Raw genomic sequence first — 72089 nt, forward strand, 5'->3', positions numbered from 1 at the left:
TTCAAAAGCAATTGTCTCTACTTTGGGAAAGCTTCCATTGGCTCTTGAGATTACAGGTTCATCCCTTAGTGGTAAATCCGAAAAAATATGGGTAGACACATTGAAGAAGCTAGAAGAAGCTCCTCCCATGGGAGTCCAAAAAAAATTGATGGTATCTTATGAAAGGTTAGATCATGCACAAAAGCAAGTATTTCTGGATATAGCTTGTTTTTTTGTTGGTCGGGACAAAACATACCCACTGTACATGTGGGATGAATGTGGATATCACCCACACGATTCCCTTGAAGTCCTCTCTCTCATGTCCTTGATAAAAATCAAAGACAACAATACTTTCTGGATGCATGATCAAGTGCGGGACCTCGGAAGGGAGATTGTCCGTCAAGAGAATTTCAACAATCCCCGCAAGCGTAGCAGAGTGTGGAATCATGAGGAAGCCTTGAGCATTCTGCAGCTGAAAGAGGTACAATAAGGGAATAGCAATTTATTTTCCTATGAATTGTTGCATACTATTCTCGCAAAAGGAAAAATTAATCGCTATTAGCGCTTAAAGTTGTTTGCTTTTGACCTTCACATGTGGACTTCTTGGTGTTTCTATTGTCAGGGAAGTCGGAAAATAGAAGCACTGTCTATAGGATATCATGGAAATGAAGACGTTATTCTAAAGCATGATGAATTTGCTAATCTACGGAACCTGAGGTTCTTTCAGGGGGATAGGGTGTTATTTGTTGGAGACTTCAATAATCTTCTCTTCAATTTAAGATGGATTTCTTGGCAAAGTTGCCCTCCCAAGTTTGGGGCAACAAACTTTCATCCGGCTAATTTAGTCGTTCTTGACCTTTCATGGAGCCATATTTCAGAGGAATGGATTGGCTGGGACCAAATCAAAGTACGATATGAGTCCCGCTCCTTGCATAAGCATATCGTTTCTTTTGTCTAATTTTTTTCCCACAGGTTGTTTCTCAATATATATTGATCAAATTGTTTTGCAGGAGGCCAGAAAACTAAAAGTATTAAAACTCAGCTATTGCAACTCCTTACAGAGAACACCTGATTTATCTACGTGGGTATCTTTGGAGACATTAGTTCTTGAAGGCTGTTCCAACTTAATTGAAATTAACCCATCCATTGGTAAGTTAAAGATCCTAACTTCTTTGAACTTGGGGAGATGTGAGTCTCTTCGAGAGTTGCCTAAAGAAATAGGATGTCTACAAGCTTTGACAGAGATTGTCATGCCTCATGGGCTACGTGAACTTCCGGAGACGTTTGGTAATTTGCAGTCACTGTTGACCCTCGATGTATCAAATAGGCTGATCAACAAATTGCCATACTCGATTGGAGGGTTGGTGAAACTTACGCGGTTGGATTTATCTAGGTGTACATACATAGAAGAACTTCCAAATTCGGTTGGGAAATTACAATCATTAGTCGAGTTGGATTTGTCATCGACAAGTATTGGTCTCCTACCCGATTCAATCGGCAATCTAAAGCAACTGAAGGTACTAAGGATGAGAAGCATAAAAGAGATAACAAAATTGCCAAGTACGATTGGGCTGGTGGAGAAGCTCGAAGAGTTGGATGCTCACGGATGTCGCAACTTGACCGGCGAAATCCCTGAAGAAATTGGGAGACTGTCCCGTTTGAGGATCCTAGACTTGTTGGACACACGTATATCCGGATTACCCGCCACGGTGAGTCACCTCTCTAATCTCCAAATACTTAAGCTAGAAAAATGTCCCGAGCTGAAACAATTGCCGGAGCTTCCCCCAAGTTTGACTCGGCTGATATGGAGCCCTTTTTATTTCTGGTACCCTAGAATTGGTGCCCTATCTCAACAAGGAACACTTGTCACCGCTCTTCCCACTAGCATCGGTACCCTATCTCAGCTTAAATCACTATCATTGTCCTGCAAATACGTGCAATTCCTCCCCCGGCTCCCGTCTAGTTTAAGAGAGTTACAACTTCGAGATCTGGCGACCACACGATCACCGGATTTTTCCAATTTGCAAAACTTATCAATCTTGAAATTCTATCAATGTTCGCTAGAATTCTCGAGTATATTTGATGTGGAGTCGGAGGAACTCCGTGTGGAGCTCTGTAAGCTTAGAAAACTGGACTCACCGTCGCAGCCGGAAATGAAAAGATTGAGATTATTAAAGATGGTTGGTTGTGAGTTCCTTCCAGAAGTACTTGATCTGTCGCGCATGAAGAATCTATGCGAGGTAAGTCTGACATATTGCCTTTCATTAGTCGAGATTCGTGGCCTTGAAGAATTGGGATCCCTTGGCTCCCTATCAGTCGAATATTGCCCTTCCATGGAGAGGATGTCAGGCCTATCGAAATTGAAAGAGCTACGGAAGCTCGAGGTAATAAATTGTCGTAATCTAAAAAGAGTGCAAGGTCTAAATCACTTGGGGCCTTTAAAGACGCGGAGAATCTCTGGTAATGGAGAGTTTCGGGGGTGATACCTCAAACGCTGCCGCTGCGTCCGCCGTCATACAAAGAATTCCCATTGGCAGCTCCGATTCCTAGATCCGCTGCATTCTTCGACGGGTCGCCGCGGCCTCCACCCCTGCTTCCGCCTCCGCCATCATCGCCTCTAGGAGCACCTTGGCGGCTGCTGGTTGGAATATGGCAGCATCAAATTTCGCACCAGAACTTGCAACTGGTAATTCTAAAATTGCACACCAAATGCTTGCGCAATTGCCTCTTTCCCTGTTCGAATCTGGATATGAAGTTTTGTTACGGTGGTTTGATGGGTGAAGTTTCTGGTGTTGAGCTAAATGGGAAAACTGTGCGAATGGACATCTTAGTTTTGATTTGATTTGATTTGGTGTGCAGAGGGTGGTAAAAACCCGACGTTTCAAGAGAAGTTTGTGTTCACGCTCGTTGAAGGGCATAGGGAGTTGGATCTTGCGGTGTGGAACAGCAATATCCTCACTTTGGGCATGTACAGTCCGTTGAATCGATTCCTCTTTTCTTATGCATGTAGAATTATGTAAAAGGTTCAAAAGCAAAATACAAAAAAACAAAATGTCAGAAGATAGAGTACATAAGATGACCTTTGTGTAAGAACAGTGGTGTGGTTTCTCTAATTCACTCATTTGCAATAATAATGCTAGGTTCTATCTTTGCTTTCAAAATTACATGCTGACCGCCAAATTATTGTTGTTGTCTCGTCATCATCATCATTAGTAGGTTTGATTGCTTGACCAATTTGCTGGAAACTTGGGTGCTTCACGGGAGTGGCTGCATTTTCCATATCCATTTTAGTTAGTCATTTGTGTGTTAGGGCTTGGCATGTCATCTGCCAACTTTTATTGTTTTATTGTCTATGGATATACTATATTTTGTTTTCAGGTGAAATATGTGCTATTTGAGAATATTGGGAGTATTTATTCCTTTCAGAAGTAAAATTCTTGCACAATTTAGTTGTCCCAGTAGTGACCATTGCTGGTAAATACACTAGTTCTTCTAGCTAGATTCTAATATGGTCAATTTTGCATTGGACCAAGTAGCATACTTGTCTTGGTGTGAGAACAAGCCCTTGGTTTTTTGCTTTCTATTTTCAAGAATATAGTTAGGCACTTACTAATATTTGATCCGACAACTTTGAGATTAAAACATATTGATATGTCCAACCAATTCTGTAAGAATGACATGGACTATTTCCTGCAGTTGAAGTAATGGAGTCTTTACATATTCCCAAGGGTGTGAGACGGGTGTTGTTCAGAACCCTACATACTGCCAGGTAAACTTCTGTTCCTAAGCATCCTTTTGTGGGTCATGGTCAGCTGAACTAATGTGGGATTTCCAAATTGTTGGAAATCATGTTGCCCATGCATGTGCTATTGGAGCACTCATCTGAGTATTTCACTAAACTGTGGTATTAGTGAGTGTTATGATCAGAAGGACAAATTTGATTTGTGCTCTGTTTCATTCTCAGACGGCTTATGTACGAAAAAGAGTTCGACACGAGCCGTGTGGGATTCAGCAGAGATGGAGCAAAATGGTTGGTAGAGAACACAGAAATTAAACTTGGTAGGATTCGTCCCTCTATACTATTCTGATGCAATCTTACTGAGAAAGCTCTTTTTTTGTTCTTTTTTACTTTTTTGTTTGTGTGTGTTTGGTGGTTTGCTTCATTGTCATCTTATCTTCACCTTTTACCAAGACTCACTGATTTATAGTGTACTTCATGATGTTTCCTTCTCGTTACCCAGAAACCATGTTAGGATATATTTCTCTGTTAGGTAGCTACCTTTTCTATGACCACCAATTTTTGCTTGCAGCTTCACTTCAAGCAAATGTTATTTTTTCTTAGGCATGGCAACAAATGCATACTTTCATCTTATTTGATTTTCTCCTTGACGACACATGAGTCGCAGTATGGTGCTGTAATAACTGTCAACATGAACACATGATATTCGGTTGATCTCTAAAGACATGGTTGTGTAAGAAAACGTTCAAGCATATGTTGTTATCAGGCTTTTTGAGCACTATGCAGGTTCAATTTTCACTAAACCTACCTCTTGAGAAATAGTGCAACTTGATCATCTATTTTCTTTCTTCTTCTGCAACTTGTGGATTATTACATGTCTGAGATTGAGATGCAATCTTGCATGACACAGTCTGTGCTATTCAATGCATGAATTGATTACCTGTCTGTTACCTCATATGATTATTTGATTCCATCCCATCTTATCTTCCTCGAAAACTGGGTAAGAAATTGATTTGACGTATGACAAACTTGCCCATCAAGGTTAAGAATGACAATGTTTCATTGATGAATTGCCATCTTAGACCTAAACTAGTGTTGGTGATTTTGCCCGGATTTCACATCGTTGCATTCTCATATGAAGTCTAGGCTCAAGAAATTGACACTACGGTAAAGCGGCAAGAAATTATTCTTGTTGAGGGCTTGAAACTCGAAGATGTACCCATAGGAGTGTATACAGTCCATGTCTGCCTTTGAGATTGCTTGGTGCAAAAGGATCACGTATAAGATGCATCCTTATCAAATAACTTCTCCGAGTTCTGTTCTTTTTGAGGGAAATTAATTAGACAACTGTTTTATCTACGATCATCATTATCGTTGTCACATGAGATCAACTTATCCCTGATTGGTTACCATAGAGGTGCAATTGAAGATTCTTTTGTTGTTTTCGTGACTTTGCATGTGGTAATGCAAGGTGCTAACAATATTTCTTTTTTTGTTCCAGGGGAGTAGGAGTTATCAAAAGTGCCAAGTGAGAAAGGCATTGCACGCACGTTCTCCTCAGAATTCAAATTTACTTTGACGGGACACGTTTTGCAGAGAATGTGGAACTTTAGCGATCATTTGAATATGTAATATTACTATAGGCAAAGCAGAGGCTATGGCTATGTTTACATAGATAATGTTATGCTTTCAAAAGAAGACTTGTCTGGATTGTTTCTCATGTTTCTTCTTTTCTGTTAATAAAGAGCTACTGGGGATTGACTTCATTTGAGCACATACTTGACGAGTCCCACCGAAATTGGTTATAGTGACACATGAACAGAAGCCTTTGAGAATCTGTTTGGCTATTCGAGAGTAGTTCTCTCCGGTAGAATTGTACGTGACAAGGGCAAAAGAAAAATCGTTTTTTCAAGTCTTTCCTATATTTATTTGCAAATATTTTTGTACATGACATGCGTTTCTGGCGTGGTTTTAGATTGATTTGGCATTAGGATACGCTATTCTCTAGTGTTCTATTGGTTGAGGCCTCATGGGGGTTGAAGTTTGCTTATATCACTGCAGTTTGATTTTTTTTTTCCTTCTTTTATGGTCTGGTATCTTCTGCGTTCTTGTGGACTATTTGATTGAGCTAATAGGGGTCTACTCTGACTATGTCCAGGTTTGGCTTGGTCTTACTAGTCATTTCCTGATTCACATTACCCTTTTACTATAACGATACCCGAGGATAGTGTTGCTCAAAGTCTTATACTGGCTAACTTTTTCTGCACCATCAACAGGTAGCTTCTTTACATGTCCACTGTTGAAATAGTGCGCCAACCTAATTTTCTCTCTTCTTTAATACTTCACTAACCTCATCTTCTTGTTTTGTTCGGAAACCTTCGTACAATCACAGGAGCACTTGGCACCCGCTGGTTACGTGAAGATACAACCGTCAGTATGTTTCCGTGTCAAGAGAGAAAATATTTAGATAGGATGACTTTTTGTTTATATCTTCTTGATGGTCCAAATTTTGTGCTTCTTACTCTGTTATCCAGTCAAAATTTTTTATAACCATTCAAAAATTGGCATGGCCGACAATACTCTTTGTATAACATAGGAGCAATGCATATTTTCATTGATTCCCTGTTTTTAGTTTCATATGTTTGATGTTATTTCTCAATGCAAAATCTCATTTCACTCGCTATTGTGTCACAAAGTAAATGTTCTTTCAATTAAGCAATGTGTGAATTGCCTTTTGTTTCTGCAGGACCTTGCTAACTGTCTAAAAGGCTGCAAGTTTCTCCCAAAAGTAAACAATGATCTTGCGGATGACAGAAACTCAACCTACAAGGAAAGATTTGCTAGCTTGCAGAACCTAGTCCTTATTATGGTTAGTTTTGTATATGTTGTTGATTTTGGATCCTTGTCTTTCGCAGCTTCGTGATGCTAACTCTTTTTATTTCCCTCTAGTTTGAGCAAGACACTGTGTTGATACCAAAGGAAACATCCTAGTTCGTATACTATCTAGATGGAACTTTTGATACTGTTTTGCCTACCCAGGAGGTAATTGCTGCATTACCTTGAAATGCAGTTATCGGTGTCTTTATCAGTGCCATTGAATCATGGTAATTTTTGGGTGATACTGATGGTCGTTGAAAAGCAGTGGTAAAGTATTTATGGTGGATGAGGGTGGAATCTCCTTGTGGTTCAAAAAGCATGCATTTTGAAAGGTTCCATTCTTTTGAGATTATTTCCTGTCCTCAAACCGATTCCATAATTAAGAATTTGCTGGAGGACTTGCACGCACATAAATATGTGAAAAATCAAGGGTGTAGAATATATAAAATCTCTGGTAACATTGATATTGACTTGGAATCAACTTGTTTTATTGCACTTTGTGCAGTCAACCAAGAAATGTAACAAAGAACAAGCTGAAACATTTTCTAAGCCCTAGATATGAATGATTAACCATGTTGAAAGTAATACTGAGGATTGTGAAAGCATTATCTTTACCGAGCTCTTACTCTACAATCTTAGGGTGTAGGAGGTGTATATTCATGACATGGTCTGGAATTACTTTTGGTAGTGATTTATGATTTTCATTTCATCATTGAGCATTAACTATTGACAAGTCGATAATCGAAGGAAAATTGCATTTACATGAGAAAAATGGACAAAAGAGAATGGGCGAACGAACATATTGTGATATTGTGTTGTCGCTATGGTGTAAGCTCGTCATAACATGCTTTTACCCTTACTCTGCTACAATTTGCATCCTTTTACCATTAGGACTAGATTGGATTGAAAAAAAAAATAGAAATGTATGCATTTCCTGCAGATCGAGCTTTACACCAAGGATTGGATTGGATTGAAGACCTTGGATGAAGCTGGGAAAGTCAAATTTATCAATGTCTCTAGGAACCATCTCCGGATCTCTCTCGCTGACGTGCAAAAATATATAGTACCTTACTTGGTGGATGATGCAGCTTTAGCAAAGAAAATGGCAACAAGAATGGCTTCTAGTAGTTGGATCCCATGGATTCAGGGTTTGTATCGAAGAATGTTGAGGCGAAGATTGGTTAGGCTGTTTGAGGATCGGCCACTACTCCTCTTGGCAATTACGCTTCTGCTTAAAAATGTAAGATTATGACATACAATGTGATTTGAGAGATCAATTCAGGCAGAAACTGAGACGGTCAATGTAAATGAACTCCATATAGATTTTGATTTACATGTGACCTAAAGATAAAGCAGTTAGGACTTGATCATTTGCAAAATATGCACAATGTAACTGGGCTCTTACACCTACCGTGTGAGTTAACCATTTTCACTGTGGCATATACTCTATCAACAAATATAGGTGGACCAAATCAATGATTGAATTTTCATTTACCTTAATGTACTATACACATAGGTAAATGACCCAACAGATGATAGGATTTATACTACACAAATAAATAAAATATATGATCTGATTAAAGATCATATTACAATTTACTTATATACATTATAAGCTATAGTATACTATATGTCCATTTAAATTTTGCATGCATTAGCTAATTCCAGTTTGTTGGTAACTCCTCTGCTTCTCCATGCAAATTTATTTTATGATTGCTGGCTCTTTCTAGCATCCAATTTTCAGTTCCTAACATGATAATGTTCTTATGGTGTTTCGAAATAATCCTCCTAAATTATGTTATGTAATTTGTTAATTTGGATATGACTCAATGTAAGAGACAATAAACAAGTTAAATTTGTAATTGGAGTTTTGATATGATTTGTTAGTAACATAAGTGGCAACAAATCGAAGTCATCTACTAACTATTCGATATCAAGCTGGTGTAGTTTCGTATCTCCATCTTCCGAGTTATCAGTCAACCCATCAAATGTATGCGCACTGAGAAACTTACAGATGAAACACACGATAGTAGTCCAACAAGATAAACAAGTAGTCATGAATGAAAGTTAAATCAGCATTCAGCACCCATAAACCTTCCATGATATGATGGTATCCAGCAAAGACTGCATGAGACTACAAACTGACATCAAGTTTCCACTCGTAATTTGCATGCAAACCTCCTGGATAAGGCAAGAAACATAACGACGCATATATCACAATTCCAAGCGGGGAGATTTAAGAGAGAAATCGAAATGAAGAATTGTGAAGAATCGCCATTGGGAAACTCATAAGTACTTGACATAGATGTCGATGGTTTTGCTGTTCCATGATCTGTTATGTGCCAACTAAACTATTTCTTACCACCACCAGCCTGGAACTCTTGTTAGTTGCCGCTTTGGCAATATATTCAGGGGTTTCCTGTTGCATGGATGACAATAATATACACATTGTATAAGTGACATATACGTATTGTAAAATGAACACTAAAATGCAATTTGCCCGGCAAGAAGTACCAATCTCATTCTAACATAGAGAGAAAACTTCATCCATCTAATAAAAATTTATACAAATCTCTTCCAAAATTGCAGTACCATAAGACATGACCCGTTTTTTAGGAAAGGAAAGCATCAACTTGCTTCCAACAATGGGCAAAAACAGCATCTACAAGTCAGGACTTGCTCAATAAATAGGGTTCTTACATCCACCATCATTTAGCTCCATGTCGGGAGGCAGACAACTCTCAACGGCTATTTGAAGTTCCTCAAACCCAGGACCATGGTTGGCATTTTAAAGTTGCCAAGGAACCTGTGCTGGAGATTTACAGAGACTTGTGTAGAGCATGTCTTAGGCTTGAACGCCAGATTGGGGGAGGATTGAAGTGTGCATTTGCTTTCCTGTCATCCATTGCAATTATGGTTGTTAATCAGGCCGAAATTCTTAACAGATCCGCATAAGCACGCTGGTGCTTTTGTTTATCTAATTGATTTCATGAATAGGATGATGCAACACCATTAGCACATCTGTAAAGTTATATGAGACTAATCGGGCATAAGCAGCAGGGGCATGGCAACACACTACCGTTGATTTACAACACTACCACCAACAGCTTAAAAATGATCACAAAGATCTAAAAATTTGTGCATCGCTAGGGCAATCAATGGCTTATGAAGTGAGTTAAAGGGAGTACTATTCATCCATCAAAAGTTGCATCTGAAGACATCTCTTTGCTAGAGCAATGTGTGACATTACACCTTCACATACATTAAAAGAAGGTAAATTCTAGGTGCTCAGTACTCAAATATATCAAGATGACATACCTTCCTCTTAGCAGGTATAGATAGATTCTTAGCTGGCTTAAAGAAGGATTCTAATCTGTAGAAAATAAATGAGAAATCATCGGATGAAAGAAAGTGCATTTTGGAAGTCACTTTCATTTATTCACGCTTTAGTTACCGGCCTTGTGATGACTTATCCTTAGCTGCCTTAATCTTCTCTATCGTCTGCTACACATGGTAAAACAACATTGAAAACATGTATGCTCTCTCCTCCAGAGGAAAAGAAGCAACTTCCTCAAGTAGGCAACTGACCAACACATTACTGGAGATAGAAGCCATACCTTTGTCACTTTGTCAATGTTGAACCCATTCTCATTCACTAGAAAAGGACATTAAATCCTTGAAAGGGAAAGAACAATCAATTAGGAAATGAGTCAAGAATTCAAAAGTGAAATGTTGCAAGTAAATCCCAACATGAAAATGGCCCACTTCGTCATTTGGAGCAGTCCATTTTATCTCAGGTTGTTCTTCCGTAGAAACTATTGGTTCCTTAAAAAGCACTCAAGCTTCGCCATAGGGCCAACTATCGGGTATCTGATACCTATTCAAAAAACAAGCAAACATTTCCTTAAGAAGGATAACTGAACTGAATAAAGACTTCCAAGCAATGCAAAGAACCTCCGGGTCTTACGGATAGAGAAATGAATTTTGTTCAAGTGAGAGTGAAAGAATAGACAAAGCAGACATCATAATAGATAAAAGTATTATAGTAAATCAACACATGAAGTAGCATGGTTGATGCACTGATTGCCAGCCCAAATCTATTGGTGGCAAATGATCTTTCAGTTTCAAATTGTTGATCAAATATTTCCGCTCCAGCTGAGTTCGAGAGATATTTCTTTTAAGTCAAGGATTCAGCAGCCAAGATTATTACAGTGAGAAACTTTGCTGCCTTACTTTGCTTACAAGTCTAGGGACAAGATAAGAGAATAAGAAGCACCTTTGCTTGTTTATGTTCTCTAGTATGTTTTCTATGGAACCATGTTGACTGATGAGCTTAAGAGCAGTCAGCCCTCTAATACCTGATAAATTCATTCCAAAGTAAAGCCACTGAAATCATCAATCTAAAACATATGAGAGGGCAGAATGATATACGATAGCATAAAACAGTTAACAGAGCACTGCAATAATATCACGTCTACCTCGAATGCTTTCACAATAGTCACATCCAGAGAGAATGCAAAGGTCAATGAATTGATCCATATCCAGATTCATCTCCTCCAAGATCTAAAGGTCATGAAAGTGAGAAAAAAAAAATTTAAGCAATCGCAATGAATAAACTTTTCTAAGTACCCTGGAATTTCAAATTCCATGACTGGAACTTTTCTTGAGCTGGGATCCATAAAATGGCGAAGAAATCTAGGAGCTCCAAAAGTAAGGGAATCCATATCTTCAGAAGCAACTGCATAAACCTGAAAAACAAAAATTACAGCTAAAGCACCATTCATGATAGATGAATTCTGGTTACCGCACAACAATTAAGCAATGATAAGAATTCGAAGTCAGCAAAAATTCCTTGGACAAAGATGATTTAGTAAAGAGCGTACCAAATGTAAATGACTACGCAGAAGAAGACATTAGACGAGTGAACAAGCATAAGTTCAGTGGATCCCATAAAAACTTCTTTCGAGGAAACAAGTGACTACGCAGAAGAAGACATCAGACAAGTGAACAAGCATAAGTTCAGTGAACAAGGAAATTAAATCATTGATGTATGATGGTAATTTACATAGAGTTAAACGATTGGTTATCATGGGAAAACAATGAACTATATCCTAAATCAGAAGACGATCAAACAGGAAGATATTTGCCTTTCCAGCTTTGCAAAGTGCAGCACATTGTGCCTCTGCTTCTGAAGGAGCCTAACATACAAAATCTGAATTTGATATCTAAACTTTTTGTTAGAAATAAAAAAAAAGAACAAACTTTTCAGACAGAATAGTAACCTCAACTAGTGGGACACCCATAAGTCTTAGTAGTCTTTTGCAATCTTCATTGTGCTGTTGTGTCACCTGCAAGGGTATCAAAGCCATGTACCACAAGTCCACACACACCCAGTTAGCTACGTACATAGGTTTTTCTGGAAAACAAAGACAAAATCAAACTTCACATCGAACGGGACAAAAAGATCGCACTGTAAGGAAGTGATCCAAACAAAGACAAACCTTCACAGTTCTTTTACTGAATTTCTCTATGTCTTGCTTGTTCTGAGACTGCAGGCAATAAATACAGAGTTCACTAAGCCTTTTTGTACTCTGTGCGTGAGAGAGAGAGAGAGAGAGAGAGAGATGCACGTACCGCAATGGCTAATGCCAACTCCTCAGAGGCATCTGCCCTCTTCAAAAAACTGCTCAGAGACTCAATTAAGGTAACTAAACGTATTCATAGATACTTTAAAAAAACGAGAAAAGAGAAGGCTACATAATAATAAAGTACTGTTTTGCAAGCTCTTGCTTCTTCAAATCAGGAGGTTGACCATCAAATACGTAGCTGTCGTAACAAACAGTAAAGCATAATTCAGAGAAAGATGAGCTTCGCTCTTCTTAGCATTCTATCCCAATGAAAACAGAGGAGGTAAAGCCGAGTATTTTACACTGGCTGTATCCCCGCTTCCAACAGCCTAATCGTCCGGTAAAGCATGCCTTGCAGATGACTACATGGGAAGACAAATCAAAAAGCAGCTCCAAGTCAACACTTTCCAAGCACAAAGATCACATACATAAAACCGAGTCCAAGTGATAACATCTGAAGCATCAAAACAGAAACTTGAGCAAAATGGATTTTCATTTCCACGAAGAATTACCATGCCAGTAGTAGTACCTGGTGACTTGACCGGCCTCATTGGTGAGCATGTGACTCCCCTTCCTCCCAACCACAACCTGATCCACCAATCAAAGACCGAAAAAACCACCAACACTCAAAATCCAAATCCCAACTGACACCGAAACGCGCAATCAATCACAGACATCGATCCATAAAAAGAAAAGCACTTAACGAGGAACTGATAGATGCTCATGGTAGCATCGACGGCGATCCTCCGGCCGGAGTAGCTCTCCAGCTTTTGCTCCCTCATCGCCTTCGGGGCATTGTCCGCCAGTAGCTTCGTCAGCCCCTATCGAAATCAACGGACGATTCGATTAACAATCATATGGAAATGATCGGATTGAAGAAGACGGAGGGGGAACTACCTTGATGCCCATTTTCGGAGAGAGATGAAATTGCAGTTGAAATTGAGGATGAAATAGAATTCTAGGGTTCGAGCTCTTCCGTCTTGCTGCCTAATTTGGAGACCGGCGCGTGTGGGTGGAGAGCGTGGGAGTCGCGAGTGGGGAACGCTGTTAATGTCCGAATTTTCACGATAAATAATAATTTAAGAGGGAGATTTGGGATCGATTCTCTTTATAGGTGCTCTTGGCCTATTTGGATTAGCAACCGTTGTGACACGTCATGAAAGCACACCGTGATATGTACATATTAAACAATGGGTCGTAATCCTAGGAATTTCCAACGTCCCATTCATTTAATGAATTGAGCGAATTTCATACCGAGTCCCACTGTTAAACACAAGTTTTAGCATAATTGTGATTGATTTTATCTAGTCGCGTCACTTATAATAAGTCTATACGACATTTTCACGGTAAATAAGGGTCCATCATCCTGCAATGCTAGATTGAGGAAGACTTCGAACTTCGCCAGTCTTTTCTTTTGTCCCTCTTCTTTTGAGTAGGTTTTCGTCGCGGGCTTTTCTCCCTTATCAATGAATTGGAAGCTCTTGATGTTTCAAGCAATAAAGCTCTCGGGAAGGATCCCTCCGGAAGAACAAACCCAACTCACTTCCCTAAGCTTTCTTCAATGTGTCAAGACAACCATCTCTCGAGAGTTACTATTAGCATTTTACGTGATTTTCAATCACCTTCGAAACAACAATAATAAACGTGAAAAATCTTATTATTGCGTAAACATCTCTAATACATCATATTAGTGATTGTTACTATGAATTCACATGAATTAACTATTCCGAAAAATGTGGGAGAAAAAACCTCGAAAAGGAATTGGTCTTGCATATCTTCGTCGAGTCGACGTCATTAGCAATACTTGAGAAATCAATGAATAAATTTTAAGACGTGTGCATGCACTAACTGTGAACGCTACAAATCAGGAAATGGTTGTGTGGTATTATCAGTGAGACAAATGTTAGAACTCAACCAAAATGAACATTTCATCAATTGCCGTAGTATAATAATAATAATATTTAAAAGAATTTGGTCTTGCATATCAAATTATAGTCCCTTTTTAAATAAATGAATTATGGTGGTGAGAATTGACTTTTTCACAATAAACTTTCAAGGTTAAATATTTAGATTTGCTTTCGAAATTCACAAACGAAGAAATGAGTCAAAAGTTGCCTTTTTAATATTGAATAACTATAGAAAATTGATACAAAAAATGAATTTTTACTACCTAACAATGCTGACTAACTTAATCGAACTAAATTCCCAATCATGCCACATCATCATTTCACTATTCACCATCCAATCATTTTAGTACATATAGATTCAACGAGTACAATGAAATTTACTCTCCACATTTTATATGAAAACAAGTAAAGTTGGTCTCGAGATTTATCTTTTAATGAAACCTCTGATCCTTGAGCTTTTGTATAAATGCATCGTCCATGTCATATCTAATTGAACAATTGATTCAATTAAATCCCTAAATTTGTCTAATGTACGCCGTGATTCCTTATCTTTTAATTGATTACGTTCCTAAACTATTTTAAAATGTTCAATATCATCTTCATTTTAGTTATTGCAAGGATGGAATCTGTGTAATGTCACTTTCTCGTCTTTCGCTTGTTAAGAACAATTGGTTGTTCTTTACTTTTCTCCAAGCTTTAGCTACTAATTTTGAGCTGAATCTTGACATCTAATTTTTCATGCAAAGACTTCCAGTTCATTAAGGAGAAAACTAGGATCGAATTTGATAGAGTTTGATCCTAAACAAAAATATCAATCTTGCATAGTCTTGCATTTGCAATTGTTACTCTATTTCTTTGCATTTAGATGTTAGGGACATTTAAATTTTGCACACAAAGCATTCGCCTCGGACAAAGCATGGATCCGGCTACGGGTTTCTTTGGGATTGACCCAATAGATGGCTTACCAGGTGAAATGAGTCCTGAACTCACTTGAGGTTCCAAAACTGAGCCCGCGCGAGCCCGGCCCTAAGCTAATCAAACTCGGCCTAATGAAGGGAAAGGAATGAGGGAAATTCCAATTAGCCAACACCCATTTTCCAAGCCAATCCCAATCTGGACACATAAGATGGAAGGAAGCTCTTGTTCAGCTGCACTTGGAAGAAAAGGCAAAGGAGAATCAAAGAGGGAAAGGAACGTGCAGTTTCCATCTTGACAAAGGGAGCAATCTCGGCATTCAGGGACCGGAATTCACGGCCAATAGAAAACAAGAAAATCTGGGCATAGAAAAAGCAGAGGATTCTCAGCATATATTCATCGCCAAACAGAGCTCGAAAATGAAAAGGACGGAGCTTTTCTCCACGGCCAAGAAAGAGATATACAGAGAGAGGGTTATGGTCGGCAAAAGAGAGAAAACTTTAATAAAAAGAAGAGAAAAAAAGGGAAGTGCTCGGCAAAAAAAAAGGGAGAAAAAGAAGAACAGAGGAGGCAGATTGTCGAGGAGCATGTGAATAGAAAATAAGGAAAAGAGAGAGAGAGAGAGAGCTGTCGGGGCATGGGAGAGGAAGCTACAGAGACCAAAAGATGCAATTTCACCGTAAGTTTGTTTAATTTACTTTCATAGCATCTACATTCCCTCAAAGTTCACTTTTCCTGTGGACTTTAATTTCCAAGAATTTTACTCCTCACGGTTAAATTTGTCCATCATTTCATTTTATTTCAAAGCCCGGCGCACCTTGCACTTGGAAAAAGCCAAAAACGAAATCAAGTTCAGCAGTGTTTTGAAGTTGAACATTTGTTCAAGTTAAGAACCAAACTGTAAAAAAACCATTTTATCTTAAGGAAAATGGTTAATACCACGAAAAACCTCAAACTAATAGATCTGTAATAAATTTACCAAAAATTAATTTTTTGACTACAAAAAACCCCAAACTGATATACCTATGACAAATTTATCCAAAGCTAATTTTTTTATCACGAAAAATCCTAAATTGGTACATATGTGACAAATAAACACCTGTGACAAATTTGTTAGGATGAATGAAAAGGATATTCTGGATACAGCCCGCTGGGTCTAAAGGTCGGAGTGATATTGTTACAATTCGAAATCGTATCCGCGAAATGGAAAAACAAAAGAAGATGCAGCAGGAGAAGAAGCAAACTGCCCATCCGCCCATCCGGACTGGACCCGTAATATATATATATATACTTTTTAAGACAAATTTCAACTAAAAAAAAAAGAAAACATTTTTAGAAAATTGAAAACCATAAAATCCCTAATTTGAAGCTCGACTCTCAACTCCCATCAACTCGCGATCGCGCCTATAGCCGTTCATCGTCTTCCTCTTTCACTCTCGATCACCTCCATTTGCGTGAAACTTGATGGGACCAGTTTCGTGGACCCACCTAGGAACTAGATCGGACTGGCGGTCCGGTTCCCGAGTGGATCCATGGAACCAACGGGCAGTTCCCGATTCCAATTTCTCGGAATCGGTCCTTAGTGGGCGGTTCTTAGTTTCATGTTGGGAACTGCCTGCCCGGACCAAGCTCACCTCTATTGTACACGTATAAAGGAATAGCGGAGGAGAGGAGCATCACACCTCATATGGAAGAAAGAATGAGATGGAACAACCCCCCCCCCCCCCCTTTATGTTTATCTAGGAGAGGAAGTTATCAGATCAGCATTTTTTATTTACGTACTGAGTCATACCATACTGCACGCCCTCTACCTAAGTGGGAGGCTAAGTGATCGGTTGCCTATATCGTTCTATGAAACAAAATGTGTGAACGATACTACCAATATTGCAAGAACCTGAGTGAATTAGAGAAATCACGCCACTATTCTTACACAAAGCTCATCTTATCTACTCCATCTTTTGACATTTTTTTTTTATATTTTGCTTTTGAGCCTGATACACAATTCTACATGCATAAGAAAAGAGGAATGGATTCAATGGATCGTACCTGCTCGGTTTTTAGTTTGAAGAGGCCAGGGCGTATTATTGAAGCTTTGAGAAAGAACCTTATGGAGCCGAACCCTTGAGGCCATGAAAACACAACTAAGATAAGAACACTAACCACTCAAGGACCAAAATCCAAAACAACTTTTAATTTTGTTAGCAAAATGGATTCAGGTTGGAAGTAATTACTTTCCGCTGCCGATGAATTCGTCGAAAGTGAGGATATGGCTGTTCCACACCACAAGATTCAACTCCCTAAGCCCTTCAACAATGTGAACACAAACTTCACTTGAAATGGGGGGTTTTACCGCACACCAAATCAAATCAAATAAAAACTAAGATGCCCATCCACACAGTTTGCCCAATTAGCTCAACACCAGAAACTTCACCCATCAAACCCTTGTAAAAAAACTCCATATCCAAATCTGAACAGGGAAAGAGGTAATTGCGCAAACATTTGGCGTGCAATTTAGAATACCAGTGCAAGTTCTGGTGCGAAACTTGGTGCTGCCATTTTCCAGCCGCCAATGGGGCTCTAGGGGCAGAGGCAGCGTCGACGCGCAGCAGAATGTGGCGGATCGGGAGCAAATGCTAGAGAGAGAGAATTTTGAAAAGAAGAAGAGAGAGAGCGTCTTCCTCGTTCTTGACGATAGGGGACCCAACAATTTGAAATATCAGAGAGAATTTGCAGATCTGTCTCGATGGGACCCACTTGCTGATACAATTCAAAAAAAAAAAAAATAGAGTAGAAAGGGCAACTAGACGATCAGCCCAACTAATGTCGTCGCGAAATCCGATCGTTGTCTTGTGTTGAAATCCCGCGAAGGATTTCTTCAGAGACAACAATCAAAAAACTGCACAGCATCGTCCAAACAACTCAGCCGCACCAAAACCACCTCAGCGACATTCCAACGATTCAACCTTATACGCCAAGTCAACAACATCAAAGTAAGCAGCGTCGAATAGGGGCTGGTGTTTGAGGAGTTGAATTGTATTGCTACCTTTGTTGCGGTTTACTTTGATGTTGCTGAGTTGGTTTTTGAGGGGTTGAATTGTTTGAATGATGCTGAGGTGGTCTTGGCGCAGCCGAGTTGTTTGCATGATGATGTGCAGGTTGTTTGATTGTGGTCTGTGAAGAAACTTTCCACGGGATTACAACACAAGACAACATTTGGATTTCATGGTGACCTTAGAAGCTCTTCGCCGCAGCTTTCTCTTCGACCCAACTGATGCAGAGCTCATCGACTTCTATCTCAAGAGGAAAGTGATGGGAAGAGCACCCAAAGCCAAAGAAGGATGATTGTTTCTGTTGTTGTGATTGGGTGGATTATGATTGTTTCCACTTGCGTTTAATTGAAAGTTAAAATGAATGGGTCGACGACGCATCCTGGGACGTCGCAATTCCACGACCAATGAAGGATGTCCGCGCTCTCGAGGGTCCGGGGCGTGACAGTTTATATATATACCATAACTAGTAATGTATATAAGTAAAGTGTAATCCTATCATTGATTAGGTCATTTATTTTATTAGTATATGAAATGTATATAAGAAACTCAAATCATATCATTAATTTGTTATGTTATATTGTTTTTATATATAGTATATGTAAGTAAACTAAAATCCTATCATTTGTTAGGTAATTTATTTTATTCGTATTTATAGTATATATACAAATAAGTAAATTGGAATCGTATAATTAAGGGTCATTTGTGCTAAGACTAAATTGGCAAAACTGAAAAATTTAGGGCTGAATTTTCATTTGTACAATTGATTTAGGACTAATTGGATAATTTTCCCGAATTAATTGATGAAAGTATTCCGTAATGTGTACACATGTACCTTATAAACAAAAAATAAACGTACCAAATTGATGATTGAATTTTTATTTACCTTTAATGTACTATACACATAATTAATACAAATCACCCAACAATATAAGATTTCGACTTACTTATATACGTACCATACGTTCAAATGAAATAATACAAGTGATTAATGATAGGATTTGAGATTACTTATGTACATGACATGAAAAAATAAAACCAATGTTCTAATTAATGTTTGGATTGCACTTTACTTTTATACATTATAAGGTCTGGCATAACATATGTCCATTTACAATTCCCATGCATTAGCGAATTCCGGTTTCTTGATAACTTCTCTACCTCTCCATGCAAATTGATTTTGTGATTGCTTGCTCTTTCTAGCCTCAAATTTTCATTTCCTATCCATATGTTTCACCAGGAAAATTACCTAATCAGTCCTAAATCTAATGTACGTATGTCAATTCAATCTTAAGCTTTTCAATTTTGCCAATTTAATCCTAAATCATTATGCAAAAATCTAATGTAGTCGTTCCAATCAAATTCATAAGAAATCGCTAACGTGACAGTTCAAATATTACCGGCCATATCAGCGATTTTCGATGAAAATTGATCAAAAGGATTACAATGATATTTCGCAAAAAGGTTTAAGATTAAATTGCTAAAATTGAAAAGTTTAAAACTGTATTGACATTCATACAATAGGTTTAGGACTGATTTGACAATTTTCCCTATTTCAACATATTATTTGGAATTACAACCTCAAGAATTTCTTCGATTGATAAGCGTGTTAATCTTCTTTACCCAAGGCTTCTAGCCGAGACGATGTAATTCTAAACTTAGGAGTATGAACCTATGTGCATAGGGAAGGATTTAGTATTGAATAAAAATCAAATTTTTGCTCCAACCCAAACAAGAACATGAGATTGATACCCGATCTTCGTTGTCTCCATTCAGTATCATCATTGAATACCCCATGCATAGACTCGTGATCAGTAGAAATCCTCAATTCGAGAACCGGCATGAGAAGATTGCACCATTTCAAAGGCTCGGATGACGATTTTGTTACTTGATCTCAAGCACCGGATTACTAGGCATCGAATACTGATTTTCAGGTAGCGTAGATGCTGACATGGGCTTGTGGACTGAGGAACATCGGACGTCTTATAGATTTTGTTGACGTCGTCTTCTCATTTTTTTCGATACTACAGAACTCCACTATGCGTTTTGGGAACTAAGCCATCCTTTTGTTAGGCTATGCACCTATGAATGATTCAAGTGATCCATATACTTATTTCGTACTTGTTTGTAATAGCGTTCTTGACAAAAAACAATATTTTAGAATCGATTGAGGTGGGTGCAATTGAGTTTGTAGTATGTCATGATCCATATTCTTTATCATGATTGAAGTCTCTGGTTGCAACATCTTTTTATCGCTTTTGGAATCTCTGAATTGCCATTGGTTTGCGTATAATTAGGTATCCTCGTAACTGTTGCTTGGTCTTCAGGTTCTTCGCTCGTAATATCGAATTAATGCATCTGCTGGTTTTTATGCAATCAGCTAGATGAAGACGTAAATTATTACTTAATATTCGAACACTCCTCATGCGTAGTTTAGTCTAGTCAATTTGCCTAATAATAAGCGTGTACATAAATAATTAGAAAGGCAAATGGGAACTCAGGACCTCTAGGTCTGATACAATGTGAGATTTTGTGGGATCACCCCCAACTGTCCTAAATCTGTTCTAAAAGCTGTTAGTTGAATGTTTATTATTTAATATTCTAACACAGCATAACTGTTTCCTCCCAATTTCGGATTGTGTTTGTTGCTGTGTTAGCTCGGTCTCTGAGAAGGCAATTGCAAGGGCTGAAAAGTTTTAAGGCTTTGTTTTCCTCAATGATAATTTCGGCTCTACAAAACCCGTGGAAGAGAGCTTTAGTCATTTGAAGCAATAAGAGTGACTCTGAAGATTAAGAAGTTTCTTCGCTAGTACCCTTTTATTTGTGTTGCAAAGGGTAGCCGATGACAATAAACATGGTGTTTGTGTAACAGGATATCAATATAATCATGTCCCAAGCACTATAAAGATTATGTCTAGATTATTGTTGACAGACATGTTTCGAGAGATTGACAGGGATTAATTCACTTCCTTCATCATTAGGAGAAATATGTTATCGATAAAATTGTTGAAATAATGAAATCAACCTCTTGTTACTTCTCGTCATTTAGATAGGATCCGAGGTTTTCATTATCGATTACGAGTTTTTATAGTAGTCTTGTCTACTCTAGACACAGTGTACAGGCTTATCAAGTCACTCTCTTTTTGACTTGCTAATCTGAACAGGTAATTCTGGTGAATGTTCTTCTACTCAGCTAATTGATGGAGATGGCACATTTAATGTCGACGGACTTGAAAATTTCATCAAGGAGGTCAAATTGAGGGAATGTGGCCATTCATACGCCGCAGTCTCCACCATGGGTCCTCATATTAGTGGTGTGTATTTACTCCCAATAACTTAGCTTTGGATTTTACTTCTCTTGCTAGAAATGGATTAGATCAAAACTTTTTGTAAGGTTCTTGTAAGGGCTGTGAAATGATTTCAAGTTGCTCAAATTCAGTTTAATTCTTTTATTTTGTTTCGTGTTCATGAATCTTTTCTTTTGCCTTCATAAGAGATTTAAACTTATTCTATTGTTGTGTATAATATCAAACATGGAAGAGTACGCTGTTAAATCATCTATTTGGCACCAACTTTAGCGAGATGGATCATTTTAAAGGGAGGCATGTCTACAAACCAACTGTTTAGCTCACTCTTATGAAGTATTTGGATACGGAAAGTGCAAAACCAGTTTGGTATTTTTCCAGGTCCCAAACCACCAAAGGTATATGGATGGCAACAGCTGCCGGCATGGAACCGTGTACCCCGGTTATGGACTTGGAGGGAACTGGAGAAGGAGAGGTATATTTACTAGATGATTTTACATTGATATATAATAGCTTATTTTGTCTATGTTTAACTACTTATTTTTATCCATAAGTAATTGCAAATTCTATTTTTTGTACATGTTGAAAGATAATTTGGGCATCGGGTAGCTGCTGAATTATCTTTAACTTGCTTTTCCACTTATGTATGTCTTTGCTCATCTTACCAACCCAGAAGATTGATTTATTGTGTGGCTGATGCTCATTGAAACTCACCTGATTCACACTTGGTTTGAGTAAGCAGCAATTAGCATCCTCACAGCTTCTTAACCAGTGTCGTTTTTATTCAGGACAATACTGCTTTTGAAAAGCAGAGTGCTCTTTTCGCTTTGGCTGTCTCCGATATAGTGCTCATAAACATGTGAGGCTTTTGCTTTGCTCTAATGAGATACCGTTTCTGTTGCTGCAATTTTATCTACGAGGTTGTTGTTTTAGTATTTTCCTAGTGCCCTTTTTACTCATCTTTTTCATAGGTGGTGTCAAGATATTGGCCGTGAAAAAGCTGCCAGCAAGCCTCTTCTGAAATCTGTATTCCAGGTATTTCTTGTCCTCTTGCGTTAAGATAAGCTAAATGTTTAGTTCTAAGGGTTAATGATAAACTTGTGACTTTTCTTGAAGGTCATGATGCGATTGTTTAACTAAGAATTGCACTTAGTTAAAAAGAGGACATTTTATAATTTGATGTTGCATTATATAAATGCAAAAGAGAGGTTGGCCATTGTTCTGTAAATTTTTCAGACATCAGTTTATAGGGTTGTTAGACTCGCCATATTTTAGCTCCATGTGGGGAGGCAGACAACTCTCGACGGTTGTTTGAGATTCTTCAAACCCAGGACCATGGTTGGCACTTTAATGCTGCTAAGAAAATGGGGCTGGAAATTTACAGACTTGCAGAGAGACTGCCACAGGCTTGAACACCAGATTTGGGGATTGAAGCGTGCACTTGCTTCCCTGTCATCCAGTGCAATTATGGTAGCCAATCAGGCTGAAACTCTTGACAGATCTGTACAAACACACTGGTGCTTTTGTTTTGCCTAATTGAGTTCATGAATAGGGTGATGCAACACCATTAGCGCATCAGTAAAGTAATATGAGAATAATTGGGCATAAGCAGGTGGGGCAAGGCAAAATACTACCATAGACTCGCAAAACCATTACCAAAAGTTTAAAATGATCACAAAGATCTAAAAAATTGTCCATCGCTAGGGCGATCAATGGCTTACGAATTGAGTAAAAAGGAGTACTATTCATCCATAAAAAGTAGCATTTGAAGATATCTCTACGCTAGAGCAATGTGTGATGTTACTCCTTTGCACACATTTAAAAAAGAAAATATTCCAGATGCTCAGTTCTCAAAGATATCAAGGTGACATACCTTCCTCTTAGCAGGTACAGATAGATGCTTAGCTGGCTTAGGGAAGGAATCTAATCTGTAGAAAATAAATTAACGGAATTATAGGATGTCAAACATTGCATTTTTAAAGTCACTTTTAATTATTCAAGCTTTAGTTACCGGCTGACCATCGCCAGCTACATGCCGGTCTAGGCGAGGGCCACCGCGCCCTTGCCTAAACCAAGCAAGGGCATTACAGCCCTCGCCAGCTACGAGCAAGGGCTTCGCTGCCCTCGCCTGGATCTGGGTGAGGGTTCGATGCCCTTGTCTATGGCCAGCGAGGGTGCAGCGGCCCTTGCCCGTGGTCGACGAGGGCGCGGTGGCCTTCACCCAGACCAGCATGTGGCAGGGGTGGTCAGCCAGTGACCTTGCCAGCCAACCCAGTTATGGGAAAAGAAAAAAAAAGAGAAAAACATTGCAAAAATCTGAAAAAATTATAAAATTTGTCCACGTCAGCGCCGGCAGTGCTACGTAGGATTGCTGGTGTTCACGTCAGTGATTTCCGGCCTAAATTGGCCGGATGGACTGAATTGGTATCAATGTGAAAACGTTTAGGACTAAATTGGTTCAATTGAAAAGTTTATGACTAAATTGATACAAATGTAATATGTTTAGGACTTTTTTGGTACTTTTCCCCTCATTTTGGGTCATCCACTCTCATTTGAATTTTGTTTGGTCACTAACTCTCATTTGAATTTATTTCCAATATTTATATTACTTTTAACTTACCAACTTTTCTATTGAGGTGCCACTGTCATTTGTCTTACTTAACGACTTTTTTTGGAAATTACCAACCTCAATTAGAATGATTACCAACTTTTCTATAATTATGTTACAAACTCTTGTTTAGTTACCATTTTATATAAGAATTCTTTCTGAATTACGAACTTCTCTTATCTCTGACAAGTATTGTTTACACCTTTTATTTACCTAACTTACCAATGGCTTATGGTTTGTCAACTATTATATGAATATTAGAAAAATGTATCATTTACTAAGTCGTAAATCTAACAAATTCATGCCACAAATATTTTCTTATCTAACAAATTACTAAAATAATTTGCAAAAGATTTAGTGCAGTTTTAGTAGTTTCCTTTATTTTTTGAACAAATAACCGAAATTAATACTTTGTAGCTAGTGAAGTACTATAGTATAGACTCAAAAATAAAAATGATTTCCTAAAGTTTGGACTATACTTTTAGTTCAAGGGAAAAAGCCACAAAAAATCTCAAATTTTGCCCACTATGACACATTTACTCTAAATTTTTTCTGTGACACAAAAAACCTTAAACTTATGCATATGTGACATATTTACCCCAAACTTTTTTTTTGTGACACCAAAAATCCCAATTTGTTTTGGGACACCAAATTATTAGGGCAAATGTGTTTCATGGATACAAGTTTGGGGTTTTTTATGTCACAAGAAAAAAATTTGGGTAAATGTGTCACATTTTATAAGTTTGGGATAAATGTGTCATATAGGTACAAGTATGGGGTTTTTGGTATTACAAAAAAAATTGAGATAAATATATTACGGTGGGCATATTTTAGGGTTTTTTGTGGCTTTACCCTTAGTTGAACCTCCTAATTGGCCAGTTGCATGTATTAGAGCGCGCAGTTGTAGTACCGAAGTGTTGTGTCTGCTTGTGTCCGAATTGGGCCACCTTCCTTATGCATCAGGTATCAAATTGATCTCTCGAGATCATATTGGTCAAAATTGATTTTGTAGTTAGGCAATCACTCTCGGAGACTGGTATTTTTCCCTTGCACATAGTGGGAGAAATAATCTGACAAAGAAGCCTTAAAAGAAAACATGAAATGCCGTAAAATTTCAATTGGTTATCAAATGTAGCCATCCATATCCTCCTATATGCTCAGTACAGTGAGTTTTTCATCAAGTAAAAAAAAAAAAAGAACAAGGAAATTCTGAATCTGAAGAACATACCCTAAGCTAGACTAAGTATTTCCATTCCGGGTATAAGGGAAGAAGGACACTAGAAGTGCAAAAAATTGTGTACGGCGCTCACTTTAGTACCAAAAGTTTGTTTCGGATCACTTAAGTTTCACTTTAAAAAAAAACGTTCACTTAAGTGCCAAATCCAATATAGATTGCCGAAAATCTGACGTGGCAATATTTTATTAATTTCTTGGTCCTACATGGCTTGCCGACGTGCCCAGTTATCATATAACTCATAAACGACGTCGTCTAAAAGTTGTAAATAATAATCGTTTGAGTGTCAAATTTTGTTTAAAGTGATCATTTCAGTTCTAGTTATTGTTAAAAAATGATCACTTCAGTGCTAGTTGGATTATGCGACGTCGTTTTGGATATCCACGTGGACTAAATTTTTTTAAAAAATATGTCAAGTCATATTAAAAAAATTTAATTATAAATGACACGTAATCAATTTGGCTGGAATTGACACTTAAGTGATCGTTTTTTCTTCGATTTGGCACTTAAGTGATAATTTTTTCTCCGATTTGGCACTTAAGTGATTCAAAAAAAACTTTTGACACTAAAGTGTGCGCCGTACACAAGTTTTGGCACTTCTAGTGTTCTTCTCCCGGGTATAAGAGCAGGTAAGGCCCATGTGAAAAAGGAAGATCACCAATTCAAGGGTCAAATTCATCGACCTCGGGCGGCTCAGCTGCAATTACGACAAATAACATTTCAAGGGGGAAAAAAAGAGAAGGAGAACATGGGCAGCTCGTCGAATCAAGACAGGTCAAGAAAAGTCCAAGATCAGTAAGTGCACCAAGCTAAACTGATAGAGAGTGCAACTGGGAAGACAAGCAGTCTGAGCACACGAAGATTGTCAATTGTATTCCAAAATCGCATGTTCATGAGAGCTGATCCTTTGTTTAGAGCTTCAGCATCTCAAACAGAGCACAATCTCGAAAGCACATCACTAGACTCTAGCGACCTTGTTCTTCATCTTGAAATTTTGAGCAACCACCTCTCATGTTTTACAAGTCAGAAATTTTCTCAATAAGGTCGACAGAGTGCCCTCGATAGCTGATTCTTTTATGAATCCGTTATTGCTATCCAGACTTTATTTCGTGCTATTCTTTGAAACCGTCTTTTTTTGCTATGAAACAATACTTGACATACTAAACCTATGCAAAGTCAGTTTACAATTACAGAGTGATTTTGTAGATTTTTCATGGTTTTTGAATATAAGCATACTCATCTCGAATGCCCACTTACACATTACTATATCATTTAGGAAATCAATTCCACAAACCATTTGCTATCACTATCGCCACTCTTTGCCTATATAGACACATATCAATATTCAATTCTGACTCCAGATATGCTTTTGAGTTGCATCAAAATCATGTTTATTTCTTGTGTGCATCTCTAAATTTATTAATTATAGAAAAAACGCACATTTTAGTTTGGCATGTAGTGACCTAAAAAAAAGGCTTCTGCATATGGAACCTACTAGGGCATATGGCATATGCTTTGTAGCCGTTTGATGGAATACAGATCATTTGCACTTATAAAAAGGCGTTTGGTTACATTTACATAATCATTTTTCTGTTCTTAAAAGCCAAAAAAAAAAAAATTCACATGAAAATACAAGAAAAAATTTCAAAAATAAAAACCGACGTAATTTATTATCCCGAAAGCAAAATAATTTTATTTTATATAATCAGAAATTTGATTCAGTTATCTCTAATTTTAAATTAATAGAGGAAAACGAGTGCACATACATCTCTTCTATTTGAGAACTAATGTATCTTCTTCTTTGCCAGAAATCAATGAGAGCTTTTAGTGTGAGAGATGAGATTAGAAATTCAACAGAAACTGCATATCATATTACCATCGATAGCGACCCCTCTCATATAAGTTATAAGAGCTATTATCATCTTTTGAATTTTTATTCGTCTCTCAACAATTAAAACTTCTTACGTCTGAATTGCGAGGGTAGTTCTTTTAATGTTGTAAAGAAATAAATGTGCTAATTTGTAAATTCTAACTAATTGATATTTATTCTGACTATATAGTTTATCAATGAAAGATATCATGTTGTAAAATAAATAAAAAGCGTGATTGACATTTAGATATGACAAACATTGTTTAATGAAAATGATAACGAATAAACATTTATTATTTGGCCTAACCAAATATAATTTTCGATCAAGAAATGTTTAAATAAACTAACATTATTTAAAATGATTTTACTATTTGTAAATTAACGTAAATAAATGTGAAATTAATGGGTAATTACAGTACTCGGATTTTCAAGGCCTAACGACTCCATCTGTTTCTTAGAAAATTAATTATTTTAAAAAATATTTTCCTAAACATTTTTGTGGACGATAGAAAATATTTTTCATTCATTCATTTTTTAAAGCAATATAAGCGATCATTTTTAAGGAAGATATTTTTTAAATAATTTATTTTGTGCGAAACAAACACACCTTAAATTTGAAAAGATTCTTAGGACGTTAGAGTTTTTATAGTAAAAAAGATAATCATATATTATTTTCCTTTGGCATATCTATATGAACTAAAACATAACCCCAACAAATTAGGTTTATGTCAGGCCAATCATTATAGAATTCATCCATCTCCTCCACTTGCTCCTGGCATGCTGGTCGTCGTTGACTTTCGATCATTCTTATCCGATCGATTATTTTCTACTCCTTTTTTCGGTGTTTAGCAACGATGCAAGTGATCAAAGTCGGAATGGAACCTCCCCATGGCACTATAAAATGTTACAAGGCTACCCAACACACAAACTTTAGCCTCTCTTTGTTTAAATTGGATTGCGAATTGAATTGCCGACAGATACACATATATATTATTGATACTTAAATTTTGGCGATCCTCATCTAATGTTTGAGGGGTTCAAATAATTTACAAGGCTACCCAACACATACCATATTTTGGCAAGAGACATCAACACTCACCCTCCACTGCGATTCTTGACAATCCACGTGCAATTCTCCAGCGTTCAAGATCACTTTGGCATCCGTGGCGTCGCCACTCACTGTCCATTATTCGCTTTGGTGTTCTTGGCTCATCGATCGCCGAGGTCTATTGGTGTTTCACTGAGCCATCTCGGTGTATTTGAGCTCTCTCTCGGTCTCGTCAATTCACGAGCAACTACTGGCGGGCTCCACATCCCAGATACTATTTTACTTTGTCGTCGGTCCTCTCAGTCACGTCCTCCAATTGCGTCCTTTGTGTCTGTCCCAAGACGTTCTCGATGTAATCAACCGTCCGCGTGGTACTTCGTCCGTGACCGAGCCTCATCCTTCGACGGTTCGTGGTGAGGTGCCCAACTCAAGGACGCACGCCATCTCTCTCTTGGGCGATCGTCTCACCTTCTTCGTTCGCACAACGAGACGAACCCAAGACATGTTCAAGAATGGCGGAGTGAATTGGAAAGAAGAAAATAGGAAGTGGTGGATTGTTGGAAGACGGAGATTGCTTGGTCAGATATCAAATTCTGAGCGAAAGGAAGGTAAAAAACTCACGGATTAGTCAGGCTTGGAGATAGTGGGCCTGCACAACGCAAGTGGTGATCTTGAAGGGAAGCAATAGTCATCAGAGGAAGGACGATTCACGAGCTCATTGACACCCCTCTTCCACGAGCCAAGCCGAGGCATCCATCAAGCTGTACTACCATCAGCAGATTTCCTAGCGAGCCCGCAGCAGCCTCCCAGAGTTCTGCCATCGCCAGTCGCCGTGCTCCTCCCTCCGTCGCCGGTCTAGTTGGAAGCGAAGTCCAATTTAGTTACTTTCCTAATTTGAGTCAGATTTTGCACTAACTTCGTGTGTTTCATGCAATAACGCTTCAACATGGTTTCTAGTTTGATTTTCACTTTCCAAATTGGATTTTCCTAAACAATTAGGATTATCTGCTTGAAACTCTTTGCGGTATATGATGTGGTGACACTCGGATTTTGCAATGGCGTTTAGAGAATCCTGTGAAAGAATGCAGTTCATACACGCGCTGATGTGATTTCTGCAAATAAAGCTATGAAAGATACAATACCGAAATAAAAGAGACGGTGATAATACAACAAAGAATAACGAGGGCATCTAGACAATCAGCCCCACTAATAAAGAATTAATCTGGGGTGGGAGCTTGCAAAGTCACAGTCGAGCATGAAAACATGGCAAGAAACCGGAAGTGAAGGGTTTCCAATGTCTTTGCGAAATCCAAATGTTGTCTTGTTTGGTAATCCCGAGAAGAGTTTCTTCAGAGACAACAATCGAAACTCTGCACAGCATCGTTCAAACAGCTTAGGCTCGCCAGGACCACATCAGCGTCATTCAAACAATTCAAACAATTCTGCGCGGATCTTTTTTTTGTTGTCTCTGAAGAAACTCTTCGCGGGATTTACAATGCAAGACTACATTCGGGTTTCCCAACCACCTTAGAAGCTCTTCGCCACCGATCTCTTGCCATGTTTTCCTGCACGCGGACAATTCATGCAAGGAAGGAATGAATACAAGTTATGTCCGTATGAGACTGGGGCATTGCTAGCTTCCACCCCTGGTTCATTCTTTCTCTTCGAACCAACCGATGCAGAACTCGTCGACCACCATCTCAAGACGAAAGTGATGGGAAGAGCACCCAATGCCGAAGCCATCCCACAATAACACATAGAACCACTGTTAGGAGACAGAATGGCGAAATTAGGATGTGAAAATGAGAGGTTGGACAGATGAAAGCAGCCTAAAAAGTCTAGGAGCAATGGAATACAGCAAATGCTGGGAATTGAAAGAAGGATATGTGAACCTACATACCAACAACATGTGTATAGATTCATATATACTGTTAAACTTATGTTGTGTATAAGTAAAGTGAAATCCTATCATTAATTAGGTCATTTATTTTATTACTATGTACATTGTATATAAAGAAAGCTAAAATCCTATCATTAATTAGGTCATTTATTTTATTACTATATACGTTGTATATAAGAAAACTCAAATCCTATCATTAATTAGTTTTGATACATTCTTTGTGTAGAGTATAAGTATGTAAACTAAAATCGTATCATTAGTTAGCTAATTATTTTATCTGTATTTATAGTATATAAACAGATAAGTAAATTGAAATCATATAATTAAGGACAGGAAAATTATCAAAAAAGTCCTAAGCCTATTGTACGATGTCAATTTAGTCATGAACTTTTCAATTTAGCCATTTTAGTCTTAAACCTTTTGATGTTTTAGTAGTGTAGTCTTTTCGGTCAATTTTGGCCAGAAATCGATGACATGGACGTAGATCGTCATACGAGGCATGGTTGGAGCTGACGTGGATAAATTTTTATTTTTTAAATTATTTTTACTTTTATTTTTTTGTTTCTTTTCTTGTTTTTTTTCGTTGTGGCTAGCAAGGGTCACCGAAGCTTGTTGGTCAACGGGCGAGGGCTATGAAGCCCTCGCTCGCGTTTGCGATGGCCTCACTTGTGGTTGGTGAGGGCTTCATGGCCTAGTGGTTGGCGATCCTCGGCAACTCTTGTCGGTCACAATGGAAAAAATCAAGAAAAAGAAAAATAAAAGAGAAGAAAAGAGAAAAGGAAAAAGAAAAGAAAAATAAATAAATAATTCAGAAAAATTGAAAGTCCGCATCAATGCCGATTGTCGTCGGCCATGCAACGTAGGGAGGTCGGCGTTCACGTCACTGATTTCCGATCAATTTTTGCCGGAAGGACTATTGGCAAAACGACAAAAGGTTTAGGAGCAAATTGGCTTAATTGAAATGCTTATGATTAAATTGTTATCTGTACAATATATTAAATAATTTTTTGGTAATTATCCCCATTAAGGGCCATATGTTTTAAGACAAAATTGGTAAAACTGAAAAGTTTAGAACTGAATTGACATCTATAGAATAAAATTTAGGACCGATTGGGTAATTTTCCTGAATTAATTTATAAAAGTATTCCGGTATATGTATACATGTACTCTGTTAACAAAAATTAAACGGACCAAATTGATGATTGAATCTTCATTTACCTTTATGTACAATGCACATAATTAATACAAATAGCCCAACAATGGATTTCGGTTTCCTTATACGACCGTACGTTCAAATGAAATAATACAAGTAATTAATGATAGGATTCGAGATTACTTATATACATCACATTAAAAAATAAATGAATGTTCGAATTAATGTTTGGATTTGCACTTTACTTTTATACATAATAAGCTATAGCATAACAGATGTCCATTTTATAATTCCCATGCATTAGCTAATTCCGGTTTCTCGGTAACTCTTTTGCCTCTCCATGCAAATTCATTTTATGATTGCTTGCTCTTTCTAGCCTCGAATTTCCATTTCCTATCTAAATGTTTCAATAGTAAAAGTTGCCCAATTAATCCTAAATCTCTTGTACGAATGTTAATTTAGTTTTAAACTTTTCAATTTGTCAATTTAGTCCTAAACCTTTGTGTGAAATTCCAATGTAGTCATTCTGGTCGATTTTTGTCGGAAATTGCTGATATGACTGTCCAGTCATCGCTGGTCATCTTGTGTGGCACGCCGCCTCGAAGTTTTGAGGTAAATAGAAATCAAAATGGGACGATTTTGACTCAAGGTTGAAGTTGGAGGTGCAGTGGAAATAAAAATCAAATCTTGCCAAGCCTTTATGCCCTTCGAAAAAGGGTGAACGATTCAAAAATGACTACCCACATATCGATGGCTTATAATGACAATAGTCCGTGAGCGGTGTCGATTAAAGCGACGTGTCAAAGTATTACGAGGTGAAGAGAATGCGATGGAGATTGCTAAGATCGAAGAGAAGGTCACTGTTAAGAAACAAGTCAAGGTCAAAGTTGGAAGTGATGCTTCCTTTAGCAAGCGACATGTTTTGTGGGATGGCATATAGTATATACCAAGTAGCAGGATTAGGGGCATAATTATCTGTTCTTGTTGGGCTTATTGGATTGGACTGATTTTGTTGGGCCCTATGTGATTTCATGATAATTGTGGTTTGATGATTGCCCCTTAAATAAATTAAAGTACTTGTTTATTTATAGCTCTCCTCTTTTTAGATGATTTATGCGTTTTCCATATATAAGACCTATAAACCAATCGATCAGCATGTTTTGCGACATAAAATCTTTGAAGACTGAGATTTCTTTGACTTGATTAATCTAGAAGTTTCTATACATAATATTTTGTGCGGTCATAAAATTAGAAATTGTTTCATTTACACCCCCTTCTTCGAAACATATAAAATTAACGGGGCAAAAGTTACCAAAAACCCCAAATTATGTCCATTGTGACATATTTACCCCAAGTTTTTTTCCGTGACGCCAAAAATCTCAAACTTATACATATGTGATACATTTTATTCTCCATCAAAGTTCCATCAATGAGGATCATTAATAATCTGCCTACATTGACTCCGAAAAGCAAACGATATTGATATAGTACTCATGTGACTTACATGAAATAAGAACGACATTTTGACTGAAAAAATATCTGACGGAACCTTGATAAAGGATTGATGTGTTACATAGGTACACGTTTGAGGTTTATTATGTCACAAGAAAAAATTTGGAGTAAATGTGTCACAATGAGTATAATTTGGATTTTTCTTTAATGTGATTAATCCAAGAAAAGCTCAAAAAACGTCTTCATGTTCTACCCAGATTTCTCTTTATATCCTTTACTTTTAAAGCTATGAATCTGTGATTTTGTGCTGTGGCTTTTGTAGCTTTGTTCTTAGATTTTTTATTCTAAATTTTTTATCAAATGAATGGGAAAAGGAAACTTCTACGATGACAACTGATTGATTGATCAACGACATCGAGAAAACTGCATGAATCAAGATGATCTAGTCGTCTTAAGAGGAAACTCACTTTTCAACTTCACCGAAGAAAACTCGCATATTTGATGAAGTTTTTTATTATAACTTAGAAGAAGATGGACAAGAATCATTTGGCTATTCCCGGGATTAGCATCTACTTCTCTTTTTCTTCCCAAGACCAACGTTGAAAAGTTAAAGTTGTCAACCATATATCGTCTTCGAGATGGTAAATAGTTACTTATCCTTCTCGTTTGCCTGTTCTGTCACAATTGCAAGAAGTTTCCATGGTCTTTCTAGTGTTGGCTCTATTCCGGAAGAAATACGTGAAAAGTCGAGAAACATTGAATCGGCTTGGCAATATTACAACTAATAATAATAATCTGATGACAGTATTGCGTCGGTACATCCATACACTAAAGTTGTCCTCCTACCTAATTCTGATTTTCAAATTACAATAATAGCATACTTGTTGTGCTTTTACGATAACTTAGTTAATCTAATTGATTAGCCAATTTATGTATCATCACCAACAAATGTGAAAAGATTAAGGGCAATCTTAAACATTGAGTAGAGCAGTAGTTCAATCTTTTACTTTAGAGATAATGGCATAAACGGTCCTTCAACTTTGGTCCAGTGTGCAATGTGGTCCATGAATTTTTAATTTGTTTGATGTAGTCACTGAATTTTAGCTGAATGTTCAATGTGGTCCTTGGAGTTTTGGTATATGTTCAATGTAATCTCAAACTATATGAAAATATTCAATGTATTGAGCATGTACAAAAAGTTCAGGGATGAACAAATTAAAAGTTCATGAACCACATTATATATTGAGTCAAATTTCAAGTATTACATTTAACAAATTAAAAGTTCAGAGATCATATTATATATTGAGTCAAAATTCATGGACTATTTATGTCATTTTCCCTTTTACTTTAGAGCAGATTACTTCAACCGGGAGGAGCGTCTTCTTAGCACGGATTGTCTAAAGCTTATCCAGGCCCATCCATCCATCCCCATAGCCCTTTGCCCAAGGGAGTCCAACTTGCTCTTTGTCCCTCCACCGGCCCGGCCATCCTTAGTCTAGACTTTCCCGGTTTGGGTAGTTACAGACCTTTTTTTTTGGTCGAAAGGTTGTTACTGACCTTTGCTAGCAAATTAGCAATATAATACTGCTTTTTCTGACAAAAACAAAAGTCACCACTTACTTTAGTTAGAAATTGTCATGTGAAGTATCTTGGGGTTCTCGCTTCCTCTTACTCGGCACGTGATCGTGTTTTTTGTTCAAAAGCAACAAAGCCAAAATAAACAAAACAAATAGATGGGTGAGAGGCCAGCCCATCACCCGAGAATGGTAATTTAATCCCTAATGACTCAACCAAAAGTCGATTACGTTTAACGTGAGAATCTCGCAATTTGAATGAGTTGGCGTGAGAATTGAGAAACTTGTCCAAACTTTGACTAATTCAAGACTGATTACGTATAATATTTCTACGTAAGAGACTCAACAAACAAGAGATATTATAATAAGCAGATCCATTGGGAAGCAGAAATTGCGACGAAGAAATAGGTGTTCATGTGATGGTCCGACTCATCCAAATGGAGCATCTACTCGTCGTTTTTGTGAATTAGCATCTACTCGTAAACAGCATTCTTTCTTCTTCTTTTTTTGGCATATTTTGTTAATGTGACTAATGGACGAGAACTTTCTCGAACAATTTCGTAGACTCCGTGCGATTTTTTATTCAAATCTTCTTTATTCAAATCCAATTACCTAGCAATACGGCAGAAGGCGATGACCATGTTTTCTCATTTTCACACGTACACATAACCTGTTTCACTGGAAATTGAATATTGACTCGAGTAGTGAAATACCTTTCACCAGAAGTTGAAATTTGGTTTTTATTAAACGGGTTCAGTAGCGATTCAGACATAAATTAAATTAACAAGGATTATGAACAATAAAATCAGGAAAGTGAATGCTGGAAATTGAAAATATATTGACAACCTGAAACTGAAAAAAGTACATAGGTTTGCATGGATGACCGTGATCTTTTTTTTTTAACAATAAACAGGTACTAACTTTAATAGTCTATACAACGTAACTACTCATAAGCTGTTCTATTCTAATGATAGTTATCGCCATATTTCTAGAACTTTGGGCCCAATGATCGCTCGTCGACCTTATCCACAGGTAGTTACAACTCCTTAAGTGCCATTAAGCTTAACCGACCATCAATATCTTCGTCTTTGATCAACATCATCATTTTACTTTCTTTATCTCTTTGCATCAAACACTTAGCCAAATTTACTATGACATTGGCCATGTATTGATTTTGTCATTTCATCGACCATTCACCATCGCACAACGGTAGCTGTATGTCATGGTCATCAACTTACCGATAGCCACATCCATTATCAGTAGTCTCTATGTTCACTTAAATTGACATCATGTTGATTGTAAAGATTTGGTCATTTTCTGATGTCCACACAACCAAAGATGTTTACAATCAGTTTTTCTAGCTATAAACCAAGTTAAGACGCCAGCTTTGAATTTCTCTCTCCTAGTTTTAATAATTCGAGATGTTTGACATTAAATCAAAACCTCATTTCAGACCCAGAAAAGTGTTGCCTAGATCTTTTCAATCTATTGCCTTTTCTGTCCCCCTAGGTAATTCTATATGGTTCTTTATTACGGCATTCTGCATCCATGTGATGGCTCTCACATGCAAGTCAGTCTTGTTGGATGCGTCTCTACCTCTAGTTTGTCTCTTCTTGATGCACACTTAATTTCTCCGATTTGCTCTCCCTACAGAATCTGCTCTTATATGGATCTCGCTACTTCCGATGTTGAACCTTATACAGGCACTCTAATAAGACTACCTTCAATACGTCTTCTTGATATCATTGTTATTTTGCTACTCTTTATGAAACCTTAATCTTATTGAGAGGCTCGTTCCAACGCTCGTTGGCAAAAGCTAATGCTTGAGGAACTGCAAGCTTTAGAAAGGACTCGTACGTAGGATTTAGTTGATCTTCCAACCCGGGAAAAATTACCAGAGGTTAGCATGTGGGTTTATTAAGTTAAGGCTCACTCTGATGATTCCTTAAAGCAATACTAGGCTTGCTTAGTAGCCAAAGGTTTTAAGCAGAAGTATGACATTGACTATTAGGACAATTGTGAACCAATTGCTAGACGTACATTTGTTAACACTCTATTGGTTGCTTATATCAATGTTTTGCAAGAATGGACAAAGGACATTGAAATTTTTTAAGTGCCAATTAGGATGACATGCACAGTACACAAATCATGTGGATTGACTGATTACATCACATCAATCGCGTGTAGTAGAGTGATAGTTTAATCTTTTACTTTAAGGATTTTCGTCTAATGACAAACATTACTGCAAATGTCATGTAAAAAACCGAGAAGCGTATTCAATATAGATACAAAGTTTGAGGAGACTTTTGAAAATTTCTCTAATGTGATTAAAATTAAGAAAAGCTAAAAAACCATCTTGGTGTACTATCCCAATTTCACTTTATATCCTCTGCTTTTAAAGCTATGAAATTTTTATTGTGTGCCGTGACTTTTGTAGCCTTGTTATTAGGCTTCAAATTTAAATTTATTATTAAATGAATGAGACGAGGAAATATCTAGAACCAAACATGTGACTTGACCCATAAAAAAGGATTTGATGTTGCAAAACTGAATATACGAACTACGCGTTCAATTCACATAGTGATATGAATTATAGATTCTTGTTCTATTCAGATTATTTGACTTGTCTTAATGAAAATAACGATGTTTCAAAACTAGCACGAATAGATATGTATTATAAGAGCAACTATTTAGCATTTGCTTCAACTGTCAACCTTATCATGTTGTCTACCTGAGGGCGAGGGAGGGGAGGGGAGGGACTAAGAAAAAGTGTAAAGAACACGTCTATCGCTGTATTTTTCTCCCAAGAATTAATTTGATGACATAATTTCGAGAATTTGTTGATAAAGAAGACAAATCGAGGGATGGCTGCCTTGATTAAATCATGGATCTCGACCTTAAGACTCAAGAAGCTCCTCAAATCACAATGAAAATAACGACATGGTCATCTATTTAACAGAATTTAGAATTGAAATTTGCTTGATTAATTGACAGGACTTACTTTTATCAAAAACCGTGATGCATCATTATCTTTTTATATATAGATAACATGTCATATCTTAAGGAGGTAAATTGAATCAATTCATGTTTTCTAAATATCTATTCATGTAATGTCTCGCTTGTTATATCCCATTAGTGTAACAAGTTTTCTTAGCCATGGTGATGTTCCAAAGAGAGAGGCTCATTTATGAAGTTTTTGATGAACAAGCAGCATCGTAAAGTTAATTTCAAATGGAGGATCGATGTAATGTCACTAATTACTTAGTAAAAAATGTATTACCGTATTGTCATGTGAAGTAATTTCGGGATTCTTGCTTCGTGTTACTTGGCACCTGGTCATGTTTTTGTCAAAAAGCAGCGAATTTAAAATAAATAAATAAATAGATGAGAGGCCCGCCAATAAATCGAGACCTCATTTCAGACCAGAAAAAGTTGGAAAAAGAGAAAAGTGTTGACTAGATCTGGTCAATCTATTGCCATTTCTGTCCCTCTGGGTAAATTCTTTATGGTTCTTTAACACTGCATTCTGCATCCATGTGGCTGCAAATGGCTCTCACATGCAAGTCAGTCGTTTGGTTGCTTCTCTACCTCTGGTTTGTCTATTCTTGATGCACACTTAAATTCTTTAAATTCCCCAGATTTGCTCTCCCTACAGAATCTGCTCGTATATGGATCTTACTACTTCTTAAATATGGACCTTATATGCAAATAGGACTACCTTCAATACGTCTTCTTGATTATCATTGTTATTTTGCCACTCTTGATGAGCCTCGATCCTATTGAGAGGCTCAATCCAACACTCATTGGCAGAAGCTAATGCTTGAGGAGCTGCAAGCTTTAGAAAGGACTCGTACGTATGATTTGATTGATCTTCCACCTGGGAAAATTAGCGAGTGGGTTTATTAAGTTAAGACTCACTCTAATGATTCCATGTAGCAGTATTAGGCTTGCTTGGTAGCCAACGGTTTTAAGCAAGATTATGACATTGACCATTAGGACAATTTTGAACCAATTGCTCGACTTACGTTTGTAAACACTTTTTTTTTTTTTTGCTAGAAATACATCTGTTAACACTCTAATGGTTTCTTATATTGATGTTTTTCAAGAATGGACAAAGTGCATTGAAATATTTTACGTGCCAGTTACGATGACATGCATAGTACACGGGCCATGTGGATTGGCCGATTACAACACATCAATCGTAGTAGAGTGGTAGTTTAATCTTTTACTTTAAGAATTTTTGTCTAAAGACAAACATTGCTTCAAATATCATAAAATTGGAAATGTATTACATACAGATACAAAATTAGAGGAGATTCTGAATTTTCTCTAATATGATTAAAATTAAGAGAAGCTCAAAAACCATCTTGGTGTTCTATTAAAGCTTTGAAATTTTTTTATTTTGTGCCGTGATTTTGTAGCTTTGTTATTAGGCTTCAAATTTTAAATTCGTCATTAAAAGAACGGGATGAGGAAACATCTAGAACCAAAGGCGTGACTTGATTTAAAGAAGAGATTGTGACCCATAAAAAAGGATTTGATGTTGCAAAATTGAATATACACAACTACACGTTCAATTCACATATTGATATGGATTTTAGGTTCTTGTTCTATTAAGATTATTTGACTTGTTTTAATGAAAATATCAACGTCTCAAAACTCACATGAATAGATATGCATTATAAGTGCAACTATTTTGCGTTTGCTTCTAGGAAGCACGGACACTCTCCGGGGGCCTCCGTGTCGTGTCGGACGCGTGTCGGACTTGTCAGACATTGACACTTGTCCGACACTCTTTTTTATTTATTTATTTATTTGTAGATTTGAATCAAATTAATTTAATTGAAATAATAATAAAAATGATAATTTATTATGAAAATATACATTTAATATACAACGTGTCGAATTTCTCTATTTTTTAAGAAATGACGTGTCGGCGTGTCGTGTCATGTCGTGTCGCGTGTCGATGCTACTTAGGTTTGCTTCAATTGTCAACCTTGTCATGTCGTTTGCCTAAGGGTGAGGGAGGGGGGAGACTAATAAAAAGGGTAAAGAACACGTCTAATGCTGTGTTTTTCTCCCAAGAAATCATTGGATGACAGATTTTCAAGAATTTGTTGATTAAGAAGACAAATCGATGGATAGCCGCCTCGATTGAATCAAGGATCTCGACCTTAAAACTCGAAAATCTCATGTCACAATGAAAATAACAACAGGATCATTTGTTTAACAGAATTTAGAATTGAAATTTGCTCGATTAATTGACACGACTGACTTAATCAAAAACCGCGACGCATCATTATCTTTTTATATATAGATAACATGTCATATCTCAAGGAGGTAAATTGAATCAATCCATGCTTTCTAAATATCTATTCTATTAGTTTCTCTAGTGTTATATCCCAATAATGTAAGATTTTTCTTATCCATGGTAATGGTCGAAAGAGAGAGACCCATTTATGAAGTTTTTGATAAACAATATGCATCATAAAGTTCATTTCAAATGGAGGATCGATGTAATGTCACTAAGTAAATTAGTCAGAAATGTATTATCGTATTGTCATGTGAAGTATATCGGGGTTCTCGCTTCGTGTTGCTCGGCACATGGTCATGTTTTCGTCAAAAAGCAACAAAGTCAAAATGAATATATAAATAGATGAGAGGCCAGCCCATCACCCCACCTCGGTAATCCCAGTTTTAAAAATTCGAGATGTTTGCGATTATATCGAGACCTCATTTCAGACCAGAAAAAGTGGGAAAAAGAGAAAGTGTTGGGTCAATCTACAGCCTTTTCTGTCCCTCTGGGTCATTCTTTATGGTTCTTTATTATTGCATCCTGCATCCATGAATGGCTCTCACATGCAAGTCAGTCAGTCATGTTGGTTCCGTCTCTACCTCTAGTTTGTCTCTTCTCTATGTATCCTTAATTCCTCGCCGGTGTCTCTCTATCTCTCTTTCGGGATAAGTAAAGCGCAAGTGTCATAACTTTTGTACGGAGGACATTTGAGTGCCATAACTTTTTTTTAGCTTACTTGAGTGCCATAACTTTCAAAAAAATGATCACTCAAGTGCCACTTACGAACTGATCGTGAGGGTCCGAAACCGCGGCTTTTCCGTCCGAACGGTGACCTTCCCGGCAAGGCGAGCACCACCAGCTTGAAGAGGGGGTGTCGGTGAATCATTCCATGGTCTCCGTTCGTTTCGAAATTTCCGTTTTAGCCTCCGTTGACGAAGGTAAAAATGCTTCGTAGTCACACAAATCGGCTCGATAAATGTGTGACTATGAAGCATTTTTACCTCATCAACCAAGGCTAAAACGGAAATTTCGAGATGAACGGAGGCCATGGAATGATTCACCGACACCCCCTCTTCAAGCTGGTGGTGCTAGCTTCACCGGGAAGGTCACCGTTTGGCCGGAAAAGCCGCGGTTTTGGGCCCTTACGACCAGCTCGTAAGTGGCACTTGAGTGATCATTTTTTTGAAAGTTATGGCACTCAAGTGAGCCAAAAAAAAGTTATGGCACTTAAGTATCCTCCGTACAAAAGTTATGGTACTTGCGCTGTACTTACCCCCTCTCTCTCTCTTTCTTTCTGTTGAGTGGGTTTTGTAGGCTTTTGCCTTCTCCCCTTCTTTGGTAGGAAGAAAAGGACAGGAAAATGCAACGAAGCAATAGTAGAAGACTTTGGTTTGCTTGCTTTCTCGTGTTACCCGCTGTGAAGTAGATTAGCTAACAACGATGATTTGGGACTTAGTGTGCTTTCCAGACAATTAACCAATCGGGATTAATTTAAATTTGATAATTCATTGCCTCCTCTCATTATATTCTTTTGAAATTTTAATTTAAAATTTAAGATAAAAGAGTTACAATTTTAAAATTTGGAATAAAATATATTAAGCTACTCACGGTTAGATCATAATTAATAAAATAGTTTGTATTGAGAATTTTGCAAATCAATCCATTTTGCAAATCAAAAACATATTGTTCATAGCACTCTACATTCACTCCGTTACTAAATCTGATTATCTAGGCTGTTTCACAGCTTAATTTCTAAACTCAAGTTGGTTTTATTTTGAATGGGATACTAGATATATTTGAGTTGATTTTGTGTAATCTTGGTTGATACGTTCCTCAATTTGTCAAATCTCCATATATCCGGAACGTTCCTCTATATACTATAAAGTATTATTTGAAAAGGTAAGGCATACTCAAGCATTCAAAGTTTGTCACGTTATTATATAACTAAGTAATAATGTGAATGATTGTTTTCAGTCTCTTATATTATTTAGCTGTTTTTATTGGTAACACCGGCACTTCATAAAGTGATGTTAATATTATGACACATATATGATAATTTTAATTTTAAATTTGTTATTAAATGAATGGGACCCGGAAACTTCTAGGATGACAACCCATTGATCGATCCACGGAAACTTTTAGGAAACTTCTCGGAAACTTCTCGGATGACTCTTGGAAAGTTTTCCCCTACCCCATGACGCCAGAGACCGAGAGAGCTTATTATATTGACAGCCCTCGCTCAGATCCAAGCACACCCAAAGCAAACTTCCCTGAGAGATAGAAAGGATTTGATATCTTTGGTGTTTAGAGATCCTACAATGGAGAAAGGGACGCATTCACGGGCATCATCCGGACCTTCATATGAGGTTTTTCTGAGTTTTCGAGGAGCAGATACTCGTCATGGATTCACCGATCATCTTTACCATGGCATGGTTGATGCCGGGATCATCGTCTTTAGGGACAGTGAATCCCTCCATGTCGGTAAGCAAATTGGTGGTGAACTTCTACAAGCAATTGAGAACTCCAAGATCTACATTCCCATATTCTCGGAGAATTATGCGTCGAGTGACTGGTGCCTCCGAGAGCTCGCATGCATGGTCGAGTGCACCTTGAAATCGAATGGGAAGAAAGAGATTCTGCCGATTTTCTTGGATGTGGAACCTGCCGATGTCAAGCTGAAAACAAACCTGTACAGACAAACTCTTTCAAAGCGCCAGAAGACGTGGTGCACTGAAGCAGAGTCATGGGAAAAGGCTCTCATTGAGGTGGGCAAGATAAAGGGATGGAACTGGCAAAAAGATCAAGGGTAAATGTCTTAAAACTTTTCAACTGTCATATGTAGATTTCGTTTTCCTCCCTATTCAGTATAATTGTGGTATTGTTGGTGAAATTATAGTCTATTCATCTAGTCGATTCTATTTAGTTCAAATAGCAGTCGCGACCGCTGCCGCTACCGCTACCCGCCGCTATGGCGGCGAGAAAAGAATTCTTACCGGCAGTGGCGGTATCACTGCAATAGCTCTGGTCAATCGCACTATTGCGGTGGTAGCGCACGCCATTTATCCAGATTATGTCTCTCCTCTTACTCTCAGTCTCCGACACAGTAGCCACGATCAGTAACAGTTCTCCGAGCAGCTCCACCAAGCTGCTGGCCAGCCACCGCAGAAGCTCGTCCGTTAGTCGCTGCCACTTCTTTATCGCCACCCCGACACCAAGCTGCAAGAAGCCTCCTCTGAGCCATCCGACCCCCACCCTTTCGCTCTCTCACTCACTGAGGCGAGTCGGATCCGGGTTTTGGACGTCTGGTCTAATGCCACCGAGCCCATATCCAGCGTTGCTGACCTTGGGCGACCCCAAATCTGGTGTCGCCCAAGGCCGATGACATCATCCCCGGTAGTCGCAAGGCCATGACCCATGAGATGTGGAGGATTGAGGCAAGGTCGAGAAGGCGACGGTGATGGCCCAGGGAGGCAAGCGACGTCAACGGGGGCGTGGCAGTGGCAGGGGCCGATGGTGTGGTGACTGAAATTTGGGGGAGCGGAGATAGATTGGGAAAAATATATATTGTTTTGGCGTATAGATTGTTTTGCGTACTTTCTGCAAATTGTAGGGGCAATTGAGTCACTTAGGGAGTAGTTTTACAACATAAAATTTATCCCTAACATGGTTGTTATGTCATGGCAGCCAAGTAGATTTGATACAATCTGTAAAGCAAGCTGTGTTGACTAAGCTGAACATCGGATTTAAAAAAATTGTGACAGAACATGTAGTTGGAGTTGATGATCGTGTAGAAGCTATGATCAAAATGTTGCATGTGGAATCCGATAGCATACAATTCCTCGGAATCCACGGAATGGGCGGGATTGGCAAAACAACACTTGCCAAGATGATCTACAACCAATTGTCTTCTCACTTCCAAGGCTGCAATTTCCTTTCCGACATCGGAGAGTCATCACGACGTCATGGTCTGGTACATTTGCAAAAACAGTTACTATCCAAGTTCCTCAAATCTCATTCTAACCTCGACCAAATTCACGACGTGGATGATGGGATCGACATGATTAAGAGAGTACTTTGCAATAAAAAAGTTCTCATTGTTCTTGACGACGTGGATGAGAAAGAGCAACTCAAAAGATTAGCAGAAAAGGGCAATTGGTTTGGTTCCGGTAGTAGAATTATCATAACTACTAGGGACCAAAGTGTCCTAATGATTGAGGGAGAAGCAACAGATGAAGGCCCTGTAAAAGAGTTTGCAAATGTTTGGACTTACGAAGCACATGCAATGGAATTTGATCATGCTCTTAAGCTTTTTAGTAGGCATGCTTTTAGAAGAGACTCTCCACCAGACCATTATGTCTCCCTTTCAAAAGCAATTGTCTCTACTTTGGGAAAGCTTCCTTTGGCTCTTGAGATTACAGGTTCATCCCTTAGCGGTAAATCCGAAAAAATATGGGTAGACACATTGAAGAAGCTAGAAGAAGCTCCTCCCATGGGAGTCCAAAAAAAATTGATGGTATCTTATGAAAGGTTAGATCATGCACAAAAGCAAGTATTTCTGGATATAGCTTGTTTTTTTGTTGGTCAGGACAAAACATACCCTTTGTACATGTGGGATGAATGTGGATATCACCCCCACGATTCCCTTGAAGTCCTCTCTCTCATGTCCTTGATAAAAATCAAAGACAACAATACTTTATGGATGCATGATCAAGTGCGGGACCTCGGAAGGGAGATTGTCCGTCAAGAGAATTTCAACAATCCCCGCAAGCGTAGTAGAGTGTGGAATCATATGGAAGCCTTGAGCATTCTGCAGCTGAAAGAGGTATAATAAGGGAAGAGCAATTTATTTTCCTATGAATTGTTGCATACTATTCTTGCAAAAGGAAAAATTAATCGTTGTTAGCGCTTAAAATTATTTGCTGTTGACCTTCACATGTGGACTTCTTGGTATTTCCATTGTCAGGGAAGTCGGAAAATAGAAGCACTGTCTGCAAGATATCATGGAAATGAAGACGTTATTCTAAAGCATGATGAATTTGCTAATTTGCGGAACCTGAGGTTCTTTCGGGGGGATATGGTGTTATTTGTTGGAGACTTCAATAATCTTCTCTTGAATTTAAGATGGATTTCTTGGCAAAGTTGCCCTCCCAAGTTTGAGGCAACAAACTTTCATCTGACTAATTTAGTCGTTCTTGACCTTTCACGGAGCCATATTTATGAGGAATGGATTGGCTGGAACCAAATCAAAGTATGATTTGAGTCCTACTCCTTGCATACGCATATCGTTTCTTTTGCCATTTTTTTTCTTACAAGTCGTTTTTCATTATATATCGATCCAATTGTTTTGCAGGAGGCCAGAAAACTAAAAGTACTAGATCTCAGCTACTGCTACTACTTAAGGAGAACACCTGATTTATCTATGTGGGTATCCTTGGAGAGACTGGTTTTTAAATATTGTTCCAACTTAATTGAAATTAACTCGTCCATTGGTAAATTAAAGCTCCTAACTTCTTTGAACTTGGGGGGATGTCAGTCTCTTCGAGAGTTGCCTAAAGAAATAGGAAGTCTACAAGCTTTGACAGAGATTGTCATGCCTGATACGCTACATGAACTTCCGGAGACGTTTGGTAATTTGCAGTCACTGTTGACCCTTGATGTATCATATAGGCAGATCAACAAATTGACATACTCGATTGGAGGGCTGGTGAAACTTACGCGGTTGGATTTATCTAGCATATACATAAAGGAACTTCCAGATTCGATTGGGAAATTACAATCATTAGTTGAGTTGGATATGTCACGGACGAGAATTTGTCACCTACCTGATTCAATCGGCAATCTAAAGCAACTGAAGGTACTAAGGATGAGAGGCATAAGAAGGATAACCAAATTGCCAAGTGCGATTGGGCTGGTGGAGAAGCTCGAAGAGCTGGATGCTCGCGGATGTTGCAACTTGACCGGTGAAATCCCCGAAGAAATTGGGAGATTGTCCCGTTTGAGGATCCTAGACTTGTCAACCACACGTATATCCGGATTACCCACCACGGTGAGTCACCTCTCTAATCTCCAAATACTTAAGCTAGATGAATGTCCCGAGCTGAAACAATTGCCGAAGCTTCCCCCAAGTTTGACTTGGCTGATATGGAACCCTCATTATTTCCGGTGTCCCCCCTGGACAGCCGGCTTCGGTCCCACTAGAATTGGTGCCCCATCTCAACAGGGAACACTAGTCACCACTCTTCCCACTAGCATCGGTACCCTATCTCAGCTTAAATCACTATCATTGTCCTGCAAAAACTTGCAATTCCTCCCCCGGCTCCCGTCTAGTTTAAGAGAGTTACGACTTCGAGATATGGTGACCACACGATCACCGGATTTTTCCAATTTGAAAAACTTGTCAATCTTGAAATTCTATCAATGTTCGCTAAAACTCTCGAGTATATTTGATGCGGAGTCGGAGGAACTCCATTTGAAGCACTGTAAGCTTATAAAACTGGACTCACCGTCGCAGCCGAAAATGAAAAGATTGAGATTATTAGAGATGGCTGCTTGTGAGTTCCTTCCAGAAGTACTTGATCTGTCGCGCATGAAGAATCTATGCGAGGTAAGTCTGACACGTTGCCATTCATTAGTCGAGATTCGTGGCCTTGAAGAATTGGGATCCCTTTGCTCCCTATCAGTCGATGAATGCCCTTCCCTGGAGAGGATGTCAGACCTATCGAAATTGAAAAAGCTACGGAAGCTCGTGGTAAAATATTGTCGTAATCTAAAAAGAGTGCAAGGTCTAAACCACTTGGGGCCTTTAAAGACGCGGAGTATCTATGGTAATGGAGAGTTTGGAGGTGATACCTCAAACGTTGCCGCCGCGTCCGCCGTCACACAAAGAATTCCCATTGGCGGCTCCGATTCCTAGATCCACTGCATTCTTCGGCGGGTCGCCGCGGTCTCCACCCCTGCTTCCGCCTCCGCCATCGCCTCTAGGAGCCCCATCGGTGCTGGTTGGAATATTGCAACATCAAGTTTCGCGCCATAACTTGCAACCGGTAATTCTAAAATTGCACACCAAATGCTTGCGCAATTGCCTCTTTCCCTGTTCGAATCTGGATATGAAGTTTTGTTACGGTGGTTTGATGGGTGAAGTTTATGGTGTTGGGCTAAATGTGCATACTGTGTGAATGGACATCTTAGTTTTGATTTGATTTGATTTGATGTGCAGACGGTGGTAAAAACCCCACATTTCAAGAGAAGTTTGTGTTCACGCTCGTTGAAGGGCAGAGGGCGTTGAATCTTGCGGTGTGGAACAGCAACATCCTCACTTTGGGCATGTGCGATCCGTTGAATCTATTCCTCTTTTCTTGTGCATGTAGAATTATGCATAAGGTTCAAAAGCAAAAAACAAAAAAAAAATGTTGGGAGATAGAGTACATAAGATGACCTTTGTGTAAGAACAGTGGTGTGGTTTCTCTAATTCACACATTTGCAATAATAATGCTAGGTTCTAACTTTGCTTTCAAAATTATATGCTGACTGCCAAATTATTGTTGTTGCCATCGTCGTCATCACCATCATTAGTAGGTTTGATTGCTTGACCGATTTGCTGGAAACTTGGGTGCTTCACAGTAGTGGCTGCATTTTCCATATCCATTTTAGTTAGTCGTTTGTGTGTTAGGGCTTGGCATGTCATATTTGGCGACTTTTATTTTTTTATTGTCTATGGATATCGTATATTTTGTTTTTTGGTGAAATATGAGCTATTTGAGAATATTGGGAGTATTTATTCCTTGCAGAAGTAAAATTCTTGCACAATTTAGTTGTCCCAGTAGTGATACACTAGTTCTTCTAGCTAGATTCTAATATGGTCAATTTTGCAATGGACCAAGTAGAATACTCATCTTGGTGTGAGAACAAGCCCTTGGATTTTTCCTTTATAATGTCAAGAATATAGTTAGTTACTTATATTTATCCGACAACTTTGAGATTAAAACATATTGATTTGTCCAACCAATTCTGTAAGAATGACATAGACTACTTCCTACAGCTGAAGTAGTGGAGTCTTTACATATTCCCAAGGATGTGAGACGGGTGTTGTTCAGAAACCTACATATTGCCAGGTAAACTTCTATTCCTAAGCATCCTTTTGTGGATCATGGTCAGCTGAACTAATGTGGGATTTCCAAATTGTTGGAAATCATGTCGCCCATGCATGTGCTATTGGAGTACTCACTGAGTATTTTAGTATACTGTGGTATTAGTGAGTGCTATGATCAGAAGGACAAATTTGATTTATGCTCTGTTTCATTCTCAAATGGCTTATGTACAAAAAAGAGTTCAACATGAGCCGTGTGGGATTCATGAAGGATGGAACAAAATGGTTGGTAGAGAACACAAAAATTAAACTCGGTAGGATTCGTACCTCTTTACTATTCTGACACAATCTTAGTGAGAAAGCTCTTTCTTTTTTTCTTTTTTTTTTTTGGTGTGTGTTTGGTGGTTTGCTTCATTGTCATCTTATCTTCACCTTTTACCAAGACTCACTGATTCATGGTACACTTCATGATGTTTCCTAATCGTTACCTGGGATCCATGTTAGGATACATTTCTTTGTGAGGTAGCTACCTTTTCTATTAGCTCAATTTTACCTGCACCTTCCCTACAAGCAAATGTTATTTTTCTTAGGCATGGCAAGAAATGCATACTTTCATTTTATTTGATTTTCCCCCTAACGACACAGAGTCAAAGTATGGTGCTGTAATAACTGTCAACATGAACACATTATATTTGGTTGATCTCTAAAGACACGCGTAAGAAAATACTCAAGCGTATGTTGCTATCAGGCATTTGAGCACTACGCAGGTTCATTTTTTCTAAACCTACCTCTAGAGAAATAGTGCAACTTGATCATCTAATTTCTTTTCTTGTTCTGCACCTTGTAGATTATTGCATGTCTGATATTGAGATGCATTCTTGCATGACGCAGTCTATGCTATTCAATGCATGAATTGACTACCTGTCTTTTTTTGCATATGATGAATTGATTCCATCCCATCTTATCTTCCTCGAAAGTGGGCAAGAGATTGATTGACGTGTGACAAATTTCCCCATCAAAGTTAAGAATGACCATGTTTCATTGTTGAATTGCCATCTCAGACCTAAACAAAAGTTGTTGATTTTGCCCAGATTTCACATCTTTTCATTCTCATAGAATGTCTAGGCTCAAGAAATGGACACTCCGGTAAAGCTGCAGGAAATTATTCTTGTTGAGGGCTTGAAACTCGAAAATGTACCCGCAAGAGTATGTACAGTCCATGTCTACCTTTGAATTGCTTGGTGCAAAAGGATCGCCTATAAGATGCATCCTCATCAAGTAACTTCGCCAAGTGAGTTCTGTTCTTTTTCAAGGGAAACAACTTGACAACGATGGTTGTATCTACGATCATCATTATCATCGTCACAAGAGATCGACTTGTCCCCGATTTGGTTACCATAGAGGTGTAAATTGAAGATTCATTTGTTGTTTTCGTGACTTTGCATGTGATGATGCAAGGTGCTTATGATATTTCTTCTGTTCCAGGGGAATAGAAGTTATCAAAAGTGCCGAGTAAGAAAGGCATTGCACGCACGGTCTCCTCAGAATTCAGATTTACTTCAAGGGGACACGTTTTGCAGAGAATGCGGAACTTTAGCCATCACTTGAATATGTAATATTACTATAGGCCAAGCAGAGCTATGGTTATTTTTACAAAAATAATGTTACGCTTTCAAAATAAGACTCGTCTGTAATGTTTCTCATGTTTCTTCTTTTCTATTACTAAAGAGCTGCTGGGTATTCGGTTCCTTTGAACATATACTTGACGAGGCCCACCAAAATTGGTTACCTTCACTAGCCCTGGAATTCTTGTTAGTTGCTTCATTGGCAATATTCTCAGGGGTTTCTTTTTGCATGGAAGACAATAATATACAATTTGTATAAGTGACATATACGTATTGTAAAATGTACAGTACATGGAAGAAATGGAATCCTTAAAACAGCAAATACGCGGACACTCTAAAAGGAACACTAAAATGCACTTTGCCCGACAAGAAGTACCCCTCTCGTTCTAGCATAGAGCGCAAACTTCATTCTTCCAATGAAAATTTATACAAGTCTTCCAAAATTGCAGTACCATAAGACGCGACCCCTTTTTTTAGGAAAGGAAAGCATCAGCTTGCTTCCAACAACGGGCAAAAATAGCATCAACAAGTCAGGACTTGCTCAATAAATAGGGTTCTTACATTCACCATCATTTAGCTCCATGTCGGGCGGCACACAACTCTCAACGGCTGTTTGAAGTTCCTCAAACCCAGGACCATGGTCGGCATTTTAAAGCTGCCAAGGAACCTGGGCTGGAGATTTACAGAGACTTGTGTAGAGAATAGAGCGCAAACTTCATTCTTCCAATGAAAATTTATACAAGTCTTCCAAAATTGCAGTACCATAAGACGCGACCCCTTTTTTTAGGAAAGGAAAGCATCAGCTTGCTTCCAACAACAGGCAAAAACAGCATCAACAAGTCAGGACTTGCTCAATAAATAGGGTTCTTACATTCACCATCATTTAGCTCCATGTCGGGAGGCACACAACTCTCAACGGCTGTTTGAAGTTCCTCAAACCCAGGACCATGGTCGGCATTTTAAAGCTGCCAAGGAACCTGGGCTGGAGATTTACAGAGACTTGTGTAGAGAATGTCTTAGGGTTGAATGCCAGATTGGGGGAGTGAAGTGTGCATCTGCTTCCCTGTCATCCAGTGCAATTACGGTAGTTAATCAGGCCAAAACTCTTAACAGATCCATATAAGCACGCTAGTGCTTTTGTTTATCTAATTGATTTCATGAATAGGGTGATGCAACATCATTAGCACATCCGTAAAGTTATATGAGAGTAATTAGGCATAAGCGGCAGTGGCATGGCAACATACTACCGTTGATTTACAACACTATCGCCAAAAGTTAGAAATTAATCACAAAGATCTAAACATTTGTACATCGCTAGGGCAATCAATGGAGCACAAAGTGAGTAAAAGGGAATTACTATTCATCCATCAAGAATAGCATCTGAAGGCATCTCTTCGCTAGAGCAATGTGTGACATTACACCTTCCAATACATTAAAAGAACGAACTTCCAGGTGCTTGGTACTCAAAGATATCAAAATGACATACCTTCCTCTTAGCAGGTACAGACAGATTCTTAGCTGGCTTAAAGAAGGATTCTAATCTATAGAAAATAAATGAAAGGAATCATTGGATAAAAAAGAGCATTTTGGAAGTCACTTTCATTTGTTCAAGCTTTAGTACCGGCCTTGTGATGACTTATCCTTAGCTGCCTTAATCGTCTCCATTGCCTGATACACATGGTAAAACAACATTGAAAACATGTATGCTCTCTCCTTCAGAGAAAAAGAAGCAACTTCCTCGAGTAGGCAACTAACCAACACATTACTGAAGATAGAAGTCATACCTTTGTCACTCTGTCAATGTTGAACCCATTCTCATTCACGAGAAAGGAAATTAATCCCTAGAACAATCAGTTAGGAAACAAGTCAAGAATTCAAAAAGTGAAATGTTGCAAGTAAATCCCAACATGAAAATGGCCCACCTCCTCGTTTAGATCAGTCCATTTTATCTCAAGTAATTCTTCAGTGGAAACTATTGGTTCCTTGAAAAGCAGTCGAACCTCTCTATAGGGCCAGTTATCTGGTACCTGATACCTATTCAAAAAACAAGCATAAATTTCGTTAAGATGGATAGCCAAAATGAATAAAGTCTTTCTAGTAATGCGAGGAACCTCTCTGTCTTAAGGATAAAGATACGATACAATTTTGTTCAAGTGAGAGTAAAGGAACAGACAAAGCAAACAACATGATAGATAAAAATTACATAGTAAATCAACACACGAAGTAGCATGGCTGATACACTGTTTGCCAGCCCAAATCTGCTGGTGGCAAATGATCTTTCAGTTTCAAATTGTTGATCAAATATTTCCGCGCCAGCTGAGTTTGAGAGATAATTCTTTTAAGTCAAGGAATCCAACAGCCAAGACTATTATGGAGAGAAACTTTGCTGCCTTATTTTGTTTACAAGTCGGGGGACAAGATAAGAAAATAAGAAGCACATTTGCTTGTTTATGTTCTCTAGTATGTTTTCTATGGAACCATGTTGACGGATGAGCTTAAGAGCAGTCAGCCCTCAATACCTGATAAATTCATTCCAAAGTAAAGCCACTGAAATCATCAAGCTAAAACATATGAGAGTGCAGAATGATATACGATAGAATAAAACAGTTAACAGTAGGCACTGCAATAATATCACGTCTACCTCGAATGCTTTCACAATAATCACATCCAGAGAGAATGCACAGGTCAATGAATTGATCCATATCCAGATTCATCTCCTCCAAGATCTAAAAGTCATGAAAGTGAGAAAAAAAAATTTAAGCTATTGCAATGAATGTACTTTTCTAAGTACCTTGGAAATTTCAAGTTCGATGACTGGAACTTTTCTTGAGCTGGGATCCATCAAATGACGAAGAAATCTAGGAGCTCCAAAAGTAAGGGTATCCATATCTTCAGAAGCAACTGCATAAACCTGAAAAACAAAAAAATACAGCTAAAGCACCATTCTTGATAGATGAATTCTGCTTTCCACACAACAGTTAAGCAATGATAGGAATTCGAATTCAGCGAAAATTCCTTGGACAAAGATGATTTAGAAAAGAACGTACCAAATGTAAATGACTACGCAGAAGAAGACATTAGACAAGTGAACAAGCATAAGTTTAGTGGATCCCATAAAAACTTCTTTCGAGGAAACAAGTGACTACACAGAAGAAGACATCAGACAAGTGAACAAGCACAAGTTCAGTGAACAAGGAAATTAAATCATGGAAATAAGATGGTAATTTACATAGAGTTAAACGATTGGTTATCATGGGAAAACAATGAACTATCCTAAATCAGAAGACGATCAAACAGGAAGATACTTGCCTTTCCAGCTTTGCAAAGTGCAGCACATTGTGTCTCTGCTTCTGAAGGAGCCTAACATACAAAAACTGAATTTGATATCTAAACTTTTTGGTAGAAATAAAAAAGAACAAACTTCTTAGACAGAATAGTAACCTCAACTAATGGGACACCCATAAGTCTCAATAGTCTTTTGCAATCTTCATTGTGCTGTTGTGTCACCTGCAATGGTATCAAAGCCCATGCATCACAAATGCACACTTATTCGGTTAGCTACATAGATAGGTTTTTTTTTCTGGAAAACAGAGACAACATCAAACTTCTCATCGAATAGAACTAAACTATTGCACTGTAAGGAAGTAATCAAAACAAAGATAAACCTTCACAGTTCTTTTACTGAATTTCTCTATGTCTTCCTTGTTCTGAGACTGCAGGCAATTAATACAGAGCTCTATAAGCCTTTTTGTACTCTATGTTTCTGTGTGCTTATGTGAATGTGCGTGAGAGAGGGAGAGAGAGAGATGCTTATACCGCAATGGCTACTGCCAACTCCTCAGAAGCATCTGCCCTCTTTGGAAAACTGCTCAGAGACTCAATTAAGGTAACTAAACGTATCCATAGATAATTCAAAGAAACAAGAGAAGAGAAGGCTACATAATAATAAAGTACCGTTGTGCAAGCTCTTGGTTCTACAAATCTGGAGGTTTACCATCAAATACGTAGCTATCGTAACGAACAGTAAAGCATAATTTAGATAAGCAGGAGCTTCATTCTTCCAGCATTTTAATGCCAATGAAAACAGAGGAGGTAATGAAAAAAGTTTACACCGGCTATATCCCCGCATCCAACAGCCTAATCGTCCGTTAAAGCCTGCCTTGCAGATGACTACACGAGAAGACAAATCACAAAGCATCATCACTTTCCAATCACAAAGACCACATCGCAAGTACAAAATAATGCGACACGCGTCGATCTCATACACATGAAACCCGAGTCCAAGCGATAACATCTGAAGCATCAAAACAGAAACTCGAGCAAAGTGGATTTTCATTTCCATGAAGTATTGCGATGCCAGAAGCAGTACCTGGTGACTTGACCAGCCTCATTGGTGAGCATCTGAGTCCCTTTCCTCCCAACCACAACCTGATCCACCAATCAAAGACCCAAAAAAAACCACCAACACTCAAAATCCAAATCCCCGCCGACACCGAAACGCACAATCAATCACAAACATCAATCCATAAAGAGCAAAGCACTTAACGAGGAACTGATAGATGCTCATGCTGGCATCCACGGCCCGAGTAGCTCTCCAGCTTCTGCTCCTTCATCGCCTTCGGGGCATTGTTCGCCAGTAGCTTCGTCAGCCCCTACCGAAATCAACGGGACGATTCGATTAACAGTCATATGGGAAATGATGGGATTGTAGAAGACGGAGGCTGAACTACCTTGATTCCCATTTTCGGAGAGAGAGGAAATTGCAGTGGAAATCGAGGATGCAATTGAAGCTCAGTCCTTTGGGATGAAATTGAATTCTAGGGTTCGAGCTGGAGACTAGAGCGTGTGGGTGCAGCGAGCGAGTGAACTCACGCGCAGGTGTCGCGAGTGGTTTTTGTAAGTACTAGTTATAAGGTTTTGGACATAAAACTTAAAAATTATTAATGAGGGTTAATATTTAAACAACTTTAAACAATAAATAAGCTGAAAATGTTATTATTGCGTAAACATCTCTAATAAATCATATTAGCGTAACCCTCTAAGTATATATTCAATGGAAAGCTGAGGCCTTGAGGATGCAAATCGTTAGTTACGTAACTGGTATTATGAATCCGCATAAATTGATTGTTCCGAAAAATCCCAAACTAAATTTTCCCTCCATTAATTTTCGTTAAATTGGATTAATATCACGAAAAATCACAAACTAATACAACATGTGACAAACGGAGGATAAAACACGAAACTAGTGCACTTGTCAACTGCTACGTGTTATCCAACAGAGGGCAAATTTAACACGAAACTTGCATTTTTTGTGGCATTAACCCTAAAAGAATTTAGTGTTGCACACCAAATTATAGTCCTTTTCAAATGAATGAATTATGGTAGGTTAAATATTTAAATTTGCTTTTGAAATTCACAAACGAAGAAAAGAGTAAGAAGTAGCTTTTTGATATTGAATAAATATTCAAAAATTGATGCAAAAAGATGAACTCTTAGGCTACGCATGGCAACCATTCTGTGCCCGGGAACAGATTCTGATCAGAATTTATTCTTTTTTATTATGTGTCCGGGAGCTGATTCTGAACATTTAAAGGCGTTTGGTAACGGTCCAAAATTCTGTGCCCAGGAACAGAAATGCGTTCGATAACGGCATAAAATTTCTTTTTATTAATAATATTTTAATAACATTTTAAATATTTTAATATTTATTTCTTTTCTTTTTTCTTCTCCTCCTTTTTGGCCATGGCTAGTAAAATATTTTTTAATTAATAATAATTTTATTAAAAATAATTTTTTTATTTTTTTGGTCATGGCCGGTAAAAAATTTTCTTATAATTTTTTTTATTAATAAATTTTTTTAAAAATATTTTACTAAAAAATATTTTCAATAAAAATAATTTTTTTATTGTTTTTCTAAATATCTGTTCATATAATGTCTCGCTTGTTTTATCCCAGTAGTATAACAAGTTTTCTTAGCCATGGTGATGTTCCAAAGAGAGAGGCTCATTTATGAAGTTTTTGATAAACAAGAAGCATCGTAAAGTTAATTTCAAATGGAGGATCGATATAATGTCACTAATTACTTTAGTAAAAAATGTCTTACCGTATTGACGTGCGAAGTAATTTCGGGGTTCTCGCTTCGTGTTACTTGGCACTTGGTCATGTTTTTGTCAAAAAGCAACGAATTCAAAATAAATAAATAAATAGATGAGAGGCCCACCAATAAATCGAGACCTCATTTCGGACCAGAAAAAGTTGGAAAAAGAGAAAAGTGTTGACTAGATCTGGTCAATCTATTGCCATTTCTGTCCCTCTGGGTAAATTCTTTATGGTTCTTTAACACTGCATTCTGCGTCCATGTGGCTGCAAATGGCTCTCGTATGCAAGTCCAGTCGTTTGGTTGCTTCTCTGCCTCTCTTTCGTCTATTCTTGATGCACACTTAAATTCTTTAAATTCCCCAGATTTGCTCTCCCTACAGAATCTGCTCGTATATGGATCTTACTACTTCCTAAATTTGGACCTTATATGCAAATAGGACTACCTTCAATACTGTCTTCTTGATTTTCATTGTTATTTTGCTACTCTTCATGAACCTCAATCCTATAGAGAGGCTCAATCCAACACTCATTGGCAGAAGCTAATGCTTGAGGAGCTGCAAGCTTTAGAAAGGACTTGTACGTATGATTTGATTGATCTTCCACCTGGGAAAATTAGCGAGTGGGTTTATTAAGTTAAGACTCACTCTAATGATTTCATGGAGCAGTATTAGGCTTGCTCGGTAGCCAACGGTTTTAAGCAAGATTATGACATTGACCATTAGGACAATTTTGAACCAATTGCTCGACTTACGTTTGTAAACACTTTTTTTTTTGCTAGAAATACATTTGTTAACTGTCACGCCCCGAACCCCATCGATGCACGCAACCTCCCTCTAGGGCCGAATGATGCGACATCCCAGGTTGTCGCCGACCTCATTTAAAAACATCAGAGATTTTTAATCGCTCAGCGGAACCATAAATACCCGGACAATCAAAATTGGAGAGAGTAAGGGAGAATACACATATTCTTTTCTCATTCAGACTTATATCATAATATTCACAATTTTACAAACCATCATATACACGTGCACACCGTACTATAAACATCTATGTCAAAAAGAACCGATGACCTAGGCATTCTATTCTCAAAAATGGTACTTCTCCAAGACCTAGCTTCAACCCCTATACTAGCCTCTACGCCCCTTACTCGGCGTCCACTCGGAATCTGATTCCTCGTCCTCCGAATCTGAGTTCTCCTGAACAGTCTGCTCTTCCGAGGACTCCGGTTCGGCCTCAATCTCAATCGGGTGGTTTATATCACCCGACTCCGCTGGAACTTCATCCTGTCCTTCCTCAGCCAACCCCGCAAACCAATCATCCTCAGGCACGAAATCAAGGGCCATCCAATACTCGTACAGAAGATTGTACCCCGGTTCTTCCTCAGGTACAGCGGGCTCAACAGGTTCATTTTGAGGTTCCGCCTCGGGTTCTACTTCCTCTGGATTTTCTTTGGGGATTGATTCCAAATCCACATCCATCGGGTCGTTTTCTGCTTGTGATCCATCGGGCTCGGGTTCGTGCTCAGCCCCTGAAAATCCCGGTGCCGCAGGCGCTGGATGCAGTCCCGATTGAGCCAAACTAGTTTCCGCACTGGTCAATTCGCCGTCAGGAGGGGGTACGGCAATCGGGTCCCAGTCCCCAACTAAATCAAAAGGAACGTCAAATCCCCGAACGGGCCCAAACTCATCTACCCCATCTCGGAAGAACCAGGCGGTATAGATATGGTGCTCCCACAACGGTAATCCTACATCTACAAAAACTGTGGTAGTGTGCTTAATCCAGGTCATATTATCAGCCATCGGAAACTCTAAAACTTCCTGCTCAGTATGTACAGGTACTCCGAAACGCTCAGGTGGCGGCGATGGGGGATTCATTGCTCCTGCCGGGGTTCTGAAAAGTTTGGTTGAGACAATCGAGAGACTATATCTCAGTAAGTACACCCCTAAATCCCACCTAGGCTATCGCATACCTCCAGACTATCACAAAACTCAATCACACACACCCAATCATCACATAACAGGCACATCAATTTGGACGTACCTGGCCTATCATGCTTGCACTCTGCACATTAGTCATATTCACACCTTATGCAATCACACGCATGCTCAATTCACATTTCACGCATTTTTGCTTGCCTCATCACCTTCCTTTCCGTACCACTCGCCAGTGACCCGCATTACAGTACACGCCTCAGGTCAACTGCAACTATCTCATCACAACACTTCAGGGCCCACGTTACAGTACACGCCTCAGGCCATGTTTCTTGCCCGCGTTACAGTACACGCCTCAGGCCATGTTTCTTGCCCGCGTTACAGTACACGCCTCAGGCTCAACATCTACCACCTACTGCACAACCCGCGTTGAAGTACACGCCTCGGGTTGACAGTCTTCCGATAATACCGGGCATCGTCCCGCGTTGAAGTACACGCCTCGGGACAGCACAATTCCCACAATCACACATGCTATACCACACCCAATTTCTCGTTTATTCACATGCTCAACAATCACTTGCCACTCAGTTGGCCAGTCACACGTGGCCTGTGCACGCAACAATCCACATGCATTTTTGTGCTCACTAAGCATTCGATATGGCCAATTTAACAGTTAATTCAATCTGGCCCAAGCGTGCACACAATGGCATATTTCAATCAATCAATTGCACAATCACACACTCAATTTCACCATCACAACTCAGTCATAGTTTAATCACACGTTAAACACAGAAATTGCCATTTTTCTTCGATCAAACGACGGCAAATCAATCTCGGCTCTTCACGACATTTTCCCACCATTAATAGCCGGTTCTAAATATCCAATTTCCAAACCGAACCGAGCATCACAGCCCACTAATCAGCCATCCGCAGCCCACTTCCGGCCTCAAAATTTTCTACCAAAATTCTCAATTTAATTCCTAAGGCCCGCCACACAATTCTACTCCTAAAATCATACAATTCCGCACCTAAATAAACCCGATTCCACCACAAAATTTATCCGTCGATACCCGACGTCCTAACTAAGGTTTAGAGTGCGACTTACCAAGTTCTAGACCAACGCGGCTAGAACGGAAAGCGGTGGCGATCGATGATGGACGGCGGCAAGCGGCGGCGCGGCTTGGCTCGGCGGCGCGGCGTGCGACGGTGGCTCGGCTTGCTCGGCCGAGACCCATGGCCACACGGACGGAAGAGAGAGGAGAGGGACGGCGGTGAACGGCGGGGTGGTGACCGGCGGGTGTACGGACGGCGGCGGCTCGGCGATGGCTCGGCGGGCGGTGGGCGGTGGCGCCAGCGTACGGCCAAGGAGGAGGAAGGGAGGTTTCGGTTGGGGGGGTGTGTGTGCCGAATGGGGGAGAGAGAGAGAGAGAGAGAGAGAAAAAAAAGGGGTTTAGACTAAATAGTGCAAATTTTGACCCAATTGATAATTTACCATCTTACCCTCGTCTAATCTTTTTAATCAACGGCTCAGATTTGATCTTATCTTGGAACCGACGGCCGAGATCGAATCTTGTCCAAAAATATCCAAGGGTATTTTGGGAATTTCATAAAATTCCAAGGGCAAAAATGTCCAACCAAAAAGTTAGGGCAAAATTACCAAAATGCCCTTGCCCAATATAACTAACTCTTTATATATCCTTAGGGGTAAAATGGTCACTTTCCCCATTTCTCATTGAAATCGAATTTTTCTGAAGGATTCGGGACAATCTAAAATTACACATTCCAACTGCAACGTCGTCCTAACGTCCCGTTATGACTTCCTAATTTTTCGATGTCCAATTTGGGCTAAATTAAATAATTACATTTTATTAAACACAACTTGAGCGTTTCTCAAACTAACGGGCGGCTATTTGGGGAAATTCGCATATTCGACCCGTGACTGACAATTAATCGAGTCACGTGCAAGTTCATTCGGCAAGTTCATTCGGTTCGTGACGACTTCGGTTGTCATTTAAATCGCGAGGATCAATCACTAGATCCGAGGGGTACGATCATTCGGTATAGGTTTAGGATCATTTGTCAATTCATTTCGTGGTCTGGCGGTATCACCTGCGATCCACTACTATGATAGGGGCGAACTGACCCCTGACTATCCTTGGATCGGCCCACAGTGGCTCTAAATGTCACCTCGGCGATTTTATGGTCGAACGTCTATTCACGATCGAATTTTCTCTTAGTCGCATGAATTTAAATCCCCAATTAGCCTTTCCCTAATGGTTAGTATCCCAGGAATGATAAGTTCCGGGCGAGAACTAACTACGAGTACATTCATCAAATCCAGTATTTTATAAATCCCAAATGGACAAATTTTCAGGATGTCACATTAACACTCTATTGGTTTCTTATATTGATGTTTTTCATGAATGGACAAAGTGCATTGAAATATTTTACGTGCCAATTACGATGACATGCATAGTACACGGGCCATGTGGATTGGCCGATTACGACACATCAATTGTCCGTGGTAGAGTGGTAGTTTAATCTTTTACTTTAAGAATTTTTGTCTAAAGACAAACATTGCTTCAAATATCATAAAATGCGAAATGTATTAGATACAGATACAAAATTAGAGGAGATTCTGAATTTTTTCTAATATGATTAAAATTAAGAGAAGCTCAAAAACCATCCTGGTGTTCTATTCCGATTTCACTTTTATATCCACTGCTTTTAAAGCTATGAAATTTTTTATTTTGTGCCGTGATTTTGTAGCTTTGTTATTAGGCTTCAAATTTTAAATTCGTTATTAAATGAACGGCACGAGGAAACATCTAGAACCAAAGGTGTGACTTGATTTAAAGAAGAGATTGTGACCCATAAAAAAGGATTTGATGTTGCAAAATTGAATATACACAGCTACACGGTCAATTCACATATTAATATGGATTTTAGGTTCTTGTTCTATTAAGATTATTTGATTTGTTTTAATGAAAATATCGACGTCTCAAAACTCACACGAATAGATATGCATTATAAGCGCAACTATTTTGCATTTGCTTCTAGGAAGCACGGATACTCTTCGGGGGCCTCTGTGTTGTGTTGGACGTGTGTCGGACGTGTCGGACATTGACACTCGTCCGACACTCTTTTTTATTATTATTTATTTATTTATAGATTTAAATCAAATTAATTTAATTGAAATAATAATAAAAATGACAATTTATTATGAAAATATACCTTTAATGTACAACGTGTCCTAACGTGTCGAATTTCTCTATTTTTTGAGAAATGATGTGTTAGCGTGTCGTGTCGTGTCGTGTGTCGGTGCTACTTAGGTTTGCTTCAATCGTCAACCTTGTCATGTCATCTGCCTAAGGGTGAGGGAGGGGGGAGACTAATAAAAAGGGTAAAGAACACGTCTAATGCTGTGTTTTTCTCCCAAGAAATCATTGGATGACAGATTTTCAAGAATTTGTTGATAAAGAAAACAAATCGATGGATAGCCGCCTCGATTGAATCATGGATCTCGACCTTAAAACTCGAAAATCTCATATCACAATGAAAATAACAATAGGATCATCTGTTTAACAGAATTGAGAATTGAAATTTGCTCGATTAATTGACATGACTTACTTAATCAAAAACCGTGACGCATCATTATCTTTTTATATATAGATAACATGTCATATCTCAAGGAGGTAAATTGAATCAATTCTTGCTTTCTAAATGTCTATTCTATTAATCTCTCGAGTGTTATATCCCAATAATGCAACATTTTTCTTACCCATGGTGATGGTCGAAAGAGGGGGGCTCATTTATGAAGTTTTTGATAAAGAAGATGCATCATAAAGTTCATTTCAAATGGAGGATCGATGTAATGTCACTAATTACATTAGTCAGAAATGTATTACCGTATTGTCATGTGAAGTATCTCGGGGTTCTCGCTTCGTGTTACTCGGCACATGGTCATGTTTTCGTTGAAAAGCAACAAGCCAAAATGAATAAATAAATAAATAGATGAGAGGCCAGCCCATCACCCGACCTCGGTAATCCTAGTTTTAAAAATTCGAGATGTTTGCAATTATATCGAGACCTCATTTCAGACCAGAAAAAGTGGGAAAAAGAGAAAGTGTTGGGTCAATCTATAGCCTTTTCTGTTCCTCTGGGTCATTCTTTATGGTTCTTTATTACTGCATTCTGCATCCATGAATGGCTCTCACATGCAAGTCAGTCAGTCATGTTGGTTCCGTCGCTACCTCTAGTTTGTCTCTTCTCTATGCATCCTTAATTCCTCGCCGGAGTCTCTCTCTCTCTTTCTCTCTCTCTCTCTCTATTGAGTGGGTTTTGTAGGCTTTTGCCTTCTCCCCTTCTTTGGTAGAAAGAAAAGGACAGGAAAATGCAACAAAGCGATAGTAGAAGACTTTGGTTTGCTTGCTTTCTCGTGTTACCCGCTGTGAAGTAGGTTAGCTAACAATGATGATTTGGGACTTAGTGTACTTTCCAGACAATTAACCAATCGGGATTAATTTAAATTTGATAATTCATTACCTCCTCTCATTATATTCTTTTGAAATTTTAATTTAAAATTTAAGATAAAAGAGTTACAATTTTAAAATTTGGAATAAAATATATTAAGCTACTCATGGTTAGATCATAATTAATAAAATAGTTTGTATTGAGAATTTTACAAATCAATCCATTTTGCAAATCAAAAACATATTGTTCATAGCACTCTACATTCACTCCGTTACTAAATCTGATTATCTAGGCTGTTTCAAAGCTTAATTTCTAAACTCAAGTTGGTTTTATTTTGAATGGGATACTAGATATATTTGAGTTGATTTTGTGTAATCTTGGTTGATACGTTCCTCGATTTGTCAAATCTCCATATATCCGGAACATTGTTGGTGTCTTTTATATGATTATGTTTAAATTTGCAATATCATATATCTTTCCATATTTGTTTGGGATTTAGATCCATATAAAAGATCATCATATTTGTTTGGGATCTAGCTCTATATACTATAAAGTATTATTTGAAAAGGTAAGGCATACTCAAGCATTCAAAGTTTGTCACGTTATTTTATAACTAAGTAATAATGTGAATGATTGTTTTCATTCTATTATACTATTTAGCTGTTTTTATTGGTAACACCGGCACTTCATAAAGTGATGTTAATATTATGACACATATATGATAATTTTAATTTTAAATTTGATATTAAATGAATGGGACCCGGAAACTTCTAGGATGACAACCCATTGATCAATCCACGGAAACTTTTAGGAAACTTCTCGGAAACTTCTCGGATGACTCATGGAAAGTTTTCCCCTACCCCATGACGCCAGAGACCGAGAGAGCTTATTATATTGACAGCCCTCGCTCAGATCCAAGCACACCCAAAGCAAACTTCCCTGAGAGATAGAAAAGATTTGATATCTTTGGTGTTTAGAGATCCTACAATGGAGAAAGGGACGAATTCACAGGCATCATCCGGACCTTCATATGAGGTTTTTCTGAGTTTTCGAGGAGCAGACACTCGTTATGAATTTACCGATCATCTTTACCACGGCATGGTTGATGCCGGGATCATCGTCTTTAGGGACGATGAATCCCTCCATGTCGGTAAGGAAATTGGTGGTGAACTTCTACAAGCAATTGAGAACTCCAAGATCTACATTCCCATATTCTCAGAGAATTATGCTTCGAGCGACTGGTGCCTCCGAGAGCTCGCATACATGGTCGAGTGCACCTCGAAATCAAATGGAAACAAAGAGATTCTGCCGATTTTCTTGAACGTGGAACCTGCTGATGTCAAGCTGAAAACAGACTTGTACGAACAACCACTTTCAAAGCGTCAGAAGACGGGGTGCGCTGAAGCAGAGTCATGGAAAAAGGCTCTCGTTGAGGTGGGCAAGAAAAAGGGATGGAACTGGCAAAAAGATCAAGGGTAAATGTCTTAAACTTTTCTACTGTCATACGTAGATTTCGTTTTCCTCTCTCTTCAGTATAATTGTGGTATTGTTGGTGAAATTATAGTCTATTCGATTCTGTTTAGTTCAAATAGCGATCGCGGCCGCTGCCGCTACTACTACCAGCCACTATGGCGGCGAGAACGGAATTCTCACCAGCAGTGGCCAATAGTGGCCGCTATCGGTTGTATTGCTGCAATAGCTCTGGTCAATGGCACTATTGCGGTGGTAGTGCACGCTACTCATCCTGATTCTCTCTCCTCTTACTCTCGGTCTTTGACATAGTAGCCACGATCAATAAACAATTCTCCGAGCAGCTCCACCAAGCTGCCGACCAGCCACCACAGCAGCTTGTCTGTCAGTCACCGCCACTTCCTTGTCGCCAGCCTAACACCAAGCCGCAAGAAGCCTCCTCCGAGCCATCCGGTCCTCGCCCTTTTGCTCTCTCATTCACTGAGGCGAGTCGGATCCGGGATTTGGATGCCGGGTCTGATATCACCAAGCTCGGCCTTGGGCGACCGTCGCCCAAGGCCGATGACACCATCCCCAGCAGTCGCAAGGCCACAACCCACGTGATGTGGAGGATTGAGGCAAGGCCGAGATGGGCAATGCCACAAGAATGTGACGGTGACGGCCCAGGGAGGCGAGCGACGTCAACGGTGTGGTGACTGAAATTTGGGGGAGCGGAGATAGATTGGGAAAAATCTGGATTGTTTTGGCGTCTAGATTATTTTGCGTACTTTCTGCAAATTGTAGGGGCAATTGAGTCACTTAGGAATAGTTTTACAACATAAAATTTATCCCTAACATGGTTGTTATGTCGTGGCAGCCAAGTAGATTTGATACAATCTGTTAAGCAATCTGTATTGACTAAGCTGAACGTCGGATTTAAAAAAAAAGTGACTGAACATCTAGTTGGAGTTGATGATCGTGTAGAAGCTATAATCAAAATGTTGCATGTGGAATCCGATAGCATACAATTCCTCGGAATCCACGGAATGGGCGGGATTGGCAAAACAACACTTGCCAAGATCATCTTCAACCAACTGTCTTCTCACTTCCGAGGCTGCAATTTCCTTTCCGACATCGGAGAGTCATCACGACGTCATGGTCTGGTACATTTGCAAAAACAGTTACTATCCAAGTTCCTCGGTTCTCATTCTAAACTAGACCAAATTCACGACGTGGATGATGGAATCGACATGATTAAGAGAGTACTTTGCAATAAAAAAGTTCTCGTTGTTCTTGACGATGTGGATGAGAAAGAGCAACTCAATAGTCTAGCAGAAAAGGGCAATTGGTTTGGTTCCGGTAGTAGAATTATCATAACTACTAGGGACCAAAGTGTCCTAATGATTGAGGGAGAAGCAACAGGTGAAGGCCCTGTAAAAAAGTTTGCAAATGTTTGGACTTACGAAGCACATGCAATGGAATTTGATCATGCTCTTAAGCTTTTCAGTAGGCATGCTTTTAGAAGAGACTCTCCACCATACCATTATGTCTCCCTTTCAAAAGCAATTGTCTCTACTTTGGGAAAGCTTCCATTGGCTCTTGAGATTACAGGTTCATCCCTTAGCGGTAAATCCGAAAAAATATGGGTAGACACATTGAAGAAGCTAGAAGAAGCTCCTCCCATGGGAGTCCAAAAAAAATTGATGGTATCTTATGAAAGGTTAGATCATGCACAAAAGCAAGTATTTCTGGATATAGCTTGTTTTTTTGTTGGTTGGGACAAAACATACCCTCTGTACATGTGGGATGAATGTGGATATCACCCACACGATTCCCTTGAAGTCCTCTCTCTCATGTCCTTGATAAAAATCAAAGACAACAATACTTTCTGGATGCATGATCAAGTGCGGGACCTCGGAAGGGAGATTGTCCGTCAAGAGAATTTCAACGATCCTTGCGAGCGTAGCAGAGTGTGGAATCATAAGGAAGCCCTGAGCATTCTGCAGCTGAAAGAGGTACAATAAGGGAATAGCAATTTATTTTCCTACGAATTGTTACATACTATTCTTGCAAAAGGAACAATTAATCGCTATTAGCGCTTAAAATTGTTTGCTTTTGACCTTCACATGTGGACTTATTGGTGTTTCCATTGTCAGGGAAGTCGGAAAATAGAAGCATTGTCTGCAGGATATCATGGAAATGAAGACGTTATTCTAAAGCATGATGAATTTGCTAATTTGCGGAACCTGAGGTTCTTTCAGGGGGATAGGGTGTTATTTGTTGGAGACTTCAATAATCTTCTCTTCAATTTAAGATGGATTTCTTGGCAAAGTTGCCCTCCCAAGTTTGAGGCAACAAACTTTCATCTGACTAATTTAGTCGTTCTTGACCTTTCATGGAGCCATATTTCTGAGGAATGGATTGGCTGGAACCAAATCAAAGTATGATTTGAGTCCTACTCCTTGCATACGCATATCGTTTCTTTTGCCATTTTTTTTCTTACAAGTCGTTTCTCACTATATATTGATCCAATTGTTTTGCAGGAGGCCAGAAAACTAAAAGTACTAGATCTCAGCTACTGCTGCCACTTAAGGAGAACACCTGATTTATCTACGTGGGTATCCTTGGAGAGATTGGTTTTTAAATATTGTTCCAACTTAATTGAAATTAACTCGTCCATTGGTAAATTAAAGCTCCTAACTTCTTTGAACTTGGGGGGATGTCAGTCTCTTCGAGAGTTGCCTAAAGAAATAGGAAGTCTACAAGCTTTGATAGAGATTGTTATGCCTAATACGCTACATGAACTTCCGGAGACGTTTGGTAATTTGCAGTCACTGTTGACCCTCGATGTATCATATAGGCAGATCAACAAATTGACATACTCGATTGGAGGGCTGGTGAAACTTACGCGGTTGGATTTATCTAGCATATACATAAAGGAACTTCCAGATTCGATTGGGAAATTACAATCATTAGTTGAGTTGGATTTGTCACAGACGAGAATTTGTCACCTACCCGATTCAATCGGCAATCTAAAGCAACTGAAGGTACTAAGCATGAGAGGCATAAGAGGGTTAACAAAATTGCCAAGTGCGATTGGGCTGGTGGAGAAGCTCGAAGAGTTAGATGCAAGTGGCTGTTACAATTTGACCGGTGAAATCCCCGAAGAAATTGGGAGATTGTCCCGTTTGAGGATCCTAGACTTGTCACACACACATATATCCGGATTACCCACCACGGTGAGTCACCTCTCTAATCTCCAAATACTTAAGCTAGAAAAATGTCCGGAGCTGAAACAATTGCCGGACCTTCCCTCAAGTTTGACTTTGCTGATATGGAACCCTTATTATTTCCTGTGTCACCCCACGATGGTCCTCTTCGGTCCCACTAGAATTGGTGCCCTATCTCAACAGGGAACACTTGTCACTGCTCTTCCCACTAGCATCGGTACCCTATCTCAGCTTAAAACACTATCATTGTCATGCAAATACGTGCGATTCCTCCCCCAGCTCCCGTCTAGTTTAAGAGAGTTACAACTTCAAGATCTGACGATCACACGATCACCGGATTTTTCCAATTTGAAAAACTTGTCAATCTTGGCATTCTATCAATGTTCGCTAAAACTCGCGAGTATATTTGATGCGGAGTCGGAGGAACTCCATGTGGAGTGCTGTAAGCTTAGAAAACTGGACTCACCGTCGCAGCCGGAAATGAAAAGATTGAGATTATTAAAGATGGTTGATTGTGAGTTCCTTCCAGAAGTACTTGATCTGTCGCGCATGAAGAATCTATATGAGGTAAGTCTGAAACGGTGCCGTTCATTAGTCGAGATTCGTGGCCTTGAAAAATTGGGATCCCTTTGCTCCCTATCAGTCGACCAATGCCCTTCCATGGAGAGGATGTCAGACCTATCGAAATTGAAAGAGCTACGAAAGCTCAAGGTAATAAATTGTCGTACGCTAAAAAGAGTGCAAGGTCTAAACCACTTGGGGCCTTTAAAGCAGTGGATAATCTTTGGTATTGGAGAGTTTCGGGGGTGGTACCTCAAACGCTGCCGCTGCATCTGCCGTCATACAAAGAATTGCCATTGGCGGCTCCGATTCCTAGATCCGTTGCATTCTTCGGCGGGTCGCCGCGGCCTCCACCCCTGCTTCCGCCTCCGCCATCGCCTCTAGGAGCCCCTTGGCGGGTGCTGGTTGGAATGTGGCAACACCAAGTTTCGCACCAGAACTTGCAACTGGTAATTCTAAAATTGCACACCAAATGCTTGCGCAATTGCCTCTTTCCCTGTTCGAATCTGGATATGAAGTTTCGTTACGGTGATTTGATGGGTGAAGTTTCTGGTGTTGAGCTAAATGGGAAAACTGTGCGAATGAACATCTTAGTTTTGATTTGATTTGATTTGGTGTGCAAAGGGTGGTAAAAACCCCACATTTCAAGAGAAGTTTGTGTTCACGTTCGTTGAAGGGCATAGGTAGTTGAATCTTGCGGTGTGGAGCGGCAATATCCTCACTTTGGGCATGTACGATCCGTTGAATCTATTCCTCTTTTCTTATGCATGTAGAATTATGGATAAGGTTCAAAAGCAAAATACAAAAAAAAAATGTCAGAAGATAGAGTACATAAGATGACCTTTGTGTAAGAACAGTGGTGTGGTTTCTCTAATTCACTCATTTGCAATAATAATGCTAGGTTCTAACTTTGCTTTCAAAATTACATGCTGACTGCCAAATTATTGTTGTTGTCATCGTCATTATCATCATTAGTAGGTTTGATCACTTGACCAATTTGCTGAAAACTTGGGTGCTTCATAATAGTGGCTGCATTTTCCATGTCCATTTTAGTTAGTCATTTGTGTGTTAGGGCTTGGCATGTCATATTTGCCAACTTTTATTGTTTTATTGTCTATGGATATACTATATTTTGTTTTCTGGTGAAATATGAGCTATTTGAGAATATTGGGAGTATTTATTCCTTTCAGAAGTAAAATTCTTGCACAATTTAGTTGTCCCAGTAGTGACCATTGCTGGCAATACACTAGTTTTTTTTTTTTGGTAAGGTAAGTATTATATTAACTTTTCAACACTCAATTTACAAGAGGAGATGCCGTACACAAAAACCTCATATCTGGGGCAACACAAAAGTGTCACGACGGGTGCAAAGGTGTAACGGCTAAACGAAGCACAAATACACTAAGTGCGAAGCACTAACTATAGCCAAAACAGCGGCCAAATAAGATTAGACAACTATAAGGCAATAGCCATTAAAGTTACTGAAAGATAGAGGCCGGAATGCCCCACTTGACTTGAAGTCTTCTGTTACGCGGTGTGTCAACAGCAGGCTGGAGGGAAACGGCCACATCTCTTACAGTCTTGGCCAGATGGGCACGCATTGCAGGCAAGTAGGGGTTACGATCCCTAAATAGGATATTATTTCGTTCAGTCCAAATGCAGTGGCACATCGCCCCAAAGGAGGCACAAGCAATACGTTGATGGAAGGCCTGTCCACTGAAGACTCGGGTTGCCCATCTGATAATATCCATCCACGAGCCAGCACTCCATGATAAATTACAATTTCCCGCCCAGAAGCGCGCAAGAGAGCCCGTAAAAGCACACCCAAAGAATAGGTGGTCGATTGAGTCCCGGCCTTGTACGACAGAAAGCACATGAGCCTTCAGCGATTCCATGGTAAGACAGCAGTATCACCTGAGTTGGGAGCCTGTTAAGGCAAGAAAGCCATAGCAAGAAGCTGTGTCTCGGAGCAATACCATTGTCCCAAACAAACGAGCTCCAAGAGACATTGCTCCCCCTGTACCGTAATAGATCCCAGGCCGAAGAGAAAGAGAAATTACCGGAGGGGTGACCTTGCCACATTAGCCGATCCCTTCGATTCGAGTCCATAGCAGGCCAGTTTTCCGTCCAGGAGTTGAATACTTGTCTTGGTGTGATAACAAGCCCTTGGATTTTTCCTTTTTATTTTCAAGAATATATTTGGGCACTTACTAATATTTGATCTGACAACTTTGAGATTGAAACATATTGATATGTCCAACCAATTCTGTAAGAATGACATCGACTATTTCCTGCAGCTGAAGTAATGGAGTCTTTACATATTCCCAAGGGTGTGGGACGGGTGTTGTTCAGAATCCTACATACTGCCAGGTAAACTTCGGTTCCTAAGCATCCTTTTGTGGGTCATGGTAAGCTGAACTAATGTGGGATTTCCAAATTGTTGGAAATCATGTCACCCATGCATGTGCTATTAGAGCACTCATCTGAGTATTTTAGTATACTGTGGTACTAGGGAGTACTATGATTAGAAGGACAAATTAGATTTGTGCTATGTTTTGTTCTCAGATGGCTTATGTACAAAAAAGAGTTCGACACGAGCCATGTGGAATTCGTGAGAGATGGAGCAAAATGGTTGGTAGAGAACATAGAAATTAAACTTGGTAGGATTCTTCCCTTTTTATTATTCTGATGCAATCTTAGTGAGCAAGCTCTTTTTCTCTTTTCTTTTTTTCTTTTTTGTTTGTGTGTGTTTGGTGGTTTGCTTCATTTTCATCTTGTCTTCACCTTTTACCAAGACTCACTGATTTATAGTGTACTTCATGATGTTTCCTAATCGTTACCCGGAAACCATGTTAGGATATATTTCTCTGTTAGGTTGTGTAAGAAAATGCTCAAGCATATGTTGCTATCAGGCTTTTTGAGAACTACACAGGTTCAATTTTCACTAAACCTCCCTCTTGAGAAATAGTGCAACTTGATCATCTAATTTCTTTCTTCTTCTGCAACTTGTAGATTATTACATGTCTGAGATTGAGATGCAATCTTGCATGACATAGTCTGTGCTATTCGATGCATGAATTGATTACCTGTTTGTTACCTCATATGATCATTTGATCCCATCCCATCTTATCTTCCTCGAAAGCTGGGTAAGAAATTGATTTGACGTATGATAAACTTCCCCATCAAAGTTAAGGATGACCATGTTTCATTGCTGAATTGCCATCTTAGACCTAAACTAGTGTTGGTGATTTTGCCCGGATTTCACATCGTTGCATTCTCATATGAAGTCTAGGTTCAAGAAATTGACACTACGGTAAAGCTGCAAGAAATTATTCTTGTTGAGGGCTTGAAACTCGAAGATGTACCCATAGGAGTGTACACAGTCCATGTCTGCCTTTGAGATTACTTGGTGCAGAAGGATCACGTATAAGATGCATCCTTATCAAATAACTTCTCCGAGTTTTGTCCTTTTTGAGGGGAATTAATTAGACGACTATTTTATCTACGATCATCATTATCGTCATCACACGATATCAACTTATCCCTGATTGGTTACCATAGAGGTGTCAATTGAAGATTCTTTTGTTGTTTTCGTGACTTTGCATGTGATAATGCCAGGTGCTAACAATATTTCTTTTTTTGTTCCAGGGGAGTAGGAGTTATCAAAAGTGCCAAGTGAGAAAGGCATTGCACGCACGTTCTCCTCAGAATTCAAATTTACTTTGACGGGACACGTTTTGCAGAGATTGTGGAACTTTAGCGATCATTTGAATATGTAATATTACTATAGGTAAAGCAGAGGCTATGGTTATGTTTACATAGATAATGTTATGCTTTCAAAATAAGACTCATTTGGATTGTTTCTCATGTTTCTTCTTTTCTGTTAATAAAGAGCTGCTGAGGATTGACTTCATTTGAACATATACTTGATGAGGCCCGCCGAAATTGGTTATAGTGACTCATGAACAGAAGCCTTTGAGAATCTGTTTGGCTATTTGAGAGCAGTTCTCTCCGGTAGAATTGTACATGACAAGGGCAAAAAAAAATCATTTTTTCAAGTCTTTCCTATATTTATTTGCAAATATTTTTGTACATGACAGGCGTTTCTGGTGTGGTTTTAGATTGATTTGGCATTAGGATACGCCATTCTCTAGTGTTCTCTTGGTTGAGGTCATATGGGGGCTGAAGTTTGCTTATATCACTATAGTTTGATTTTTTTTTTCCTTCTTTTACAGTCCAGTATCTTATGCGTTCTTGTGAACTATTTGATTGAGCTACTAGGGGTCTAATCTGACTATGTCCAAGTTTGGCTTGGTCTTACTAGTCATTTCCTGATTCACATTACCCTTTTACTATAACGATACCCGAAGATAGTGTTGCTCAAAGTCTTATCCAGGCCACTTTTTCTGCACCTTCAACAAGTAGCTTCTTTACATGTCCACTGTTGAAATATTGCGCCAGCCTAATTTTCTCTCTTCTTTTATACTTCACTAACTGCATCTTCTTGTTTTGTTCGGAAACCTTCATACAATCACAGGAGCACTTGGCACCCGCTGGTTATGTGAAGATACAACCATGACTATGATTCTATGTTAATAGAGAAAATATTTAAACAGGATGACTTTTTGTTTATATCTTCTCGATGGTCCTAATTTTGTACATCTTACTATATTATCCTGTCAAAAAATTTTATAACCATTCCAAAATAGGCGTGGCCGACAATACTCGTTGTATAACATAGGAGCAATGCATATTTTCATAGATTCGCTGTTTTTAGTTTCATATGTTTGATGTTATTTCTCAATGCAAAATCTCATTTCACTCGCTATTGTGTCACAAAGTAAATGTTATTTCAATTAAGCAATGCATGAATTGCCTTTCGTTTCTGCAGGACCTTGCTAACTGTCTAAAAGGCTGCAGGTCTCTCCCAAAAGTAAACATTGATCTCGTGGATTACAGAAACTCAACCTACAAGGAAAGATTTGCTAACTTGCAGAACCTAGTCCTTATTATGGTTAGTTTTGTATATGTTGTTGATTTTGGATCCTTGTCTTTTGCAGCTTTGTGATGCTAACTCTTTTTATTTCCCTCTAGTTTGAGCAAG

The 72089-nt window shown here is 38.8% G+C and overlaps 4 protein-coding genes, 2 long non-coding RNA genes and 2 pseudogenes across 11 annotated transcripts in view; 6 read left to right on the top strand and 2 right to left on the bottom strand.

The window, feature by feature from the left end:
* LOC115666653 (disease resistance protein RPV1-like) overlaps positions 1-6947 on the top strand; it is a 9304-nt gene extending 2357 nt beyond the window's left edge. Inside the window, exons 3-11 of the mRNA XM_056309319.1 lie at positions 1-460; positions 602-886; positions 990-2219; positions 3676-3748; positions 3944-4038; positions 5220-5346; positions 5877-6152; positions 6465-6587; positions 6678-6947. The exon at positions 1-460 is cut by the window's left edge and continues 678 nt beyond it. Coding sequence (XP_056165294.1) covers positions 1-460; positions 602-886; positions 990-2219; positions 3676-3684 — 1984 coding nt within the window. The 3' untranslated portion in view covers positions 3685-3748; positions 3944-4038; positions 5220-5346; ... (1 more) ...; positions 6465-6587; positions 6678-6947. The remainder of the gene's footprint in view (positions 461-601; positions 887-989; positions 2220-3675; positions 3749-3943; positions 4039-5219; positions 5347-5876; positions 6153-6464; positions 6588-6677) is intronic.
* Positions 6948-9574: 2627 nt separating this feature from the next.
* On the bottom strand, positions 9575-13399 carry LOC115669594 (flap endonuclease 1-like; annotated as a pseudogene).
* An 8783-nt stretch (positions 13400-22182) lies between these two features.
* Positions 22183-22531, top strand: LOC130137637 (uncharacterized). The gene is made up of 3 exons (XR_008816001.1): positions 22183-22255; positions 22368-22431; positions 22513-22531. It is a non-coding gene; the product is annotated as an uncharacterized LOC130137637 (long non-coding RNA).
* A 19150-nt stretch (positions 22532-41681) lies between these two features.
* On the top strand, positions 41682-44912 carry LOC130137627 (disease resistance protein L6-like). Of its 6 annotated transcripts, none has more exons than XM_056309329.1 (2): positions 41682-42337; positions 42667-43191. In XM_056309329.1, the coding sequence occupies exons 1-2, from the start codon at positions 41850-41852 to the stop codon at positions 42911-42913; spliced, it is 735 nt and encodes a 244-aa protein (XP_056165304.1). In that variant the 5' UTR covers positions 41682-41849; the 3' UTR covers positions 42914-43191. The 6 variants fall into 6 exon arrangements, 5 of the variants coding, with proteins under 5 accessions (XP_056165304.1, XP_056165302.1, XP_056165307.1 ...); XM_056309327.1 differs by having other exon boundaries at positions 41684-42337; positions 42649-43191; XM_056309332.1 differs by lacking the exon at positions 42667-43191 and adding an exon at positions 44882-44912 and having other exon boundaries at positions 41685-42337.
* Positions 44913-45121: 209 nt separating this feature from the next.
* LOC130137573 (plant intracellular Ras-group-related LRR protein 4-like) lies at positions 45122-46444 on the top strand. The gene has a single exon (XM_056309176.1). The coding sequence runs from the start codon at positions 45122-45124 to the stop codon at positions 46442-46444; it is 1323 nt and encodes a 440-aa protein (XP_056165151.1).
* A 951-nt stretch (positions 46445-47395) lies between these two features.
* On the top strand, positions 47396-49775 carry LOC130137633 (uncharacterized). Its single transcript, XR_008815994.1, has 3 exons — positions 47396-47642; positions 48709-49020; positions 49103-49775. It is a non-coding gene; the product is annotated as an uncharacterized LOC130137633 (long non-coding RNA).
* A 294-nt stretch (positions 49776-50069) lies between these two features.
* LOC115661342 (flap endonuclease 1-like) lies at positions 50070-54034 on the bottom strand (annotated as a pseudogene).
* An 8527-nt stretch (positions 54035-62561) lies between these two features.
* LOC115669392 (disease resistance protein RPV1-like) lies at positions 62562-71067 on the top strand. The gene is made up of 7 exons (XM_056309323.1): positions 62562-63220; positions 64072-65209; positions 65351-65635; positions 65738-66991; positions 69283-69355; positions 69551-69645; positions 70634-71067. Exons 1-5 carry the CDS (start codon positions 62733-62735, stop codon positions 69289-69291), a joined length of 3174 nt encoding a protein of 1057 aa, XP_056165298.1. The 5' UTR covers positions 62562-62732; the 3' UTR covers positions 69292-69355; positions 69551-69645; positions 70634-71067.
* The last annotated feature ends 1022 nt before the right edge of the window (positions 71068-72089 follow it).

Source organism: Syzygium oleosum, unplaced genomic scaffold (genome assembly GCF_021117445.2).
Source record: "Syzygium oleosum isolate NSW1041296 unplaced genomic scaffold, Sole_v2.1 Sole_v2.03, whole genome shotgun sequence".
NCBI classification, from domain to species: Eukaryota; Viridiplantae; Streptophyta; class Magnoliopsida; order Myrtales; family Myrtaceae; genus Syzygium; species Syzygium oleosum.

Coding starts and splice junctions, on each gene's coding strand:
- LOC115669392 (XM_056309323.1), top strand. CDS start 62,733: ATGGAGAAAGGGACGAATTCACAGGCATCATCCGGACCTTCATATGAG. Junction 63,221..64,071: donor AACTGGCAAAAAGATCAAGG/GTAAATGTCTTA, acceptor ATGTCGTGGCAG/CCAAGTAGATTTGATACAAT. Junction 65,636..65,737: donor TTGGCTGGAACCAAATCAAA/GTATGATTTGAG, acceptor ATTGTTTTGCAG/GAGGCCAGAAAACTAAAAGT.
- LOC130137573 (XM_056309176.1), top strand. CDS start 45,122: ATGCCTGATACGCTACATGAACTTCCGGAGACGTTTGGTAATTTGCAG.
- LOC130137627 (XM_056309327.1), top strand. CDS start 41,850: ATGGAGAAAGGGACGCATTCACGGGCATCATCCGGACCTTCATATGAG. Junction 42,338..42,648: donor AACTGGCAAAAAGATCAAGG/GTAAATGTCTTA, acceptor AGCCACGATCAG/TAACAGTTCTCCGAGCAGCT.